Here is a 71,631-nt window from a genome sequence, read left to right as displayed (position 1 = left end):
CATTTAGATAAGGCCCCGTGGCAAAATCTGGTAGTAGTAGGTTTCGTTAGTAGATAATGACATATATGAGCCAATAGTGTAACATTAGTGGCATAATGAATATGTCTAATTTTTAGTGGATGGCATAAATAGGCCATTTATTAATGGTATATTTGAGCTATTTCCATTAAAAATTTCAAATTCAAGTATTAATATTTTAAACGCTAATGTGGTGCGTCCTCCATCAAATTAATTTTTCGATCATTTCTTTTAAATATATTCTTCAATTATCACAGTAAGATCATACAGTATCATAAAATGGAACATAAAAAATAATTGTATCCTTAGATAAATTGTGTTGTTTAATTGCTTAATGGAGGAAATGGACTCTTTACCTCAAAACTTGGCTTATATGATTATTGTAATCCTAATAAAAAGGCTAACAACGAATTTAGGATTGGGATAATAAGTAACAAATGTTCAATTCCCGGAAGTAACAGCACGTTGAATTTTCATATTTGGAAGAAAGCTTAATTATAAAGAAAGTTGGCTTGACTTTTTCACTCTAGGCAACACACTTATTTTTTAACCTTAATTCAACAAAGCACCATTATTTTCTCATTAATCAGCCAACACACTTTAGATGGCGTATGCTTTCAAAAGTGTTAGAATTTTTTTTTGAACAATTTTGTCAACCAAACACAAGTAATATTTTTTTAGTGTATAAACTCTCTTATTACGCATTTGGCTGAAAAACTTTCCATTTTTTTGTGTGTAAAAAGTGAAAAAAGAAAACAAATTTACACCTCCAAAGACCAGCTACTCCCTTCACTTGTAGAAACTTTGGCCTAAGTTGTTGACAAATTGACCATTGTTATTTCAACTCCCCAAGCCGTGGGGCTAGGAATGTTTGTGATTAGATTGAGTCAGTTCTTGTTTATGAGAAAACATTTAATAAAGTTTGTTTTGCCAAACTTACCAAATCAGAAGCAAGTTCAATCAGTTTCAAATTTTAGCATTTTTCCACTTTTTCTTGTTTGGGAGAATAAAAAATGTTGAATGTTGATGTATGTGGAAGAGGGGCTAATTGTAAATGCAAAGAAAGAGGGAGATGAAAATTGACTGATGATTGAAAATTGAATGGAGGACAAATGAAGATGTGATTGTAATGCCGAGCCAAATCAAGTATTCTAAATTTTCTCCACTCCATTTAATTTGGTAACAGACTCATGACAGTCTCTTGAAAAATTATACGACTGCTCTAGTTCTGAGCTAAAAAAAGCAAAAATATATACTATGGTTAATGTTTACTGGTACTTGATATTTATATTAAATCAAATAATTTAATTTAATCTTAATAGAAAGTAAAAATTAAGCGAGAACACATAGCTCAAAAATAAATATTGTAGTCGTTTAATTTATGTGAAAAATATGAAGTTGAAATATTTTTTTAAACTATTTAGATTGTTGCTTTTAGGGTTGGATTTAAGGTGAGGACTAATAATAGCCTGTTTGGCCAAGTTGGAAAAATCAGCTTATTTTGAGAAGTGCTTTTTTTAAAAATGCTTTTCAAAAAAGTATTTTTGGAGAAAAACAGTTTGTGTTTGGCTAATCAATTTGAAAATCACTTTTGAACAATAATTTATGTTTGGCCAAACTTTTCAAAAAGTACTTTTATGTGTCAAATTACAAATAAGGACACGAAGAGATTTGCTTAATAGTTAATATTATACAAGTAGTTAAATAATTATAAATTTTTATTATTAAAGATAATAATTAAGTTTTTTATTTTATTTAATTAAAATATAAAAATAAAATTAAAAAGTACTTTATTCTTTCAAGATAATTTAAATATATCAAAAATCATCCAATAAATATGAAAGTTCATCCCAAAAGTCATTTTATATTACTTAATAGTTTAAACTAAGTAAGGTTATTTTTGGTATATATAATATTTTGCAAAGGGTATTTTTGGTGGGAAGAAAAGTCAAAACTGCTTCTGCTTCTGCTTCTGGAGAGAAGCTATTTTTTTCTGTTTTTTCAAAAATGCTTCTGCTTCTAGTTAAAAGCACTTTTTTTTTTCAAAAAAAAGTTTGGCTAAACACCTCAAATTGAGGAAAAAAATACTTTTTTGAAAAAAAGCACTTTTGGCATGCTGAGAAGCTTGGCCAAACAGGTTATAAAGCTCAAAAACCTCTTTAAAATAGCACTTCAGTACACGAAGCATCTCACATTCAGGCAGGGTTTGGAAAGGATCGCACTCCAAAGACTGATTACATGACTTGAACTTGTGACCTATAGGCCACGCGAAAGTAACTTTACCATTATTCCAAGGCCACTCTTCAAGAACCTCTTTATAATGCTGGAAAATAAACTTTTCAATATTATTACATAATTTTTTATTTTATTTTTAATTTAATCTTAATCTTCTTAAAAACGAAGAACTTTGAAAAAAGTACTTCGATCTTTGATTGTTTATCCCATAATTAACTATTCCAAAATTGTTATCCCAAGTTAAAAATAATATAAAATTATAGTATAACTAAATAAGAATATATTATACTCAAAATAAAAATCTAATTAAGTACTACGCTAAATAATTTTACGTTTTATCGAAAATTTATTATCCCTTTTCTCACATTTTTTTTAATCGTAGATGACTATGGTCAAAATGTGCCTTTCATTTAAGGACTTAACGGGGAAAAAACTATCGTGCATTAAAGATTTGAACAACAACTACTAACAATAATAATACAGCAGACGTCCTTATCCTACTCCAGAGTTCAGACACATTTATTTACTTCACTGTAAACGACAAGTACTTAACTACTCCTACTATGATTTCCAATATTTCCATTCATAATCATTTCCTATTCTTATTATTTTACTCGGGGTATATTTTTCTTCATGTTCTTGAAAAGTAAGAGTGAAAGACCCAAGAACTCAGTAGACTTTTTGCAGTCTCTATTCTCACATTAAATTTCCTCTCTTTCTCTCTCTAGATTTCCGAGCCGCCGACTTGCTCACCGGTCCACTTCTCATTTCCGGTCCGGTACTTATCTCCATCATCTTTCCTTTTAAGCAACCCCATTTGCGTAAAGTTTGCGACTTTCGCCGGTGATTTTGGCATCTGGGTTTTGTTCGTTTACTTTGTTTTGAGCTAATTCTAAATCATGGGTATTTGCTAATTTAGCTTGGTTTGATCAGAACTGGTAGTTGGGTATAAAAAAGAAAGGAAAAAAAGAGAGCAAAGATTGACTGGTAGATACGGCAAAAGGGAAGCAAAATCAAGAACCGTGAAAAGTTTGATATCAAAAAGTTCTATAGATTTCCCTTTTTAGCTACCCCCCAAAAAACCCTAAGAAGTAATTAATCATGCCGGCCGACCCAGATAACTCATCCGCCATGAACGATTCAACAGGCTCAGGTGAAGTAAGTGTTTCTTCTTCAGGTAATCAAGTTCCTCCTCAGAAAGAATCAGCTAAGAAAAAACGAAATCTTCCTGGGATGCCAGGTAAAATTTAGTCTTAACTACAGTTTTTGATGAACCCTAATTACAAAATTCAGTAAAGATTTGATTTTTTGGCCTTCTGTTTTGTTCTTGTTTTGATTAGATCCCGATGCAGAGGTTATTGCTTTGTCACCTAAAACTCTACTGGCGACGAACAGATTTGTTTGTGAAATTTGCAGTAAAGGGTTTCAAAGAGACCAGAATTTGCAGCTGCATAGAAGGGGTCATAATTTGCCATGGAAGTTAAGGCAGAGATCTGGGCAAGAGGTGAAGAAGAGAGTATATGTTTGCCCTGAAACCACTTGTGTTCACCACGATCCTTCACGGGCATTGGGCGATTTGACCGGAATTAAGAAACATTTCTGCCGTAAACATGGTGAGAAGAAGTGGAAATGTGATAAATGTTCCAAGAAATATGCAGTTCAGTCTGATTTAAAGGCTCATTCTAAGATTTGTGGTACTAGAGAGTATAAATGTGATTGTGGCACTTTATTTTCAAGGTGAATTCTTTATGCTCCTTTTAATTGTCCCTGTTATTGCTCTTAAGACTTTTTGTGATGACAATTTAATTTCTTTGGTTTCTAAAGTTGAGAACTTTGTTTGCTAATAATACTATATAGGAGGGATAGCTTTATCACACATAGGGCTTTTTGTGATGTATTAGCTCAAGAGAGTGCAAAAGCAGTACCAGAGAAACCTCCTAATGTTACTAATGAAGAACCTAAGACACAAGTTGCTGCTTCATCATCACCACCACCTACACCGTCGGCGCCTCCACCTGCCGCCGAGTCTCAACCACGACCATCACCACCACCATCTCTTCCTCCGCCGGCAGCTCCAAAGACTTTACCCCCTGCTGCTATTCCTCCGTCAACTACCGTGATATCATTTGTTTCCTCTGTTCAGAATCCAGGTACCTTTTTGAGTTGATGTTTGAAATTTTAAATTTTGTGGATTTTTAGTTTGTCGGTTGTGTGGTTGTTACATACCAAACAAAAGAGCTTTGTTCTTTCTTTATCTTGGAGTCTAGTTAATTTTGTCATTTATTGATCCTTTGTTTTTTCCTTGTATTATTACTCGTTATACAAAGGAAATCTTTCGTATAAATCAATCCAAATCCTATAGATAGAAGTAGGGTCTGAAATAGAAAAACAAAAAGAAATCAAGTAAAATAATTAAAAATGAAGATTCAGTCTGAGATACTATTGGCTAAAGAAAGAAATAAGTGGTATACTTAAATTAGTGCAGATACTGTTGTTGATTCTACTTTTGCTACAGATAACATTCTTTTATATGAAAAGTTTTTAACTTTCTGTGCTTCTTTAAACAAGTATGCTATGACTTCTTGTCTTTCTATAATTGTCTAATTTCTGCAGAGTTAAGGGAGAATTCGAACCCAAATTCTGCAGGAGCTGCTAACAAACAGTTTATGGAGGAAACAGCAGCTTTAGTAAGCTTGACTGGAAGTTGTAGCAGCAGTAGTAGCTCTTGTAGTAATGGAAGTACTAGCAGTAATGTATTTGGAAGCTTGTTTGCTTCATCAACAGCTTCGGGAAGTTTGCCATCTCAAGCTCCTGGATTCACTGACTTGTTTCGAGCCGTGGCTCCTGACCGCGTACCTGAAATGGCGCCACCTTCGTCTACGGAACCAATATCTCTCTGCCTAGCGATGAATCATGGTTCGTCAATATTTAGACCAGCTGGACAAGACCGGAGACAATATGCTCCAGTACCACAACCGGCCATGTCTGCAACAGCATTACTGCAGAAGGCAGCTCAGATGGGTGCAGCAGCAACCAGCTCATCATTGTTGAGGGGCCTTGGGGTTATGTCCTCCTCATTGCCTTCTAATGGACAGCAAGAATGGAGCGGGAGACCAATTGAAACCAATGGTGCGTCATTGGCTGCAGGCCTTGGGCTTGGACTACCCTGTGATGCCGGTTCTGGTTTAAAGGAATTAATGTTGGGAACTCCCTCTGTTTTTGGTCCCAAGCATCCTACTCTTGACCTTCTTGGATTGGGAATGGCTGCTAGTGGCGGTCCATCGCCTGGATTGTCAGCTCTCCTAACATCCATGGGTAGTAATCTAGACATGGCGACTGCAGCAGGATCTTTTGGTAGTGGAGATTTCAGTGGGAAAGATTTAGGAAGAAATTCATGATATTGACTTCATTAATGCTCAATGGAAAAATATAACTATACTTGGTCTAGTTGAGAAGGGTCAGGTTTATACTGTACAGGACCATGGAATTTTAGTTGATGGAGCAAAACAAAATGGCAAGCCCAAGTATAGTGCCCTCAGCCCCAAGAATTGAGCATAGACTGGCAGGAGGAAAGCTCTGAGGCAGTTGACACTTTTTAAGATTGTTCTACTGCCTCCTTTGTGTAGGAAAAGAAAAAGGTCTTTTGTTGTTGTACAGTAGAAGCTGATTGTCTATCATAAACTCCTTTGCTGTTTATTACAAATGTAGCTGTTATGTGATTAAATATAAGTAATACTTTTAAGCAAGGTTACATCAAATCTGGTGGAATTGTTATCAAATGTCTCATTAAGGCATTGAGAAGTTGTTTGGTTTGAGCCTTTGAAGGTTAAGGATGTTTACTTCCGGTATAGAATTCAGTCTCACTGATTCGGTGTACAATTATGCATTGCTAGTATAATTTAACGTTTTAGTAATGCAACGTTTGGAATAAGAATACGAGTAATAGTAATATCTGAATAAGAGTATCTAAAAAGTGCTTTTACGCTAGGTAGGTAATTTGTACATAGTGTTTTTTGCATTATTATTTATAATATAACAATACTCACATTACTATTTATTGCATAAATATATATTTTGATATTAATCATTGCATAAATAATCTTCATATTATAATTCATGCATAACTAAATCATAGACCTGGTAACTTAAAAGTGTTAATGCTTGCTGTTCAACTCCAAGCTAATTAATCCATTTAAAGACAAAATTTAGCCAACAATGAGGCTTGATCCTAGAAGTGACCACCTCTAGGGTGGACCGAATCCAAGTAATTTATAGAATTGAATTTAATATTTCTGAACCATTTCAACTATATACTTTAACACGAAGCCGGCAAGTTGGTTCCTAATTGTCAACTTTATTAAAAAGAAATTGGCTGAATACCACCATATTTCACAAGCTGCCGAAGTCCTAGTAGACATCAAAGTCGGTATATTATACTTTATTAGTATATGTTTAATTGATAAGATTGGAGAAGGGACCATGCCTGAATCATACCACAGGGACAAAAAGTACCAAAGCTTGGATATGGTAGGAGACGTTGAGGTAAATTTGGAGAAAAAGCAGAGATAAATAGTCTTTAGATAAGTTTTAAAAGTGTGGTAATGATTAAAAGTTAGAAGAACTTAAGTCGTAGTTAGAGAAAAGACATAAAATAGAATAGATCAAGTGAATGTGCTGAGGGCTTTTCATAATTGTGCTTTTGACCTCAAACTGAAGGAATCTGATGCAAGGATTTTCTTTATTAACATCAATTTCTCAATCGCGCCTTAACTATTCCAAGAGTATTTGCTATCTTCTATCATCACAAAAATCGTAAGTGATGAATATTTATGCTCACCGAGACTTAATCAGGAAAAAAGAAAATTATTTAGTGATTTTTGTGTCGCGTAGAGTTTAAACATTGAATGTTTATAATTTTTAAATACTTTATTGACGTCTCTGTCACAGCTAAGGGCTGAGAGTTTTCTTACCATTTTCCAACTCCACTTTGACTTGGAACTCCAATTGGGACATCTCATCTTGGAGAACTATCCTCTGGAAACGAAAACGCGTCAGGTTAGCATCAGTTTAAGTTGCAACTCAATTGTCTTCTAATTAATATCATTTCTTTAATAGTACTACTGCTATATACTGATAAAATAATAATGAGCTACTGTTGAAGTTTACGCCTTATTCTTGTCGTTTATTTTTGTCTGGTAGTAGTAACCTGGAATAATGAATTATGTTATGATTTATCTTTGGATGAGGTCATTAACCATGGTCTCTCACCTAATCTTCCTTTTTTTTAATATGCGACATTATATAGGTTTGCTTCCTCTCTGTTCAAGACCTATCACAACTCATGATTTTTACTTATTTTCTTCCTAAATAATATTATATGATGACAACAACAATTACCTACAATAAAGAGAGTAGAAATAAAACTGATTCAAGTTTATGTCTGGACACTTTTGGACCTTTTGGTGCCTGTTGATGAACTGAATGCAATTTTTTTTTAACTAAATGTGGAGATGTTGACTTGACGCATTTGGAGAGTAAAGCCCAGGGCCCCGGTTTGGGGGGGGGGGGGTTATTAAGGAGGGTGGAGGGTGGATGTAACGAGGGCATTCAAGCTATATGCAAGTTTTTCCTCACTGTGAGGCTATAAATGCCATGTTTTTTGTACCAAATAGAATACTGAATTGTAGGAAGATTTGAATTCAAACTTTGTAGAATGGGACCAGTAATTTAATTTATGTGGTCGACCCTTGTAACCAAATAAAAAAAATTCCCAGCATCATTTTCACAAGTGTGGGTTGCTCTTGTGGTGAACACCCTCTACTTCCAACTAAGATGTTGTGAGTTCGAGTCACCCCAAGAGCAAGTGAAGAGAAGGAGCCGAGGGTCTATCGGAAACAGCTTCTCTACTCGAGAGTAGGGGTAAGGTCTGCGTACGCACTATCCTCCCCAAACCTCACTAGTGGAATTATACTGGGTTGTTGTTATTGTCCCAGTATCATTTTCACCTAATTAGGCTTATAGACACTAAACGAGGAACCTCTTAACTTCAGCTTGAACCACATGGGATTAATAATCCAAAGACTTATAGTTTCAAAATGGGAAAATAACTATGCATAATCGCTCTCAAAATAATAACCGAAAAATATATATTTTTTTATATATATATATATATATATATATATATATATATATATATATATTTTGGATATCAAATATAAATAGTTTCTGGTTCGGGCTAAAAGATGGAAACTTTTCTACTCTCTTGTATGAGAAGTTAGTGGAGCAATGGTGCAATAAACGTTTTGAAAAAAGTAATCGGTTGACAGTGGAATCATTTTTGGGCAGCAACGATTTAAATTGAAGGGCCTGTCAATAAAAGATAAGGATAGCCAAAACATTAATCTTGTAGGTCCCATTAATTGGTTCATGATGCCTACATAATATCCAAGGCAATTTCCATATCCCTCTCAACTCCACCTATTGTGTTTTTATAAAAAGTACAAACACTTACTTTTCTACTTTTATATACGAGTATTTCTTTTATTCGTTGGATTTATTAGTAAATGTATCACAAACTTTATACGCTTTTCATTTTCTATCTTTTAATGAAGCTACATATCCTATACCAGAAAGGACATACGTACTACTACTGTTCAATAATGCTCATTGCTATGGTCCTGGAAATTTCTGATTCTTATATGTGCACAGTAACCCTATTTTAAAATACTTTTAAAAAATCTCGGGGTTGGGGAGAGAAATCTATATCTATATCTATATTATTATAAAAACACGAATGTTACACGCTAAATATTGAACGACAAAAATGTCCCTGAAATATTGACCGACTTTTTTACCCTTCATATTTAAATCATGTCTTCAACATTAATATCCAAAAACGTAAAAACAGTTCATTAGTTGTAGAATTCAAGTCATTGAAAACTAAAGGTCCTATTTGTATTAGAACTCCAATGGCAAAGCCACGGCTTAAATGTTCGTTTACATAAAGGTTTTGCCTAAAATTTAAAAGAAATTACCTTTAAGCTTATTTATGTTCTACATTGGTGTTGGCAAAAGGAGTTACTTTAGTTTTTCTTTGTCTGATAACCAGCAGTAATGGATTTTGTTCTAATTTAATTTGTCGAATTAACTGAAAACAAGAAATAAATAGGCATAAGGAAGTTGATGAAAATCAGGAAGATGAAGAGTGGATCTTCGACGCCATCTATTGTTTGTTCGTCCAGAGATAAACGTGTATATGTTAAATAGAGGCTTGGAGAGATTAGTTAATTGGTAACTTATAATTGTGAAGCTCCAAAAGAAAAGTATCCAGCAAGGATTCTTTCTTAAGAGGTATGAGATATTTAGGTGAAAAGTTCTAATGTTTACACACACAAAGCAAATTGTAAACATACATAGGGAGTTGTATGGACATTATAGTTCTTTTGGTTTTATGATCCGATAAGAGACATCGATTTATACTATTAGAAACTAAAGCAAATCCTTCAATATTGCACTTAAAATTCTTCTTGATGAGTTATTCTATAATAGAGTCAATGTTCATAACAAATTTTAATGACTAGCAGTAACTTTTCGTGCTCTTTATTATTTTCTATTTTAAAAATCAAACAAGTTTATTCATAATATGAATGATAGTATAAAATTACATGTATCATTTTTTATTTCACAAAGATAACTATTGACACGGAATATATGTGCAATGCATGTTCCCATTGACGATACTATTGCATTGTTCCCACATTAATGGCTTTATTCGGTCTTTTTGTATATGATTTTCCAGTAAATTTAATGTATTGTTTTTTCATATAAATGATAAACTAAAGATTTACGTGCAACGCACGTACATAGAAACTAGTATTATATTAAAAGCACGAAGGTTCTTAGCGAAATATCGTTCGCTTTTTTTACCCTTAAAAAATAGATTTCGACTAGACAAAATAGTCATTTAATTATTATCATAATATTTAGTACTTTGAAATTAACTAAGATGCTGATTATTAAATATTTACTTATTTGAACTAGGTGAGAAGTCCTAAAATTTAGGAATTTAAAGTCAATTAAAATTCTACCTTACATTAACTTTTTCCTTTATTTAAACTATATATGTAACATAATAATATTTACTACATGTTACTTTTCATGTATGTATATTCTGCAAAAAAAGAGTAAATTAATGAAATTAAAGTAACAAACTCATCCTGCAATTTTTATGCTAATAAAGAACACGTTAAAAAAATGAGCAAAATTCATTTATAGCCCATCGGCCCAAAACATATATCATCCAGTAGTCCAAAATTATAATATACATTTTATAGCCTAAAATAATTCTAGCGGCTAGCTATAAGATCTGTTTCGTCGGCGGCAGAATGTCTTCATGAGCGACGTCGACCTCTCTTCTCAACGACCAAAGAAAAAGTATATGCCATAAAACTCTTCCACACAAATAGTTCAAAACCTTAAAACATATCTTAGTTGTATCACTATTGCTGAAAAGTGGCAGAAAGAATAAGATTGGAAGGATGGGAGGAGGAAGCAGAACGAACTTGGCCGGAAAATTGAATTTTTTGACAAAATCCGGCACAAATAGTTGTAGTAGTTCAATATAGAGTAATTTCACGCGAAAGAGACACGTTTAAGTTTGAACAGTGTTTAAAGTCAATACTTAGCATAGAAGTATGAAAAATAGACTCTCACTATACAAAAAATATACTCCATTTGTTCCAGTTTATGTGAACCTATTTCCTTTTTGGTCTGTTCCAAAAAGAATGACCCTTTTCTAAATTTGATAATAATTTAGCTTAAACTTACAATTGTACCCTTAATGAGAAGCTTTTATAACCCCACAAATACTCTGGACCTCCTTTTGACTTGTTTAGGACCACAAATTCCAAAAGTCTTTATTTTTTCTTAAATTTCATGCCCAGTCAAACATGTTCACATAAATTGGAACGGAGGGAGTAATAAATAGATTGTCACTATACAACATATATACAAAATAGACTGTCAGTATACAAAAAATATATAAAATAGTCTGTCACTGTACAATTTATATACAATAGACTGTCACTATACAAAAAATATACTAAATATACAATTATATACTAAATAGACCGTCACTATACAATACAACAACAACAACAACAACGATCCAGTATAATCCCACTAGTAGGGTATGTGGAGGGTAGTGTGTACGCAGACCTTACCTCTACCCTGGGGTAGAGAGGCCATTTCTGATAGACCCTCGGCTCCCTCCCTCCAAGAACTCCCCACCTTGCTCTTGGGGTGACTCGAACTCACAACCTCTTGGTTGGAAGTGGAGGGTGCTTACCACTAGAGCAACCCACTCCCCACCGTCACTATACAATATATATACAAAATAGACTGTCATTATATAAAAAAATATTCAAAATAGACTGTCACTATACAAAAAATATACAAAATAGACATTTCGGTCTATTATGTTTGGGCCAAAGGGCCATTTCGTGTAAGTGAGAAAAGACATGAGCTATTAAAATTTTGTGGGCTATAGAGTATAGTTTTCTAAAAAAAAAAAAACGAAAAAGACAATTTTGATTTAAAAAAAAAATATGGACGCAGAAATGATAATTCATATTTAAGGTAAGAGATAGGCAATATTTTAGAAGTTGAAGAGCAATTAGGACACTTTTTTTCCTTTGAACAATAGAACGACTTAGAATTGGAAGTATACTCAAATTTTTTGTACAATGAAGCAAGATGAACCAAAAACCACTAGAGTGGATCAAACTCCTAAATATGATTAATTCATTATTTTGAAGCTTGCAAATTTGTATTAATTTTTATATTATAACACAAATATATTTTTTAAAATATTTTTTATGACACGCGCAACGCACGTATATTAAGACTAGTCTTATATAAAGTTGATTATCACTTTTAACTACCACCCCTTTTACCTCCTTTTTTTCTCAGCGAAAATTGGCAATCTAAAAATATCTTTAAAAATCATGATAACTGGTCGCTAAAACTAGATAAATAGCGCCAAAAGAAAGAAGGCGCCAATTTTATATTCTCACACACTTTCTCTTTTTCTCTTTAGTAAGGAAATTGTAGAATACGTATCAAAATTAGACTGGGCAGTTTCCGAATCTACTCGAGACTCTTGTCTCCACAAGTCAGGAAGCGTGTAGATGTTCCACAAGAGCTTCGATCAGGTTCGTGATTGGTTAAATTTCGAACTTTTCTGTGCTCTTCGTTGCTTTGATGACCAATTCACTAGTGTTGTTATGTCTATAATATGGTGCTGTTGATTTGAATCTTTACTGAGTTCAGAATTTAGTATGCTTTTGTTGTAATGTTTAATTTGTGAAGATTAATATGTGTAGCCGTATTAGATTGTTTGAACGGTTGCTGTTATTTCTTTGTACTAAACTTTTGGGAGATTGATTCGTCTCACTTTCATAGAAGTCATCTAGGATTGCACACCGTCCGTTCGACTAATTGGCTATATTAATTTTGAAGCCTTAGAACTGACCATCTTTTTATCCCAACCGCTTGTTATGTGAATGTGATTAACCATGGGATCAATTCTATAGTTATGTTTTACTTTTACGCACACTGGTTTGATGGAAAATCAAGCTAGATGTGGGATAAGTCTAAGTTGAGTCGAGTTCTGTTACTGCATGTTATGTATCTTGAACTTCTTGTATTAATGGATGTCGCATGAAGTACCTTTTTATGAAAGAGTGCTGTTGTTTGGAGAGACAATGAGTAGAGCATCCATGATAGTTTTTAATAAGGGCATTGCTAGTCCACGAGTCTCTGTTTCCACAGTATGAGTTCTAACTGGTATACAACTATGCTAAGTGAAAATAAGGGCTCTGATTGTTAGTACAGTTCCTATTTATTGATTGAAACTATATATGCTAAGTAGTAGTACTGTTTTCTTGTTCAACAAGAAGATAGAGAATCCCCGATCATACCTCCCCCAACTTGAACTTAGAGGAAGTAAGGCAGTGAAGTAGCTTACCCTCCACCCATTTGGAAAGTTGATCAACAACGCCTACTTGATATCATCATTCTTCATCACAGGGAAAGTTACCTTTATGCTTATACCGCTTCCCTTCAATGAAATTATTCTTGGTTACATTATCTGAGGAAGAGTTACCTTTTATTGAAGTATTCACGATTACATGATCAAATATATTACATAAGCCTCAAAATGAACCAAAAAAGGCACGAAATTGCTTATATATTGAAAAAGTATTCACTCAACACCACATCAACGAACTACTGGCGATGTTCTGAAAGACACCACAAAGGAGACAACCGGGTCATGTTCATGCTGTTTTAAGGAATGTTCTTTTCCTCCGTGCGTAAGGACCCTGCTCCTCTTCCTCGGTTTCTTCTTCTTGATGCCTTCTTTCCATTTCTTCTTCCTGTCTCCTAGCTGCTTCTTGTTGTCTCTGGGCTTCTTCTTGCCTTCTTTTCTCGGCCTCTCTTGCCGCCTCCTCTTCTTTTCTTCCTCCTTCCTCCTCCTCCTCTCCCCTCTCTCCTCTCCTTGTTTCCTCCTCCTCCTCTTCTTCTTCTTCTTCTTCTTCATGTCTCCTTGTTTCCTCTCCCTCCCTCCTGGCTTCCTCTGCTTGTCTTTCCCTTTCTGCTTCCTCTCGTTCCTGTCTCCTTCTAGCTGCTGCTTCCTCCTCTCTCCTACTTGCTTCCTCCGCCTCTCTCTGCGCTTGTTCCTCCCTCCTCCTTGCTGCTTCTTCCTCTCTCCTTCTTGCTTCCTCTGCCTCCCTTTGTGCTTCTTCCCCCTGCTGCCTTCTAGCTGCCTCTTCCTCTTCTCTTGTCCTCGCTTCTTCTGCCTCTCTCTCAGCTTCTTCCTCCTGTTGCCTTCTAGCTGCTTCTTCCTCTTCTCTCTTCCTAGCTTCCCCTTCTTCTTGTCTCCTTCTGATTTCTTCTTCTTGCCTTCTGGCTTCCTCCTCTTCCCTTCTCCTGGCTTCTTCTTCTTGTCTCCTCCTTTGTTCCTCTTTCTCCCTTGTTGCCTCCTCTTCTCGTCTTCTTGCTTCTTCTGCCTCTCTCTTTCTTCTTTCTTCTTCAGCCTTCCTTGCTTCTTCCTCTTCCTTCCTTCTAGCTTCCTCTTCTTCCCTCCTCCTTTCTTCCTCCCTCTGCCTTGCCTCCTCTTCTTCCCTTCTCCTTTCTTCCTCCTCTGCCCTCCTCCTTTCTTCCTCCATTAATCTCACTTCTTCTTCAGCACAAGAAGTACACTCCAGTATGACTGACTCACCCTGTGCCTCCAGAATCCGATCGATTGTTGTGTTAGTCACATTAAAGGAAGCTGCCAAGATTTGCCTATCCAGTGTTCGGAGGACTGAAGCCTTCCCTGTTAGGTACTGAGGATGATGTCTCTTTGTAGTTGTACTAAAACCAACAAAGACAAATGAGTTGTTGTTGAAAGCCATTTGAGCCATAGGACGAAACCTTGGCACTGCAAATACATCTCCTTCTTCCACCTTAAACCTCATGTTTTGGCATCCTTGCTTTGTTCCCGTGCTTGAGCAAACTACCCTTACCATTCCTTCTCCTTGCAATGCTATTCCTATTTCAGTTGCCGTTGGATTCCAGTGTGGCGCCATCATTGATCCCTTGGTTAAGTTCACTACATAAATACCAATGTGGGAACCCTTTAATGCGGGTAATTTTTTCCGTGTAATTACAGTGCTCCAGCCATTGCAATTCTCAAAATCTGGTTTCTCTTTGAAAATATTGAACAATTCAGTCTTCTTTTTATTGCTTTGGGAGTCAAAGAAACCGTGACCACCCCTTCCTAGAAGACTTTTCATGAATTGAGCCTCCATTTCCCACAGGGTCTTTTTTGTTGTCTTGGGCACACCATGTATGATGGCTGGTACTTCTGTCCCATTCAACACTTCATCTATCACATCCTCTGGTACCTTCACAAAGAAAGTTTTGCATACATAGTCACAATTTACCCCTTAACATGACTCTTTTTATTAAATTATCCCAAAAAAACAGAAAAAACTCAAAATGAATTTAAGTTATACTCTAACAGTATAACAAATTTATACTAACATTGCAATTTAACCTACTTCCCAAATATATTAGACTTTTTATGAAGAGTTAAATTATATATTAATAGTGCACAAAATTTAATACTATCAATTATATGTTTAAACTAAATAGAGGGGAGTTACATGAAATGCCGCCTGGAGAACTTTCCTATCGAATCCAAGAACCATATCACGGATGCTAGAGTGTGGTCCGGACAACGGCTCCTGCATATATACGAGGAAATTCATTTTTGATCAAGAAAAATGCAAAATTAAGTATTAACATAAAAAATGGACGAGAACAAAGAATATTACTCTCAAATCATCCCCTGAATTGGTAAAGATGGAATAAACTCTAAGTTTCTGTCGCGCAGGCTCTAAGTTGCTCTCTATGAAGAAAATAGTTCCAAAGGGCAACCTGAAAACATCTCCAATTCTTAAATCCACTGACTTTTGTTCAGTTTCATCCATCCAAGTCAGCCTTCCCGACCCTTGAATCATCATTCCACCGAAATATCAAAAAACAAATAGTTGAGATTTTATCAATAAAACAAATAAAATGAGACAGATCAAGTGAAGAAAAGAGGACAGAAATGTAAAATCAATACCAGTGTGGACATAGAAGACCATATCTGCATGTAGAACAACAGGAAGGAAGAGGGAATTGGGCTCCAATGTGATGAACTGAAGATGATAGGAACCGGTGATTCCATCAGCTACTCTGACTGAAGAGACCTCCCCATTTTCAGTTGAAACTACTAGTTTTCTTTCTCCTCTCTTCACCAGAGGCCCCAAACCCCATTCCGTACTTGGGGTTATTCCTTCTCGCCCACTCAAAGCTGTTACATGGATCGCCACATTACTGATAATAACCATAAACAGCAGAAACTTAAACAAGATTCTGCAACATTCAAATGGCGTCGAGACAGATTTTTTATCCGACATTGCCTTTAGTTTTTAAACAAACATGCACAGTCCTGACGATCACTGGCAGTGAGAAAAGAGAGAGTAAAACACGAGGTTTTGAAGAAGGAAGATGTGATGGAAGGGAGTTACGTGGCTTTTGCATGGACACGTGCTTGTTTCTACTTGACACGTGGCTTCCTTTTCTGACTGATGATTCCTCCCATGCACTGCTCTTTGACTTTTTCCGTACTGTTTCCATTTAGGAGCTTATCTTCTTGTTCATTTCCATCAGCCTTTCGGCCTAGTAATCCTTATTATCTTCTAGCTCATGTATTAGAGACGACATCTATTATCTTGAATAACGAAGAATTAATCCAAATAGTCGTCCAATCTATCACTTAAATTAAAAATAATTAATGGGTATATAATATATGTATAATTTATATATATGACTAAAAAAAATAAATAATTAATATTGGCTTGCTATTTGTGTAAAGATCCTTGAATAATTGCATAGCGAAAAGTGGGTAAAATGAGGATACAGACGCAACTTACTTACTCGATGTAGGGAAGTCATAATTTAGATGGAATGGATTTTACTTCAAAAGAGTCAATGCTAAAATATATAAGTTAAGTCTACTTTTATTAAATTTCTGCATAATATATAAAATTTCTATCAGAAAATTAGATTTTATCGAACTCACAAACTCATTATTAACCGGTGATTTTGTCGAGCTAACAAATTCATAGTTAACCAGTCGCTTGTTAATCGGTACATTGGATACTACAGTTTGTTTCGCGTAGCTGAGTCAATAATCTTCAACAAAGGTTTTCGAATCTATACTGCCTCACATTTTATTATGAGGAAATTGCAAATTCTAACGATTCTGAGTCAGCTATATAGTAGAGAATAAAGAAAGACATATTTCGTTCTGGACCATCGTTTGATAGGCTTAATCTCCTTAGAAACTGGAAGTGGGCCTCGAATTTCTCTGTCTTTCCACAAGGTCCGGCTCTAATCTGGAGAAGCCCAATTTTCGTACGTTTACCCACATAGATAGTCTTGAATTTTTGTCCTTGTTTTGGTCTATGAGTAGAATTTCAAGTTTAATAAGTGTTATCCCTCGCTTGCTTCATGGAAACACTTTTAACTTTTGCCCTTAAAGTGCAAGTGAAGTTAAACGATAAAGACCACTCCAAAAAGTGTCATATTTCTGCAATTTTAACTTGCAATCATAGATGTAGGGTGTTGGAAAGTTTTAAGTTCTTCGTAAACAAAATTGAAAACCATTTGGTTACCGAAAAGCATATTTTGATTTCTGAAAATCAAACGAAACTTTTTTGAAGTAAATTTTATGAGGAAATGAATTTGCTATAAAATGAGACAAAGCATAACATGAAACTTTGCTTATTCACCACATTACATAAAATCATGAAGATATGGTCAGGATTGGACTCCAGGAAGGACTGTACAGTGGAGATAAATGGACTTATGTTTCAAATTCAGCAACATTGTCCTCTAATGAAGTGCAAATCTGTGTGGGTGAAACTAGTAATAACCATACACTGGGTGGCAGAAAATGGGCCAATTTTTAGCCCATTGCTTTGGATCGTCTTTTCCAATGAGGCCCTTATAAATTCATCAATAAGCCTACCTCGTATCAGCATATGTTTCAACGCTTGGTTTAAACAATGTAATTTATGAAACATTTTAATATATTGCTAAGTATTTGATATTTTCTATTAAAAAAAAATAAGTTTCAATATACCTCAGTAGACAGCTCTCTGACTATTTCGAATTTTATTAAATTTGATGTTATTCCAATTGGATCTCCCATACTTCATTGTTTGGCATGTAAAAAAATAAAATCTTAGGATAAATCAAGGTGTGACTCTTGTAAATCTATAAAGTGCTTTTATATTTTCACCCCTTGTAAGCATCACGAGGTAAAGTTTATAACACATTCTATTTTATACGATGAAGATGTAAAATAGAATTCATAGGTATATGCCTCACTGTTGAATTCTATTTCTATAAACTTTTGGGACCACTGTGTCAAATTTTTTTAGCCATTTGGAAGGAAGACCATGGAAAATATAAACAATGACACATGCGAAACGTGGAAGGACTCCTATATATATATGATAGTAAAAGCAGAGTGATCAAAAAGATAACTAAATGAATCTAATTGGTATTTTGCAAAGTGAAATCGACGTATCGTAACAATCCATATAAATATAGAAAAGGACCACCATTCATCCATGTTTTTGCCTCGCCCTTTTTGTTTTGTTATATTAATCACATAGACTAGATAGAAGATGCCCCGCCCTATCTCCACCACCACCCCTTCCCCTTCCAAGTTCCAAGCAAGAAAAAGTAGAATTTTTTTTTGAAAATTTTGATAAATTGTGTGAAATATCCAATCTAAAATTTTAAACTATCGGAGATATGATGATATTTGTTTATTTGTTTATATATTTCCGTCTTCAACAAACCCTTATATTTGGGTATGGTTATTTTTCTTGGACTAAACATAAGGAATATTTTTGTTGACGAGTGACCATAAGATATGAATTTTGGATACATCTGCCTATTGTTTTTTTTGTTAAAGTAGAGTCAAAACTTATTTGCGTGCATCTCGACTATTCTATTAGATACCGATTATTTCTCAGCAACACTTGTATTGGATAACTTTGCTCATCCAAATTTAAGCAGATTATTTCTAAGCAGATGTGAAGAAATTACCAAGCATCTTTTATCTTAGTTGGATTTTGAACCCTAATTTCTCCTAATTTTCACTACAAAGTGCACCTATGAGTGTCTACGACTTCTATCAATTCTACACCATGTTAAATTGTACGACTTACTAATTTCACCTAAAAGCTTAATAGGTTGAAGAGAGTAAATTTATTTCTTTATATCAGTTTACAACAAAATTTATATCCTGAAAATAAAAAGGAAAAAGAAAAACATAAAAAGTAGGTATTGATGAGTCATGAAAGCATGGCTGAATCACCTCCACAACTACTGTTTCAAATCCTTTTGTTTTGCGCCTTTTCTTTTGGGGGAGAGTTGGCTCTGAATGCAGTGGCGGGGCCACATGCACCCAAGGGGTGTCATTGAACCCTAAAAATTATACTGTGTAATTAGATAATTTAATATAAATATATATATATATATATATATATATATATATATATTGATATATATTGCACTTTTGCAACTTTTTGATGAATTTATTTTTTTAAAATTTGACTCCCTTTAATAAAATTCTTAATTCCACCGTTGTCTTAATCTCATGAATGGTGCCATGACATAACTTTTTGTTCATGAGTGGTATTAATCACAACTCAGAATCTCAACCCAACCCCCCTTTGCTTTTGTATCTTTGAAGCTTATCTTCCTTTTCCACCGCGATCTGTCCCATCAACTTACGAACCTTAACTCCTAAGTACTTGACTTTTTTTCACTATTCATTTTTCCATACTTTATTTCCTAAATCACGTTTATGAATGTTGTTATACTATTGTTAATATCTTCCTTTTGCTTCTTCTTTTTTTCCTTCTTAATAATAGTAACATTGACTAAAAGCTCTGTAGGATGTGACCTACCAGTTAATAAAATTTCATAAAAGTAGAGTTTACATTCCAACAAAGACAAAAATATTATGTGATCTCTTATCTGTCGATATAAATTCTTGAGGGCAAAGTTATCTTATATATATATTGTCGGGGATAACATGTACTCATTACAAAAATTGAGATGTGTACGAGCTGATTCGAATATTAAAGGACCATTATAAAAAAAATTTATATTGATCATTATTAAAGGGTCCTTTTCGACCTTGAGTGAGAATATTTCTCAGGAGTCCCCCTGATGTCATTAGAAACTTATACGTAAAAAGGTTGGTTTGATTTTCGTAATATTCCAAAAGATAGAAAAATTAACGGGAGATGCTTTGCATGATTGAATGAAATGTTACAGTGCTTTCACTTTCATAACTTTGTCAATCTGGATTGTCATCCTTTTATTAACATGTCCTGTTGAAAATTAGAGAGAATAAGGTGATGCTAAATGCAAAGTCGAACCCTCATCCACTTGTAAGAAACATGAGGTTGGCTAATTTCTAAGTGTTATCCCCTTTGCCTTAGAACATTATATTTCTTTTCAGCACTATATCAATATATGGAGACTTGTGTAAATTGTACTCAAATTGATTTTGTGTTTTGTCCCCTTATTTTCCCCTCCCCCACTACCTACCAAGAAAAAGAAAAAAACACTTCAACTTTAAAGACCCTTTCCCTACCAATTCATGAGGCATATTATTTGCTGTAAAATGGTGACACGCACTATCCATGGTGCTAGCTAGTACATACCCTAACATATTAAAAAGAGTTTTACAAAGTTCTTATATATATCAATGGTATGGGTTTGATATGTCTCCCAACAATTGTAGGGTGATCTAAAGTTTAAACTTAATTAGTTAACATCAAAGTTATGAGTTCTTTGAGAATGTAAATTCGAAATTCGGTAAATGACGAAATGTATCGTTGTACTATGAGTAAATATCTTTCGTTATACTTTGGGTCAAAATATATCATTGCCGTAATACTATTGGTTTAAATATACCCATCTTCTGTTAAGTTTGTCCAAGGTGGACATCCAATCCTACGAAAAACTGACGTTTGATGAGGTGACATGCCACCTCAGCGCTCATAACCTATTTTACCCCTTCCTTCTATTTTTTTTTTCCACCACTAAAATTTTCTTCCCTTCCATCACTATTGCCACCATTACGAAAAATTATTGTATTTCAAATTTTAGTCTCTAATATATGGATTTGGGGCGCTGAGGTGGCAAGCCATGTGACACCCACATCATCAAATGTCAGTGCAACGTAGGATTGGATGTCCACTTTGGACAAACTTAATGGAAAAGAATATATTTGAACCAATAGTATAGCATCAGGGGTATATTTGGACTCAAATTATAACGAAGGTTAGATTTAAATCTTTTCTGATAGTACAGGGGTATATTTAGTCCTTCTATATTCGATATATATATATATATATATATATATATATATATATATATATATATATATATAAATTATGATCTATACTGAAAGTGGTATCTCCCCAACATTCTAGCTCCCCACCTTGCTCTTGGGGTGACTCGAACTCACAACCTCTTGGTTGAAAGTGGAGGTTGCTTACCATCAGTACTTAATATATGAATCAATAATATATGTAATGTGTAATTTAGTACATATTTCAGTACGATATATATATATATATATATATATATATATATATATATATATATATATATATATATATATATATATATATATGCTTGTCCAATGTTTGGTGTTGTGAGAACTCATTTGAAACTTTTTACCCCCTTGACCTTTAAAAATCACAAAGTAAAAAAATCGAAATGCAGCTTTGCTATAAAATGAACTTTACTATGTTATCATTGTTGTAAAGCGATACTGATTTGTACCAAAAGCTTAAGCATAAAAATCCTTGAATGATTACACCACTTTTGTTTGGATCCTTTTAAAATAACCGTTCAGACTATGTCATCGTTAAAAATTAATAAAACCCATGACCACAGAGCAAAACAAATTTATTAGTGACTAAAATAAAGCATGATTAAGACATGACAACTTTCTATAGTATTATTAAAATGCAAGACTATTAGCTTGACGAAGACATGAGTGCTTTGTAATCCTTAATTTAATATCATGTCAAGTTTTTAATTATAGGAAACAGTAGAAAAGTCATGGCAAAAGTTAAAAAAGAAGCTTTTCCATATTTAGTTTTTTTCTACTTTTTAATTTTTTTTTAAAAGAAGGAAAGGGAAGAACATTTGATGAGATTAGAATTGTTGCATTTAAATAGTACTGCAGGGTGTAATTACTTCTTTCTTCCTTTTTTAAAAAAAAAAAAAAATTGTGTGCATAGTAAACAACATATAATGGAAACTTAACTTAGTAACAGTGGTTCAAGAGCAACTAACTTGTAACTAAAAACATAAAGTGTTACTCATGTGATCTTTTGATCATGGTCTGAGTCTATTTTTCCTTTTTACTATTCAATAAAAAAATGTCCTTTTTCTTTGTTCATTACTTTAATAGTCTAATACGCAATGAAAGGATGGGATTGATTGGTCAATTATGAGTGCACTATCACCCATTAACCAACAGAAGAACATATTCTCCTCTTCTTTCTATCCAACGCGTCTTCTAGGCAAGAGATACGATTTTGAGTTTATAAGTTGAAGATTCTAAAAGAATAGCTTACTGTGTTTTGACATTACTAATACATATTAAGTAAATTTTTAAATATAAATACAAAATTTAGACCAAAATTATTAAAATCTGTCAAGAAGTATTGTAGCTCCACCTCTGCCTACGTTGCATCCTTTATTCATCATGCTATGGCACATGCAAATGCATTGCAGACAAAAGGTGTTTAGTGGGCCCAATGATGGGCTTCTCCATGTCCAATAGGGTCACTTGTAGGGCCCATATATGTGGGCCAGTGGTGAGTCCATAAGCTTTTATAAAGCTTTTTTTAACTTTATAAGGGGGGTCTCCTTTTCTTTAGTTAGGCCCGATTTGAGGCTGATCTGATCCGATCAGATCCAACGGTGACTTTTAGATGGAAATTCCAAGATGCTTACTGTCCAGAAGGATCATCGGACGATCCACATGCGATCTCCAGAATCCTTGTAGAGTCTCCTGGATTCGAATAAATTTTTGACTAATTATTTGGGTTAATTGTTAGTGGGCAGGGTTAATTAATATGCCAATACACTTTGCTTCATTGCTCAGTTTCTATTGTCTTTTGCTTCCTTTAGTGGACTTTCTTTGAGTGGGCCCTCTTCTTTTGGTCTTCATCACTCTTGTGGAACTTTAACAGCCCAAAAGTTGACCCCTTTTTGTCATTTTTATGCACTATGGGTAATATACGTGTGTTTTGCGTTTATTATTTAAAAGTCATATATAATATAGAATAAGAATGAATTATGTGAAATAATAGTGAGATATATGCAATAACTTTTTGAATAAAAAATCAATACTTTACGTTAAGACAAGATGAATTCAAAGTAATTGAATATTTTCTAAATCTTCACGTACTAAATGAGTTAGTTATTTAGTAGTAATTATAATTATACATATTTTATTGTATAAAATAATGATATGTTATGTTATTGCTTCTGACCTAATTTATTATATTTAAGTTTTAATTTTCCTTTGAAGCATGGGCAAATATTTGCCACAATTATCTTGTTACTTTCTAAAAAGAAAAATATAAATCTATTCTTTATTTGGCTATTCCTTTTTTGGAGGAAAATATTTGTGTACTATTTTTTTAGTGAATTGCTCGTATATAGGTAGGTGACAAAATTATAATATTGTATCTCTTTTTATATATTTCTCTTTTCTCGTATGATTTATTGTTATTTAAAGTTTGCTCCGTGAGCTTCTATATAATACATTGTTATTTCAATTTTAACAAATTAAAGTTAATGAATTTCTTATAACCACAAGGTTTGGACTCCTCAATGACTTTGGTAATTCATTCTAAACTAAACCTAGACAAATTATAAAATAAATTATAAATTAAATAAGAAAAACCTAAACAAATTACTGTAAAACAAATCAAAAATAAACATACACGTATAAACAAATCAAAAATACTAAGAAAATTAATTGTAATGACAATTTAATCTTATTTGCCCACTGACTTTAGATTTGGTCTACGCCAAATATAAATAAATTATTTAAAAAATCAATATAGAAACACATTAACTGAACAATCCTCACCTAGACTTTTACAAAGAAACATGCAAGTGACAAGTTTTTAATTTTTTTTCTTCTAATTTTTTATCAATTCTATCTGCCATCCCCAAAAGAGAGTAAACTTATGGCATTGAGATTCTAATTTCACCTTTCCAAATGAGAAGAAAATTACTCTAGAAACTAATATCAAGTTAAAATCAGAACATAAGTAGAACAAGCCCACTCCTTTTAGGAATACAAAAGACAAATAAAAATTTAAAAAATCACCCGTGACAAACTGATTTTGATGGTCATATCTTTTGCTACCAAAATCAAATTTTTATGGCACTTGATTGGGCATCCTTTCCTAGCAAGAACCATCTTTTTGTGACCGTGAATAAATATGTACAAAATAACGGACAGATACTGACAGTAATCTATAGAATAACATATACTTTTCAATTTTCATGAATTAAGAAATATGATAAAACTAAAGAAGAACAACAGTAATTTAATCAAAACAATGGATGCTCAAAATCATATTTAAAGTGAGTGGTATATAATTTTAAAAACCTATATATATTATTTTAGCCTAAACTTGTACATGTTTTACAATTGCTATTTGTTATTTGCAATGGGAAGATATTGGTTTACTGATATTAGAGAACCAATTTGACCTTATTTAAATTAAATAAGAGATCGGCCACTTTAATCTTCATAAATTGTTAGAATTTTATAGTTAATTAAAGAAACTCTATTCACTTTTATCGTTATTTATGTTGCAGTAAATTAGAATTGTTCAAATTTCCATGTTTACCTAATTAACGTTAGGTAAGTTTTTTAAGTTTTCTATTTCTCTTTTTGTTAGAATAAGAAAATCTTTTAATTGATTTAAAGGCCTAATTTAAATAAGGAAAAATTTAATAAACTAAATTTCATTTGATTTTAGTGTCCTAAATATTTGGAAAGGCGCTAAATGACAAGATTATTCTATGTAAAATCATGTTTTAAAGGGTAAAAAAGGCGAACGACATTTCGCTAAGGGCCTTCGTGCTTTTAATATAGTATATATAGAAAATCATTTAGGATTTAAGTTATACAACCAAAGCAATTCACAATTTCTTAAATTATTTATTAGCTTAGTTTAATTTGTAATAATAACTTAGTTATTATTTTTGTCGTGTTACCAAGATATTTATCATATGATTTACCTGTTATTACTTTATAATTTACCTGATTATACGCAGATTATTTTTTACAACATCAATACATATAACATGGAGTATATGTTAATGCTTCATTGATAGTGTGGCTCAATTTTTGTACATCAGTGCAATTTTGGTATAATAAATGTAATTTAACATGTTGCAGAGGCTATTCAACTAATTACCTTATTTTTCATATTACTAGTTTTACTTATTAAGGTTATGTAGTTACTTTTAAGATGACTTTTTGTTTTTTCTTTCCTGCACTTTTAAGACAACTTGATAGCAAAAAAAAAAATGTACAAGCCAGTGCAGGGGAAAATGCATATGGGAGGGGTGGGTTTACGTGAATCATCCTCCTCTTCCTAAATTATACCCATAAGTGAATTTCAGCCGGAGTACTTAAATTAACATGAGTGAACCTAAACTCAAGTGAGTACTTTAGTGAACTAGTAGGGAGGTGCACTTTCTACCTTTTCGTAAGGGGTTCAATCCTCGTATTCTTTCTCCTTTTAAATCAAATTTTAACTAATTACTTATTCTAATTAAACACATTTTTCCCTTTTTTTTATTGCTTACCCTTTTTTTCCTTTTTTTATTGGCTATATGGTTTTTTTTCCAACTCTTTCTTTAGTCATTGTTTTGACTTTTAAAATTCCTAAACAAAATGTACATCTTCTCATACATCCTCTCGAAAATTTGGATTTATGGCACTTATGGTACACCCATGTACTTGAAATTCTGGATACACTTCTGAGCCCGTGAATATACATATTTACATTTATTACGAGTTTTACCGGCTTGAACTGATCAAACTACAATGTCTTTTAAAACTATTTCAAAAAGTAAGTCGATATGATGTCTTTTCTCGAATTTGCTCTTCTTATATTCATTTTCACTAGGAATATGGTGATGTGATAATTGACCTGTTGCAATGTTTGATCTTCTCGTTCACGTCCGATTAGATGCACTTCAACCCAATTCAGTTTTTCTTACAAACAAGAGTATTCATCAAAAAGAATGACAGCATGTACACGAAGTATCCCGCATTCACGTAGGGTGGGGGCAACGGCCGCACCCAAAAAGGTGAGATATGTAGGCAACGGCTAATTTCACGGTTCGAACACGTGACTTATAGATCACACAAAGATAACTTTACTGTTGCTCCAAGTCTTCCTTTCAAAACAAGAGTATTCATCCTTTTTAGACGAGGTCGAAAATTTTAATAATAGCACTTCTGTTATGAAATAAATCAATTTAACAAAATAAAATAACAATAAGAGAAGTAAAATTAAGAACAGATGTAGTAGAACTCTTTCTTTTCTCTTTCTTGGGATGGTCTCCACCAATGTAAATTGACATGCTTTTATAGGCAAGAAAAGGTAACTTAAAATCTATCTTGAATAGTGCAAAGATAGATATGTTGTAGAAAAATCCATCCTCACACTATTTACATCATGAAAATTCATCCATACACTATTTACAACACCTCCCCTTGGATTTTCATGTAAAACGAAAAAATGACTCATAGACCCCCACTAAGAAAAAATCCATTGAGAAAAAATTCTAGTAAAAAAAAAGAGTATATAGTTATTTTCAATATGCATTACTTGCTGCCTCATTAAAAATCTTATCAGGAAAACTTAGTGGGATAAAACCTTGGTTAAGGAAAAAAGAGTGCAGCGCATATTTTACTTCCCCTAATGAAAATATCACCTAATGTCACGGAGATGACACATTCCAATCTTGTATATCAACTTCTCAAATATTGAAGTTGACAATGCCTTAGTGAACAGATCTGCCAAATTATCACTTGAACGAACTTGTTGAACATCTATTTCACCGTTTTTTTGAAGATCGTGAGTGAATTTATTTTTTTTTTGGTGAAATATATTTTGTTATGTCTCTTTTAATATATCCTTCTTTCAGTTGAGCTATGCACGCAACATTGTCTTCATACAATATTATTGACATATTTCTTGTCAAACAAATACCACATGTTTCCTGAATGTGTTAAGTTATTGACCTTAACCAAACGCATTCTCGACTTGTTTCATGAATAGCTATTATCTCTGCATGATTTGAAGAAGTAGCAACCATAATTTTTTTCGTTGAACGCCATGATATGGTTGTACCTCCACATATAAATAAATAGCCTGTCTAAGATCGAACTTTATGTGGATCGCATAAATATCCTACATCTGCATAACCAGTTAATGTTAACTTGGATTCATTTGAATAAAACACACACATATCAATGGTTTCTCGGAGGTATCTGAATATATGCTTAATGTCATTTCAGTGTCTTTGTGTTGGGGAAGAACTAAATCTTGCTAATAAGCTTACAGAGAAAGCTATATTTGGTCGAAAATTATTGGCAAGATACATTAATGCCTCAATTGCACTAAGATGTTACAGAAGTTCTTCATCATTTTATGCGGTCGAAATGGATCTTTATTTATATCAAGTGATCTCACAACCACTGAGGTATTCAATGGATGTGCTTTATCTATATAGAATCGCTTTAAAATCTTTTCGGTCTATGCTGATTGATGGACAAGAATTTCATCTTTCATATACTCAATTTGTAGACCAAGACAAAATTTTGTCTTTCCAAGATCTTTCATTTCAAACTTTTTCTTTAAATAGTCTACTGCTTTAGGAAGCTCCCCAGGAGTTCCAATGATATTTAAATCATCAACATACATGGCGATTATAACAAATTCAGATCCAGACCTTTTTATAAAGACACAGGGACAAATTGAATCATTCTTATATCCTTATTTCAACAGGTACTCACTTAGGCGATTATACCACATGCGCCCTAATTATTTCAATCCGTATAAGAATTTCTGAAGTTTTATTAAACAAGTTTCTCGAAAACTTTTATATGCTTCAGGCACTTTAAATCCTTCTGGAATTTTCAAAAAAAAAATTGTTGTCTAATAAGCCTTACAAATAGGTTGTGACAACATCCATTAGACGCATATCAAGTTTTTCATGCACTGCCAGATTTATAAGATACATGAACGTGATAGTATCCATCACAGGAGAATATGTCTCCATATAATCAATGCCAGGTCTTTGTGAAAATTCTTGTGCCACAAGTCGCGCTTTATATCTAACGACTTTATTTTTATCATTTCGTTTTCGCACAAAAATCCATTTGTACCCTACTGCCTTCATTCCTTCAGGTGCTTGAACTATATGTCCGAAGACATCACGATTTTCAAGTGAATTTAATTATGCCTAGATATCATCTTTTTATTTTGACCAATCATTTCTCTGTCTACCTTTATCGACAGATTTTGGTTCAAGATCCTCATCTTATTGCATTATTTCAACATCAACATTATAAGCAAAAACGTTATCGATAACAATATTATTTCGGTTCCATCTTTTTTCCTGTTGAGACATAACTTATTGAGATCTCTTCATTCTCATTATTTTCAGGTATATAAACCTCCCTTGAGGTCTTATCATTTGTTATGTGATAGGTTATATGTACCTTGTAATGTTTTGATGATCTAACAAACTTAATGACAAGAACCGTATAAGGAACCTGATACACACCTTCAAGTACGTGGGAATAACAAGTCTCAAGCTGGAGATGTAAATCAACTCTTCAGACGACAAAGAAACAACAAGGGGAACAGATGAACATCAGTTTCCATGGTGACCGTACCCAGTCAACTCCCCACAGCTGTAAAGTTGTTGCCTGCACACGCAACAGTAAAAAAATAGTGCAGCAGTTAACTTTATGGGGAATGCCCTTTACCTAACTTGCTCACATCATTCAAGTGATATCACAAATGAGTTATTAACATCAAGCAAAGGTAAAATAAAATGCTTGCACATGCAAGAATCGATCAGGCATTTCCTCTCAAGTCTGTGCCAATCTTGCAAGTGATTCTCAAGGGCATCAAGAATAAAGAACAACATAACGAAGGACCAGTTTCATGTATTGAGTCATTGCATGTCCCTAGTTGTGTTGCACCTTTGTTAAAGTTCTTTACTTGTAATTCCTACTTACCTTAGTTAGAAACATTGTGTAGGAAACCTTTGTAAATCATAAACCTTTGTGTTAAAGTCTTGGCTAGAGTTAGTCGAGTTGTAAGTCTTTGTAATAGAGTTATTACAAAGTGGCTTGTAATAGAGTTATTATAAGTTAGTGATGGATTAAGAGGTTAATTTGTGACAAGGGAAACAAGCTAGAATTTGTGTCAAAAATATGCACGGTCACAAACCTTGTGACTGAAGAGGTGGTTTTGGTGGCCAAAAGATACAAAAACATCTATGTTGTTGACTTTGAATCTCTGCAAATGGAGATCTCAGTTGTCTCAGTGTTGTAGATGATGATCCTGAACTATGGCACTGAAGATTGGGTCATGCAAGCTTTATGGTGCTAAACAAGTTGGTCAAGAAGGACCTGGTTCGCGGCCTGCCCAACTCAAGCTTCAAGGATCACAAGGTGTGCGATGCATGTGTAAAAGGAAAGCAAGTCAGATCTTCTTTCAAGCCCCAAAAGGAAGTCAGTACCTCAAGGCCACTTGATCTCCTTCATATGGATCTAGGTGAACCTATGAGAGTGCCAAGTAGAGGAGGAAAGAAGTACATCTTTGTTAATGTGGATGACTATTCCAGATTCACCTGGACTCTGTTTCTCAGGTCCAAGGATGAAACATTTGCTCCGGTTTCTCGAATTGAGGCAATCAGAATCCTCATTGCCTTTGCGTCTCATATGGAACTCAAATTGTTCCAAATGGATGTCAAAAGTGCATTTCTGAATAGCTTTCTAAGAGAAGAAGTCTTTATCAAGCAACCTCCTGGATTTGAGAATCTTGAACATCCTGAGCATGTTTTCAAACTTGACAAGGCACTATATGGGCTAAAGCAGGCTCCTCGTGCTTGGTATGAAAGGTTGTCCAAAATTCTTCTAGAAAATGACTTTACAAGAGGAAAAATTGACAACACCTTATTTCTTAAGAAACAAGGGAGCAACCTGCTCATTGTGCAAGTCTATGTTGATGACATCATCTTCGGAGCAACAAACGATTCATTATGTGAGGAATTTGCAAAACTTATGGGAAGTGAGTTCGAGATGAGCATGATGGGGGAATTGAATTTCTTCTTGGGTCTATAAGTCAGGCAAACTCCTCGGGGCACAATGATAAGTCAGCAAAAGTACATCATTGATACACCTATTTCTACTGCCACTGCCACTCGCCTGGATATGGATGAACCTGGTTCTCCTATAAACGAGACTATGTATAGAGGCATTATTGGGTCACTTATGTATCTCACAGCAAGTAGACCAGACATTATTTTCAGTGTGGGACTCTGTGCCAAGTTTCAATCCAATCCAAAGGAGTCTCATCTGAAGGCTGCAAAGAGAATTCTGAGGTATCTCAAAGGAACGCAGGACCTGGTTCTCTACTATTCCTCAGGAGATAACTTTGACTTGATAGTGTATGCTGATGCTGACTATGCTGGTTATCTGGTGGATAGGAAAAGCACTTCTAGTATGACACATTTTTTGGGTTCGTGCCTAATCTCATGGGGGACAAGAAAACAAAACTCAGTGGCCCTTTCAACTGCTGAAGCTAAGTATGTGGCAGTTGTCTCATGCTGTGCACAACTCCTGTAGATCAAGCAGCAGCTAAAAGATTTCGGTGTATTTTCTGATTGTGTGCCCTTACTGTGTGACAATACAAGTGCACTCAACATGGCCAAGAATCCAGTTCAATATAAAAGAACAAAGCACATCGATGTGCGACACCATTTTCTCAGAGACAATGTTAAAAAAGGGCTCATCTGTATGAAATTTTGCAGCACAGAGGATCAGATTGCAAACATATTCACCAAAGCACTAAGCGGAGAACACTTTGAGAGGAATCGCTTAGCGCTAGGGTTGATAAAACCAAGCTGAGGACCTTGTCCATCGATGATTGGCTATGAAAGAAATTTACAGGTAAATTAGCTAAAAAAGTATTTTCTAGCAAAGTCTAACTCATCTCTATACCATTGCAGGTAGACACGCATGACGATTATAGAGCAAACAAGTAGCCGGTGATATCGCATTTCAGTCAAAAGGATGAAGTCCATATTTACAAAATCTGTCAGGGAACCTGGTTCCTTTGACACATGTTAGTAGTTTCTATGTACTCTCATCCACATCTTTTTAACGGCTGAAATGGTGCCACGTCATTAAAATGTCAATCTTTCCTTTCTTTTTTTTGGGAACTCAAGCGTCCCACTCGTTATGAAATGACCCGTCTACCCGACTTGATACCATGTTCCTGACCAGTCCCTCACCCCTCTTAAATAACCTCTCTCACGGTCACTATCATAATTGTTCACATCAAAGCCAAAAATTCCCCTTTCCTTCAAACCAAATACTCTCTTCCTCCATCAAACACTCACTATCCTCCACCATGTCAGAAAATCTAGAAACTCAAATTGTTCCAAGCATTGTCCCCATTGTGTCATCACCCATTGAAACCCCAGTGCTAGAACCTACAATCCCTACACCATCTAGTCCAAACTCTAAGCTAGAGTCACAACTACCTACTGGTTCCTCTCCAACTCAGTTAAGCACTGGCTCTCATAGGAGTCGCAAAACCTCGACTCCCAAAAAATTTGTGACAGCAACCTCTCCTTGTCTCGTCGGAAAAAATGGTAGAAACAGATACAGTGGCGGAAAAAGACAATCAGGAAATTTTTAGTCGACTAGTGGAAGAATCTTCTGAGATGCAAGGAGTGGGTTGTAACAATGATGAATCGTCAAAGACTAACCCAAGTTTTGATTTGAATGTCGCCGAGTCTACAGGTAATGCTCTTCTTATGTCTTCTGAATTTACTTTGGGTTTGCAAGAACAAGAGGCCATAGAGAATATGTTGTCAATCGCTGTTTAAGGCTGTGTAGTTGGTGAGTATGAAGGCGTGTCTGAAATAAATGGGTCTAAGGGGGAAGGTGATAGTGTACTGGTAGAGGAAAGGGAACTGGTGCCTATGAAAAATTTGGCACCCGACAGTACTACTGGGGAACTTCCTGAGGGACCTGATCCCTCCACACAAGAGGAGCACTATGATCCTACTTGGGATGAAACTCCCTGTTCTTCTAAAGAACTAGGTCAGTACTGATCTCGCTCCCTCTTCTCATTTCTATGCTGAGCCATGGGCCATTGTTCCTCCCAAGATGAGATCTTTGTCTGAGGAGGAAAACAAAAGGAGTGAAGATGACTATGACAATGTGGCTCTTGCGAGCTTCATCAGGGAAAGGAGTAGTCAAGAAACTCCCCAAGAATCAACTTCCAAGAGACCTATTACTAGGTTACAGAAGAAGGAAGAACTTGAGTCAGTTTTAAGGAAAAGCAAAAAGAAAAAGAAGAAGAGGAGATTGGTGAAAGATGAAAAGGTTGAAAATGAGAAGGTAGTGCCTCCTGCACTAGTCGTTGATGTTGATGATGAGGTAGAAAAGGAACCTGGTTCCTTGGTTCGTAAGACCTCAAAGAAACTTACTGTTCCAAAGTCCAAAAGTGAGTCATATGTGAGTGAAATGGACTTGAGCAAGGTTGAGGGTGAAACATCTTGTGAGAAATTAGTTGAGAAATCTAGTGTAGAGTTGGTTGAACAGGTGTCTGAGAAAAAAGTGTTTGAAAAATCTGGTGAGAAAAGAAAAAGTGCAAGACAATCATTGAAAAGGAAAGCCAGTGCTAGTGAAGAACCCGGTTCCTCCAAGAGGGCCAAGGTTGGTGCAACCCAGGATACTGGAAGGGAAAAACTAAGAATCCAAAAAGCACTATAGGTCCGTACATTTGCCCTCGATATTCTGGATATGTCAGGAATGCGCCAATTGGTGGAGATATATGAATTCCAATAGTGGACACATCTGTTCACAACTGACAATCCCAAGGTATATGAGGAAGAAGTGCGTAGCTTCTATGCTGACTTCTTCATAGTTGAGGATGATAACATTTGTCTGAAAGTGAACGGTGTTGATTTTGTGATGGACACTAGTGTACTGGGAGCCATTTTGGGCGTGCCCACTGATGGGATGTCATCCATTGAGGAGGTCTGCTCTACAAATTTCAGAAACGCTATTGTGAAGGATAAGGCAGTATATCAAGGGGAACGAGTACACAAGAAGGCCCTCCTTCCAGCCACAACCTCCATATTATGATCACTTTGATCATTTGCTCATTTTCTTCCTCGAGGATTTTTATCTTTAGAATTGATTGGTCTAACACGTTGCAAGCGTGTCTTAGACTCATCTGTTTTAATTGATTGTCATGTCGGGGTTTCAACTCGAATTGAAGCACTAGCAGCTGAAATATGTGACTTAGTCACCCTTGGTAGGTCAGTGAATGCATCGTGCAGTTGATTTGTAATATTTTGTAAATAAATTATCTTTTGAACCTCTTTATCCTATTGATTTGTTCGAGGATCTAAATGAGATAATAATAATGCATTCCAATCTATCTCCTATCAGCTGCTTATTTTCTCCCTCTAATGTTGGGTATATTGAATCATCAAAATGGCAATCAGAAAATCTTGCCATAAATAAATCTCCAATCATATATTCCAAATATTTTGTAATAGAAGGAGATTCACACCCAATATATATCCCCAACCTTCTTTGGAGACTCATCTTTGTGCATTATGGTGGAGCAATTGGAACATATATCGCACAACCAAAGATTCTAAGATGGGAAATATTTGGCTCCTGACCAAAAGACAATTGTAATTAGGAGAGTTTATGATAACGTGTGGGCCTTATCTGCACAAGTGTTGCTGCATGCAAAATAGTATGACCCTATACTGAAATGGAAAGTTTTGTTCTCATAGCAATTAATTGGAGGCGTTTGATCAATGATTCCGCTAGAACATTTTGAGTATGAACATGAGCAATCAGATGCTCAAATTTTATCTCAGTTGATATACAATAATCATTAAAGGCCTAAGATGTAAACTCACCAGCATTATGAAGACAAGTTGTCTTAATTGCATAATCTGAAATTTGTGCTCTTAACTTTATTATTTGAGCCAACAATCTCGCAAATGCCATATTGTGAGTTGATAATAAGCACACATGTGCCCATCTTATAGATACATCTACCAAAAATATATAATATCTGAATGGTCCACATGAAGGGTGAATGAGCCCACATATATCACCCTGTATACGTTCCAGAAATGCAGAGGATTCCATCATAACTTTAATCGATGGTCTAATAATTAATCTGCCTTGAGAATATGCAGCACAAGAGAATTCCTTATTTTGAAGAATCTTCTGGTTCTTTATTGAATGTCCATGCGAATTTTCAACTATTTTACGCATCGTAGTAGAACCAGGATGGCCCAACCGGCCATGCCAAATATTAAAATTATCTTGATCAGTAAACTTCTCCTTTACTATGAAATATGTTTCGGTCCTGCTAATACTTGTGTAGTATAAGCCGGAGGAAAGAGCAGATAACATTTCAGGCACATATTTCTTACCAGACATTAATGTGGTGATATAAAGATATTCAGTCTTTTCACAATTTATAATCTCAATATGGTAGCCATTTTTGTGAAAATCTTTGAAACTTAATACTCCCTCCGTCTCAATTTATGTGAACCCATTTGATTGGGTACGGAGTTTAAGAAAAGAGAGAAGACTTTTGAACTTGTGGTGTAAAATGAGGCACATATATTTTGTGTGGCTATAAATCATTGCATAAAGGTAAATTATTTCTAAATAAGGAAAGAGGTCATTCTTTTTTGTACGGACTAAAAAGAAAATAGGTTCACATAAATTAAAACAGAGGGAGTAAGTTTCTTTGAGATTTACAACAACATAGTGCTTCATCAATAACCAAATTTGTACCTCTTGGTAGTAATAAACTGGCTCTTCCAGAACCTTCAATTAATCTTGTGCTATCAGATATTGTATTAACACTGACTTCTTTCATTACCAAATAAGAGAAATATCTCTTATCTCTTAAAATAGTGTGTTATAGCACTATCCAAAGGGCATATATCATCTTTATTAATCTTGAAGACTTGAAAATTTTATATTCTTCATAAAAATACAAAAAGTACATCATAAGAAATATGAAAGACTAACAGAAAAGAAACATTAAGAACTACATTAGGAATGTAGAAACTAGCAACACATGATGCATTAGAAAAATACACATAAACTAGTTGCAAATATAAAATAAAAAATAACAACTTTTATTATAGCTTCATTTCTCAGTATGATTATTAGTTCTTCAGTCAATATCCTCAAAGAAGTCTCCAACTTCTAAATGAGTAATGTTTGCAAGGCCTCCAAAATCATCATCTTTATATGCAATATGTGCCTCATAATCATATTTGTTTGAGGGTAAATGAGTAATGTTTGCAAGGCCTCCAAAATCATCATCTTTATATGCTATATGTGCCTTAGAATCATATTTGTTTAAGGGACCTGCTTCATCATTATTTTGAAAGGTTAAGTGTGCCTCCATATTGTTTTCTTTCTTTCTGAGGGAGGCTTGATAAAGTTTGACAAAATGATCTGGCGTACGACAAATACGTGCCCAGTGACCTTTCATACCATATCGGTGGCACATATTAATTTTACCTTTTGAAGGATTAGTTTGAGAAGCCTTATTATTCTCCTGTTTATTTCTACCATAATAACGATAATTGTCTCGCTCCCTGCCACGTCCACGTCTACGACCATGATAAATATTTTATTTTCTTTGAGACTTATCATATGCTGCTACAACATTCACTTCCGGGAATAGAGCTGACCCAGTGGAACGGGTTTCATGATTTTTCATTAATAGAGTATTATTCTGCTCTGCAACAAGTAGGCATGTGATTAACTCAGAATATTTCTTAAAACTTTTTTCACGGTATTGTTGTTGTAGCACCACATTTAAGCGTGAAAAGTGGAAAATATTTTTTTCAATAAGTCATCATCTGTGACAGTGTCTCCACATAATTTTAATAGAGAACTTACTTTAAAAATAGCAGAATTATACTCACTTACGATTTTAAAGTCTTGCAACCTTAAATGTATCCACTCATACCGAGCTTTCAGTAATACCGTAAGTTTTAGGTGGTCATATCGATCCTTCAAATTAATCCATAATTCAAGTGGATCTTTTACAGTTAGATATTCAGTTTTTAATCCTTCATGTAGATGATGACGAAGGAAAATCATGGCCTTTCCTTTATCTTGATTTGATGTTTCATTTCCTTCTATAATAGTATTCCTAAGACCTTTAGCATCAAGGTGAATTTCAGCATCAAAGACTCATAATAAAGTAATGCCTAGTGCCAAGAATTCAAGCTTTGATAGGTTTGACATATTGAAACTAATCATAAAAGTAAATGGGTTAGAAATATAAAAAAAAAATTCAATGAAAATTAACTTGTAAAAACAAATCCAGACTGCTAATTAAGAAATTGATCATTTTAAACATGTACCATTAAAACAAAAAAGGAGAGGTGTAAGTAACATATAATGTATATGTCAAATAAGCATGAATTATTATGGAGCATATGAATAAACACAAAGAGATATATTCAGTATGGTAAAAGAAAAGCTTTTTATTATAAGCGAGGATTTGAGGAATAACTATATATGTTAATAAGAGTGAATACATTCAAATATTACTTTCCACCAATTGTAAAGTAATTTAAACTAGCTAGTACGTACAATTATCACTTTGTCACCTTGGTTATCACTATTTTTTTGTAAAATGACTTGAAGATAAATTTTGCTCTACACAAGTTCACACATATTTATTAAATTATTTTTGTTAGTTTAACACACTTAAATTCTATATATTATATTTTCTTTAACAATAAGCAAGGCAAGAGAACTTCAGTAACATGGCCAACTATAATAAATGCTTAACAATATATGAATTTATTAATAACAAGTATACTGGTGCATATATATTACCATAAACCAAAATGAATATATAGTGATATACCTGAAGGAGAATCGAATACAACTAGGATGTGATTGTGAAATTGAATGTGGCGAATCGTGTTGATAACGTGTTATGAGATAAAATAATTTAACAAAATAAAAAAACAATAAGAGAAGTAAAATTAAGAAGAGATGTAGTAGAACTCTTTTTTTTCTCTTTCTTGGGTGGTCTCTACCGATGTAAATTGTCATGCTTTAATTTTATAGGCAAGAAAGGGTAACTTAAAATCTATCTTGAATAGTGCAAAGATAGATATGTCGTAGGAAAATCCATCCTCACACTATTTACATCATGAAAATCCATCCATACACTATTTACAACTACTGCCTTTTTTTTTAGTTTCTAGGTTCATTTATAAACATGATCAGAGCGTCAAGAAAAATACGACTGAACTTTGAAAAATACTACCACAAGATACAAAAGTGTAACGAAGCATCATGTTAATTTGTCAATATGCACTACACATATACTGCCTTCGTTCCTTGAATATTCGATTTTCCAGTATCGTAGGAGCTCTTATCAAAGCTTAATATATATGTTCTCGAAACCCTACCTCTAAACTATATTCGATTTTCATTTTTTGTTTATAAATGTTTTTTTGTTTAAAGTATATATGGTAGACAACCTTTTATTTTTTATTATTTTAGGTGGAATTTTAGAGTAACAAAGGTTAGCGTGGCGTTTATTCGTGTCATAACCTAGTGCGAAAAATAGGACCTTCTGATTATTGTATATCTTGAACAATTCACATATAATTTAATTACTTTAATGTGACAATAATTTTGTAGCTTTAAGTTCCGTGGTAATAACTGAATTGATTTAACCTACCGCTAGATAAAAAATGCAGCTCAAATAAAAACCGGAAGTTAATTAATCATCACTTAATGCTACCTTAGCTTAATTACTCAACTATTTTCTTCTGAGAAGGTCTGTATATTAACTATTTCGCATCAATCGAATTTCCGTGCTATTGGCTTTAAGAAAGGAAGAGCAGAAAGCAGCGCAATACTTTTGAACAGATTGTTGTAATATAATACTTTGAATATATAGTCGAGTAATAACTTTAGGAAGACTTGTAATAACTTTGAAATGGATTAGTTAACTAAGAAGTGAAAAATAATACTATAACTTTACTGAGAAAGAGCTGCTATCTTGTTTCAACAACTATGCATTGTATTCGTTTTTCTTGTTTGACCTCTTTACTTAATTAACTTGCACACTTACACATATATAAATAAATAAATAAAAAAGAATAACTACGTACTTTGAATTAGTTAAAGGAAGGACAACACATTAAATCTGAAGACATGCTAACCAGTAATTAGATTGGTATGGGAAAATTGAACGTAAGAAATACTAATAAAGTGTTTGGAAAAGAATAGAAAAGCCTTCTTTTTCCCTTTCTTTCTTTCAAGTACAAAAATAAAGACTTCACATACACACCTCTAATCTTACAAAAAGATAAATCAATCACTTGAGACTCGTGTCCTGCATGTTCCTATCCCTACAACACATACATGCATGCTATGCATTAAATCATACCCATCCCTTGATTACTGGCGGAGCCACCTTATCAAAAGATGTGTCAAATGACATCCTTTCGTTCAGAAAATTACACTATATAATTAAATAAAAAATATTAAAATTATATATTAGTACTATATTTTGTCTCGGCCCTTTTTACCTGTTTATATTTTAATACCTCTTGGTAAAAAATTTTGATCGGCCACTATTAAAGGCAACTTGAATCCCATGCATGCAATTAGGCCCGCACGCACGCAAAGATAAAAAGGCAGCAATCATCATCCTCCCAAAAAGCCTCCATTTTCTCTCAAAGTTTTCAGAGCCATTGAAGAAAGTAGAAGGGAAAGCTAAAAAGAACACACCCCACACAAAGTCTTCTTCTATTAAAGCAACTACAAACCATACGCACTACAAACACTCGCGCAAAAAATAATTCACTCACCTGTTAGTTACATAGTCTTTAGAGACTTTGGCTACGGTTACCAATAATCTTCTCTCTTTTTTCAGAGAAATGAAAGTGCCCTTTTCCTCTAATGACAACGTGAGTTCAAAACCATTGATTAGCAATAACAACAACAACAATCTCCAGAACGCTACTTTTCCGGCCGCCACCAACGGCCCTAACTTGTGCTACGAGCCCAAATCAGTCCTCGAACTCCGCCGCAGCCCCAGCCCTATCGTCGAGAAGCAGGTGATAACAAATCCCGATTTCTCCGCCCTTTGCGGCGGCGACGATCCTCTCCAGCTAGGAGATCATGTTCTGAGCAACTTCGAAGATTGGGATTCTTTGATGAGAGAACTTGGGTTACAAGACGATTCTGCTTCACTTTCAAAATCTAACCCTCAACTCAGCCTTACACAAAGCGAGTCGCTGACTCAGTTCCATAACCTCTCCGAATTCTCAGCTGACTCGACTCAGTTCCCTACATCTGATTTTTCTTTCTCCGAGAATTTCCCTCAGCAATTTCAATCGGTGAATCAGGGAAATTACATTAACGCCCTTGATCTCTCCGGTGATATCCACCAGAATAATTGGAACGTAGGATTTGATTACGTGGATGAGCTCATTCGTTTCACTGAATGTTTCGAAACCAACGCTTTCCAGCTCGCACATGTGATACTGGCACGGCTCAATCAACGGCTCAGATCCGCCGCCGGAAAACCTCTTCAACGAGCTGCCTTTTACTTCAAGGAAGCACTTCAAGCCCAACTCGCCGGGTCAACTCGACAGACTCGCCCTGCCAGCTCATCCGACGTGATTCAGACCATCAAATCCTACAAAATTTTCTCAAACATATCTCCAATCCCTATGTTCTCCAGCTTCACGGCGAACCAAGCCGTACTCGAGGCAGTCGACGGCTCGATGCTAGTCCACGTCATCGACTTCGACATCGGACTCGGAGGCCACTGGGCTTCCTTCATGAAAGAGTTAGCCGATAAAGCCGAGTGTCGTAAAGCCAACGCGCCGGTTCTTCGAATTACGGCTCTAGTCCCTGAAGAGTACGCTGTGGAATCGAGGTTAATCAGAGAAAATTTAACACAATTTGCTCGTGAACTCAATATCGGTTTCGAAATAGATTTTGTTCTAATTCGAACTTTCGAGTTGTTATCCTTCAAAGCAATAAAGTTCATGGACGGGGAGAAGACAGCGGTGCTTTTATCCCCCGCTATCTTCCGGCGGATCGGGTCAGGGTTTGTTAACGACCTCCGTCGTATTTCCCCTAACATGGTGGTACACGTGGACAGCGAAGGGCTGATGGGTTACGGAACCGCGTCGTTTCGTCAGACGGTGATTGATGGGTTGGAATTTTACTCTACGTTGCTGGAATCACTAGAAGCAGCAAATATCGGTGGCGGGAATTGTGGGGATTGGATGAGGAAAATTGAGAATTTCGTGCTGTTTCCGAAGATAGTGGAGATGGTGGCGGCAGTAGGGCGGCGAGGAGGTGGCTCGTGGAAGGATGCGATGGTGGCTGCCGGATTCCGGCCGGTGGGATTAAGCCAGTTTGCGGATTTTCAAGCGGATTGTTTGTTGGGGAGAGTACAGGTTAGGGGATTCCACGTGGCGAAGAGACAAGCGGAGATGTTGCTGTGCTGGCATGATAGGGCCCTAGTAGCCACGTCAGCTTGGAGGTGTTAATAATAAAAACTACTAACCCTAAACTAGTTGTAATAATAGCAGTGATTTCAATCTTTAGCTATATGGTTTTAGTTTTAGGGGTGGGGGTAGCATAACAACAGATAAAACTCAAAAGAAACTTTAAGAAGCATGTTTTTTTTTTTTTGCTTTTTTGTTTTTTTCAATTGTGTTGGTACTATCTTTTTTTGTAATTTTGTAGCTTAATTTCGAGTGTCAGGTTGGTCTCTCTAATTAGTGGATAAATGCAATGTGTAACTTTTTCGCTGTTAATTTCAAAGAAATTTCCCTGCGCATCACCATGTTTGTTCTTTTCCATGAAAAAAACATCGTCATGTTCAATTAGGAGTAATAGGATTGTGACTTGTGAATTATTCCGAGAAATTTCATTAAAAGATAAAGTTAAACCTATGTATAGTCAAATCGGGTAGATTCGATAAACTAGCTGCCGACTAGTAATAATTCAATCAACAAACAATTCAAACCAAAAAATGAAAAAATGAAAGTCGTATGAGTTCACAAATACTCTCTGGCTAAAAAATAAAAATAAAAATATCAAAATAGTTTTAATAATTCAATAATTTTATTACTTCAATCCGAAATTTTTAGTTACTTTGACTGGATGAGTTCTAGCGAAGGAATAATTAAGTCTAGGAGAAGCACTGAAGCAGTATGGTATTACAACATAATAAGTTAGCGTTTGGACATAGATTTGATTGTAACTTGAAAAAAGAGTTTTTGAAGTTGTGTTGAAAAATAATTTTTGAAAGTTGAAGTTGTTTGGACATACATTTTATTTGAAGAAAAGTTAAGTTTTATGAGTGGAAGAAAAAATTTCACCCAAAAACTGACAGTTTTTGGGAACTTGGGAATTTTTGAAATTTCTTGTCTCAAAACATGATCATATTTCATAAACAAACAATATTTTCAATTTTTAAAAAAAAATAAAGACAAAATATATGGCTAAACGGGAGCTTAGTCATCTAAAAAATATTGCAGACAATTACATAAAGTCGTAAACAGTATTTTAAAGTATTACCAGAAGGTTTAAGTTAAATATGTACCGATATGAAAATAATTTACACTATTAATTTAACCATTATAACAAGTAATGACCAATTACTCCCTCTGCCTCAGATTATTGTCGTGTTTCTCTTTTACACGCTCCTTAAGAAAAAATTAATTAGAACGAGCTTGGACTATTTTACCCTTATTTATATTTTAAAATATAATCTCTCTTCATTGAATATTTACTCTATTTAAGTACTATCTACATCTTCAATAACAATTAATGTTAAGGGTAAAATGGAAAAAATATAATTTATTTTATCTTAAACTTTAAAAATGACAAATAATAATTTTAGACAATTATTTTTAGAAATCATGACAGATAATTTAAGACGGAGGGAGTACTGCTTGCCGTAGACATTCCCCCCTCCCAAAAAAAAAAAACATATACCAAAAGTATTCTTATCTCATGTAAATAGACTCCGAGTTGAAGAAAATGACAATATAAAATTTATATAACCAACTCTAGTTAGTTTAGAATTAAAAAATAATTTGCTATTTTTCTCATATTTCAAAGATATTCCCTGCCAAAATCTCATCCACATTCAATGCAAGAAACTTTAAAAATATCCAATGAAAATGAAACAGTACTCAATGGTGCACTGACTTCTTCCAGGTAATTTAACAAGAGCACAGAACACTGGGGTTACAATTAGAAAATAAATGTTTTAGTCACACTCAAAAAGGGTTAAAGGTATAGGTTAGTAGGACAACAAACATTTCTGCACCTAGAAGCAATGAATTCTTTTGGCTCCTGAAATATTTGTGAGCACTTAAATCACCTACTACTCAGTGTCTGGCTTTTCCTTAACTAGCTTCCTCATGAGTGGCATTGCCGTTGCTCTCTAGCTTAGACACAGCATCTGGCCCACATAAACGCGTTAACTCTTCCTGTTTTACCACCATATTCCAGCAAATATCAGTACTTTAATTTCATCTTTCTCCTTCACAACTGCTTCGTCAGGTTAAAAAGAAATCCTTTGCAAGGGAAAAAAAGTAGCACTACAAAACAAGATTCTACGATACTAATTGCCTCACATTAGTTATAACAAAATGCTATTCGTGAAGCAGCATCACACTATCCCTATAAAGTGCAAAGGTAAATGAGGGAAAGGAAAAAGGGGATGACATGAAGAGGGTACTTGAGAATATTACCAAATATCAAGGAGGATAAGCAATTAGAGGAACACTTAACAAGGTATTAAGTACCTTTATCAAACTATTCTCTGAGGTAAGCTTCTCACATTCCTCAGAGAGCCGTTGGAGCTCATCTTTGAGTGAATGATTCTCGCTGCTCAAAGCTTCTACCCTACGCTGCAGCTCTTCACACTCAGCCTGCAAAAATAAGAAACAGAAAACAACATGACTGCCAGAAAATCTAAAGGAAATTTTGAGTACATTTTGGATTCCAGAAATTGGAGCAAGCAAACAATCAAACCGCCCATGAACATTATTAAGAACTAAAATCAGCTTGTTTGCTATCCTGCTGGAATTCTGGTTGCTGTTGTGACATGAATGGAAAAGAGTATCATGTTTTTGTGTCGGCTGAGGTACAAGCTTGATGTGCACGGGAAGAATTTTTACACTTAGTCACCAGTTGTAACTCCTTTCTAAACTGACGTCATATACAAGGACAGGAAAAGTCCACATACAGTAAGATGAACTCCTAAAATGGAAAGCAGCCAATTCCTTTGTTTCTTGGCATTAATTTAATGACGCTTCCCATCACTTCATGTAACCATTTAATTTAACTAACAACTATCATTAGGAGAAAACAGTAGCTGACTACTGCATCTGGGTGAATTTTTTCTTCTTTATCTTTCTCCTTTTGAGTGGATACACTTAGGTTATGCATCGATCCCCAATGACATGAGAAATAATAATGGGTATTTACACTTCTATCCAGTTATCCACTTCCTATTCAATTAAGCCCATCAAGATTCATGGTCATATATGTTTTTATTTGTCACTAAATAGTTTTCTGGTTCGAGCTGTTTTGCCTAGAACAATTGCCTTTCCAGGAGCTCAAGGGCTAAAAGGTATTTTCAAGAGCGTAACTGATAGGTAAAGGAGAGTATATTTTACATTAGTGGCTACATTTACCCAACCATGTCTCTCAAATATACGAGTATTTATTACTCCCTACGTTGACATAATATGTCTTAGCTAGGAAGATTACGGAACAGTTTCACAAAAGGGTCAGTAGTTATAATTAACAATTAAGTCTATAAGGTGAGAGGACAAGAATATTAAGAGATCGTTTGGTACGCGGACTAACTTATTCCGGGATTATAATCCTGGGACTATAATCCCTAGACTAATTTATCCTACCTGGGAGGTGGGATAAAATAATACCAAATTTGATGGGATAAGGTGGGATAAGATGGGATATCCAGGATTAAGTCTGGGACTAAGTTTATACCATGTTTCGTTTACGGTATAATTTTATCCCGGAATAAATTTATACCATCAACCAAATATGGTATAAATTTAGTACAATACTTTATTCCACCTTATCCCGCGTACCAAACGACCCCCAAGTATTGACTAAGGGTCCATAAAAGAGATTGAACTAGGATTTGATATAAGATTCTCTTTGGAAAGGGTTAGACATAGTTGGGACAGACTTACTTTTGAGAACAGGTAATCAGCCTTCAAGAGGATGGTGATTTAAGGGAGACCGTCTATAAGTGGTTTGTATTACGTGACATTTGATATGAATGCATCTCCTGTTGCTTTTTCACATTATATTCCATTTTTGGTACATACCATCCGTTAATTTGTCTTCTACAACTCGAAGAAATTTTCTCACATGTGCTTTACATTGTCTTCGACAAGAGTGGGTCGCTCTAGTGGTGAGCACCTTCCACTTCCAATCAAGAGGTTGTGAGTTCGAGTCACCCCAAGAGCAAGGTGGGGAGTTCTTGGAGGGAGGGAGCCGAGGGTCTATCGGAAACAGCCTCCCTACCTCAGGGTAGGGGTAAGGTCTGCGTTCACACTACCCTCCCCAAACCAAGGTCTGCGTACACACTACCCTCCCCAAACCCCACTAATGGGATTATACTGGGTTGTTGTTGTTGTTGTTGTTGCTGTGCTTTACATTGTCTTCACGAATTGAAATAATAGAGACACCAGATTTTGTTCTTTCAGAGGAAAAGAGAAAACACTAAAGAACGTTACAGTTACTAGGGCCTTAAAACACTATCTGCAGATTAGAGCATGATATGCCGATATCACATCGAATTGCATTCCCGATTCTTATTTATACCGGAGACCATTTCATAAAGGTGACACAATGTGTTTCAATCAACTAGAAAAATTCATCATCATAAGATATTAATGATTTGGTTGAAACAAGGAACTTGAAGCATCAGTCTAAGTTAATGTGGCTAGACGAAAATGCAAAAAGATCAGTGTGCCATATGATGGCGTAAAACAGAATGATCTTTTTTTTTAAATAACCGTGATGTCAGGGCCAACTTGTACGAACCTCGACTAATTCCACGGGATACCTGTCACCTCCCACCAGCAACAGGTACCAGGTAACTCCATCCACCAAGGTTTGGATAGATGGGATGAAATTACCTTGTATTTGTGCATCCGCTAGGTTTTGAACCTGAGACCTCATGTTCTCACCCCACTTTATTGACCACTAGGTCACTCTTGGATGCGTAAAACAGAATAATCTTAAGGCTTTATATTGGTGTAGAGACTATAGACCCCATCATTGTCTTTAAGAGCTGCTTTTATTTATTATTAGAAATAAATTTGGGGACCTCTGCTTGAAACCAGATGTCTGAGTCTAAAGCCATGTGGAGAAGAATCTATATGGCTCATATAATAGAAGACATATACTCAATTCTGACTGGTAAAAGACGGAAAGAGTAACATTATCTACAAAGAGTAACTCATACCTGCTTGCGTAGCCTTGACCTCCTAGCTGACTCCCTATTAGATTGCTTTCTCTTTTGTCTTTTAAGTTCACGTTCGTCCTGTCAAAGCGAGGGTTACAACGAAATCTATCAACAAAAAGAAACAGAAAAACGATGATAACAGGGCTATAACCCCATCATTGATTGTGTACTTGCTCTGGCACATAAAAAACGAACGGGAACTATCGACCTATGGAATATGGAAAAGTGCCTTTTGTGTCTTACATAATTTACTGCTCTACCTGAAAGATCCATGAAAGTTTTTTGGGGGGTGGCAGCGGCGGTGTTATAAAGTAGAACCATGAACTTCAAACAAGCACAAGATGCTGCTATATCCAGAGATACAGAAAAAATGAGATGGAACCATGTTCAAGAACTAATGATACAAGGAAGTTCAGTTTTATAATCCCTTTCAAACTATATGAAGGTTTAAATAATTTTAATGCAAAAAACTTGATAAGAAAATCGAATCCTACAAACAGGTAATTTTAACCCATAAAGAATGAAACCAGCATAGCTTCAGGAGTTTTCTGGCTTATTTTAAGTTGGAGCTGTTTCTGGACCCACCAAATTAAAACACCTGAAGCCTTGTAAAATCAGAGTGTTGAGTGCTTTTAAGAGTTCTCCAGGTTGTGATCTTTCTTCGCTCACAATTGTGAAACTAAAAAATTCACAAATTAGTCTTTTTAGCCACTTATTTTACATCTATTCATGGAACTCTCTATGTTAAGACTCAAGATACACCGACAATTAGGGTTATGAGAGAAAATATTCCACCTTAAGTGATACCATCTGCTACCAGATGGGTGGAATATATGCAGCTTTTTACAGACAAGCAGTTAGACTGGAGAATTTGAAGTACAGAGTACACAAACTAATCTGGTCAAAAATGACAGTACTGATTTCAGTGAGTGAAAAAAGCTAAAGAAAAGAAAATGTACCTGAACCCATTGATCATTCATCCTTCCTTCATGTCCTATAACTGGACCATTCACATTTGGCTGTATTATGATCGCTCCAGGACCGGCAGATGATGCATTCCACACATCCATTCCAATATTTAGGTTAGTTGCATGCACAGTGACAGGATTTGCATGCATAGAGGTCTGGTAATTCGCTGTTGTGGGATTATTCTGCGCACTGGCTCCTGATAATCGCCAGATTTAGAAACTCGGTTATTGAAAGTAAGAATGTCAGAACCGAGAAGAAAGGTCACAGAAGTTACCATCGGCAAGCATTTGATCAAAGCTTCCCTTCTTGCTTGCAGCAAATTCCTGAGATTACATATTATCAAAAAAAAAAATCAACTAGCAATCATAGGACTCGCGATCTCCATAGTATGTAAATAAAGAAAAAAGGTGGTTAGATTGATCTGAATACTCACGTGGTTATCATTTTCATCATTTGTATCTGATGTACCTTCACTTCTGCTGTCATCACTGTTCAAGAAAATATATTCCACTTAGATGCATGACTGATCAAAAAAGAAGAATTTATGGAAAATGTGATACAAAATCAGACCTTTGTGTGGCACCATCATTTCCAGAACCTGAAGCAACTTTCCCGCCGTCGCCCGCCTTGCCACCAGAACTGGCCTTTAACTTTTTGTTTGTACTCCGATCCTTTCCTTCAGGATCCTTCCCGTTTGATTCAAGGTTTGCCTGCACTGTGTTTGGAGTCTGCTGAAAAAACATGAACAAAGGTATTAACAAAAACTTCTTTTTTGTATTTTTTATTTTTTGAAGAAGAGGTAACTTCCTTTCACAGCTTTCAAATTCATAAGAACAAAGTACCGACAAGCTTGATTACCGCGGCCATGTTAGGATGAGCATAAACTCCGGCAGGAGGATATAAAGCTGGATATGGGACTGGAGTCCCATAAGGAGGCATAAGAGGATGCTGAAATATCACAAGGTGATCAGAGAAAGTACTATAGATAGGTTCTGAGATCATGTGATAGAAAAATCGTAAAGCAGGAAACTAAATAAATTAAGAATGGAAAATCAATTACCTGGCCTCCCCATAAGTATGGGTGGGGAGCAGGAGAAGCAACAGGTGAGGCAAAGAAGGGAGGAGTAGCTCCAGCGCTATAATAAGCCTAACCAGGAAAAGAGAATTAGTACTTGATAGACTAGAAAACTAGAACAATTATTCATCAGCATTCATGTTATTGGCTTAATCATTATGGAACTTAATATCAACCTGCATAGAGCTTGACCAATCAGGATATGAGGGTGTAGTTTGTGTCTCCTGATCAAACATTAGAAAACTTGTTAGCAGTGAGCCAATACATACATTAACACATCTGTGCACACACACATACACATACAGAGAGAGAGAGAGAGGAAGAGAGAGAACAGCACATGTTTAATGACTTATTAGCCGTAAATGTACAAAAGAAAAGAAAGAGAAGGAAAGGGACCTGAGTTGAAGCCGGTTTTGAAGGCTTTGTAGGGGTGCTCTCTTCCCCAGCTCCCATTGGGTCAATTGATTGTATACTCGGGTATCCACGTGAATAGTTCAGAAATGGTGTACTCGAATAAACGCTAGATAGATCATAAATAGGGAAAAGAAATTAGAACTCTTCCACTTTCTTTTTTTTGGATAAGTAGAAGTTAGAACTCCTACCATTTTCCACCTATAGAGATTATGCGGTCACTGTCATAGGAACAAGTATACAATTTGTTGCTTTTCTGATAAGCATAGAGATCACTGTGCCTCAAATCCACATTAGTTACGGTTGAGTTGATGTAAATAGAGGGCTTAAAAAATTATACTTGTAAATATATCGGTGTAAACTAGGTCATAAAACCTCCTGCCTAAGAACAAATCATCTTACCATGCATAATATAACAATGAGAAACAAATGTCATATTTCCTCTTTTTTGGTTTACACAAAAACCATTGAACTGTATCATCAAAAGGATGAAAGAAGCTGTAAAGCCATCAAAGATTAAATAATTTACAAATTCATGCAAAGCAATCTTTTAAATTTACGGTGCAATCTGTGTTACGCTGAATATAGAGAAATTGAAGCACAATTCTAGAGGGATGTACATAAGGCAAGTACTCATTTCAAACAAATAAATCTTACCAAAAAATATTAATGTATTTTCTTAAAGAAATTGCTATCTGGTACGTTTCCAAAGAAAACATTGTAGACTAATAGATTATCAAGAAAAGGAAAATCCTTTCCATGACTATATACAAGGGCGGAGCTATAATATTAGCTACAGGTTCTGAAAACCCAGTAGCTTTTGCTTCGACCACATACTTGTATTAGGAAAATCATTATATGTGTATAAATATTTAATTGCGAACACCATAGCTAAAAGGTGCTATGAGTTCAGAGGTATGTTCAGAAACCATGAACTTCAAATTCTAGTTCCTATATAATTAAATTTCAAAATATAAATAATGTCATCCATTAATCCAAAAGGTCAAGTCTTTCTTAATGGTCTCTAGTCCATACTTTTCTTGGGTTCAACATCACTTCCATGAAGACCAATTGCACCAAATACAATGGTTTACCATGAAGACCAAATTGCACCATAAATATTTGTTAATGTTAAATCTTACAATAAAATATATAGTTGGTGTTTTTACTTAAAGAATATTGCCAACATCTATGTACACCATCTTTAGGCACAATATTTCAGGTTGAAGTGTCCTCTCTATAGGACTATAGAGCTCTAGGGTTAATAGAACAAAGAAGTCGGAGACCGCCCACCCCTAATTAGAAATAATTCTCATCTGTAACATACTAACATGTACCAAAGAAAATAAGGGAGAAAGAGAGAAATTTGGAAAGTTCACTTAAAACCAGATAGAATAATTCCACTACCAGAAAGCAAGAAAAGATTTAAATCAAAGGCAATTAATTCATACTAATACAAAACTGGGCAAAGAATTGGGTTTTTCTTTTGTCAATTGAACAACTTAGTTGCAAGAATTTGTCTTCCAAGAAACCTTTTGGGACTTGCTAGATTGATTATTAAGCTCAAAAGACAGAAGTAAAGCTCAATTTCAAACATGACAGAGACCGAGTACACAAACCAAAAGGAAACCGCTAAAGACTAAAAGAGAGATCCCAAAGTTCAAAATTTTAAAACAGGATTAAAAAAATAACAACAAACAAATCATGTCTTAGTTAATTCTCTTGTAGTTGTCTGTCTCTGTGTGTGTGTGTGTGGAGTATTAGCATGTTAAGGCGCGTGCAAACACAAAGGCAAATAATCCATACCAAATTAGGAAGTAAGAAACAAAACAAAGAAAGAAGAGGTGGTGGGGGGAGCTGACCTGGGCCGTATTGGAAGAGGGGGATGTGAGGTGGAACAAGGAGGTTCCAAGTCGGCTAAAGTTTTGATTTTTTAACTTTACTTTTTTGGTTTCACGTTTTCTTCTTCTGCTTGTTGGTAAACAAGTGCTCCCTCAGGAGATTAAAGAAACTTTAGTAGGGTTAAGGTTGTCCTAATAATCTTGGTTCTTGGGTCTGAACAGAACACTGTGACAAAAAGAAGAAGAAGAAGAAGAAGAAAGTAGTTGCAGTTTCATACAGGGGGGAAACAGGAACAAGGAAGTCAGTTTTTGTCTTAACTATTTTCCTTTTTAAACAAAGACTTGCTAGTGTGTTACTCCTGTATATTTTACTTAAATTTTTGAATTTGTGTCCTAAAATAAGGTATATATATTTTATGTGGTTATAAATTATTATATAATAGTAAATTATTTTCAAATAAGGAAAGAAGTTATTTTTTTTGTACGAATTAAAAAAAAATAGGTTCAGATAAATTGAAACGAAGAAGTATATGTAAAATGGGATATAAGAAGTCTTGGGTTTAATTACCGGGGGCTGGACCAATGTGATAAAAGGAGGGAAGTAGTAGGGTTTGGGGAGAAAGGTGACACGTGAGGGGAAAAGAGAGTGTACAGTTGGCAATAGAAGAGTGGATAGGAATGACAGGGCAACAAAATTTTTGGATAACTTAACTTATTAATTTTCCCAACTGTAAGTCAGCTAAGCTAGCGTTTGGTCATAGATTCACAAATTTATTTTGAAAAATCTGTTTTAGGTGAAGTTTGGCTTGGAGATGAAAATGTGTTTGGACATACGTTTTCAAAATATATTTTCTAAATTTATTTTGGAAAAACATGTGTATTATTAGGGGTTTGGCCCAAAACCAGCTATTGAGCTGGTTTTGGGATTTGAAATTTGGCCAAAATATAAATAAAATCTATGCCCAAATCTGTATTTGTCAAATAAAACTCAAGTTTATTTTGGCAAAACCTATGGCCAAACGGTCCTTTTAAGTTTGTGTCCCCCTTTTTCCTTTTGCTTTCCCCTTCAAGTCTTTGGGTCATGTAGAGGCGGCGCCGTTTGGGTGTCTTAACATGTGAATTGTACCAATAGGCATTCATGTTTCAACTTAATTAAAAGTTTGATTAGGTTTTATTTCTAAAGAATTTACTTTGTCTCACTTCCTCAATTAATCTTCATATTAGCCTTGTTAAAAGAGAACTAATTTGTGTTTGAGCAATTTTTTTCACAGTCTTATGCATTCAGTTGAACCAATTTTATCTAAAAAGTTATTAATACTAGTTATATATTTCAATTACCGTAGGAAAGTTAAATATGTGTATATTAATTATGAAGATTCAGCAATAGAACATTGTTGTATAGGGGTCAAGGGAGTTTTTATGAACAAATTTATTATCACAATATTTCCACTCTAACTTTTTTTAACGATATGAAAGGCCTTGGTGTTCAAGCTTTCATGTCTATTACTTTGCCTTTGCATGTCACGTGATTTGACATATTATTTGTTGTTCAAGCCTTAATCACAATATTTCCACGCTCTTTACCTTTTCTTTTAAAAAGAGTTTGCTTTTATTTTGATTTGGCACACCAGCTCACTTGGCATATAGTTTAACTCTATTGAGCTTAAATTTGACTCATTTTGCAAAGTTCAACTAATCTAATCCCGATGATGTGCTTGGACTTATGTAATTTGGGAGCAATTGTTTTTAATAAAAAACTTAAATCCAAATTAGGTACGGTCTTTGTCCAAAAGGAGGCGGCAAACTGTGCTCAGTGCTCTATTGAACGTGACTTTGCAGCCACGGTTGTGCCGCAATTTAGTTGAATCAGCTCACACGAAATTATGGGTTTGTGTTCACAAACGTGATTAAGAAAATGAGGGCAATATGTGAGGAGAGACTAATGTGGTGAAAGCAAAAGTAGTACTTAATAAATTAAATTTTTATATACTGATAGTATATAATTTTTGCACGCTGTCATGTATAATTAAAGATAACTATCCATATTCAGTGAGTTATAACCCGAGGCAGTACCATTTTACAACAAATTAAATTATACTAATTTGTAAAAATGCTAATTTATACTATTAAGTATGATATAAGACAAATCCTAAAAGAATACCCCATTTGGTGGAAATAGGAGACAACCGAGAGAACTACAAGATTAGAGGACAGAGTAATGATCGCCAGAATATTGGGAAATTGTTGCGTACTGGAGTAGGGGAGGGAATGGTTGTTATTTTATTTTCATATATATAACGTACTACATTTGCCAATGTTTCTGAGACAAAATTTGCTTCGGCAATTAGTAATTTCATCAGGCAAAAGTCAGTTATATTTGGTCTGAAACTTAACAGTTTGAAGAGTTTCGTGCAAAAATATTAAATTGACTTGCGTGTCACGTCACCTTAACATAGAATTCAAACTTGAAGCTGATTTGGCACACCCAGTCACTTGACATCATTTGTCGACCTTAAATTTGACTTGGCACAACACATTACACATTACTTGTCACCGTGATAAAGCCAGAAATTTTTCCAAAGGTGTTTCAATACTTGTTATATACCTTTAAACTTAATTTTGTACCTATATATGCAATATAATTTTCTGATGAAGGCTGGTCAATTGACCACCCTTACTAGAGTATAGCTTCGCCCCTGCTTGGCACATGTCTATATCTGGTTTATAGAATTGCAGAAATGCAAAGGAAATCTGTACCAAAAGATGGTGGATTGATGAACTTTGACCTGAGTCATGCTCCTTTCATATTTCTGTTCTATTCTAAACATTCTATTTGCTTTCTGTACAATGTCTACAATGATGGTGTATTTGGAGAACAATGAAGTCTGTTCTATATATCATAAAACTGGCGAAAAAAGACGGGAAGTCAATCAATTATTTACACCTAACCATATCCTAAGAAAAAGTCTCTCCACCTATCAGAGAGAATCATCATAGGCAGTCATGAAGCAACAACATGAACTCCTTGTTTTTTTCTTGCTAGTTTCTGCATCCCTGTCCATCAAATAATTTGTGCCAGGAGAATTGACCAACTCTTTGCTTGTGGGATTCTCCATCTCAAACAGATTTGGAGAAGTCGTCTCCGAGGTGCACACATTGCGAAGAATATTCGCGATGAAATCTGATATTTGCTCAAATTCTGGTCGGTCTGCTGGATCCTCTGCCCAGCAAGAGCTAAGAAGGGGTTCTATCTCCCTCGGAATGTTATCCATGCTAGGACGCAATTTCTGGAATTTATTAAAGAAATGAAAATATCATATTTACCGGTCACTGGAAACTTGTTAGACGAGTAAACTATTATCAATAGAAAACACATACCGTAGCTGTAGCATATGCCACCATAATGTTGCTTCGTCCCTTAAACGGAGTGCTGTTGGTGAGAAGCTCCCACAGAACCATTGAGAAACTGTAGACATCCACTTTATGATTGTAGTATTTCTTCACTCCAATTTTAATTGGGTCAATGCTGAACATCTGGCATTTGTAAAGGGTAAGGCATACACGCTATTATTAAGCAGGGTGTAAACATTTTCGTCCAATGTTATACCTCCGGAGCCATCCAGCGGTATGCACCAGCTTCTGTTGTCATTTCAGAGTCTGCCTCCTCCCTAGCTAACCCAAAGTCAGCTAGTTTAACTTTTGTCTTGTCTTCTGTGAGGAGTAAGTTACCTGCAAATATGGCAAAATGGCAATGAATAACAGAATCAAACAATGAAATTCCAGTTTCAACCATCTTAATGGTCTGATAATCCTTTTCAGAAATTAGGCTTTCTTCACTCCTATCCACTCTTTCTTACGGCTGCCACAAAAGCACTTCTCTTTTATTTCTCAGCACTTTGCCTAGTTTTACTAAATCAGAATCAAGTTGAAGAATTTGATTAAAAGATTTTTTATGGAGAAGGAGCCAAACAGATACATACAGGGACTTTTACTGTAAGTAAGACATTAGCCAACTACTGGGAGCTCTAGTATTTTCATAATGCATGTGCATTAGATTTTTCTTTGTTTCATGATTAGATAATGAGACTTTTTAGATTCATTGAGATGAGTGTGCTTAACTGCTATATGGCGATCTCTGTACTGTTGTAATTTGTATTTTGCAGTACCATCTTGGTACTTGTCTTAATAATATTTATTTATCTTAAAAAAAAAAATTAGATAATGAGTATGTTTAATCATTAATCTACCTTCACAGTAAAGGCTGTCAAACTATCACGGTATTTAAACTTACGGTACACAGAATGAAATTGGTGCATCAATTTAGGTCCACTACAAAGTGACTGGAAACCAAATTTGTGCCAGATAGATCTACAATAAAGGCTATATTTTCACTAAAAGGCTTATGGAGATTTATTGGAGTGGAAGGAAGATCGCCACATGAAATTAGTTGACCTAGAGAAACGTATGATAGAGTGCCAAGAGAAGTTCTTTGGTGTATACTGGAGAAAAAAGGAGCTCCTATAACATATATAAATACCATACAGGATATGTATGAAAAAAGGCCATTCACAAGTGTGAGAATAGTGAGAAGAGATACTAAGAAGTTTCCCGTAATAGTAGGTTTACACCGGGGATCTACCTTTAGGCCATATTTATTTACCATAATTATGAGTCAACTAAAAATATACAAGATAGGGTGTGGCTTGGTGCATGTTATTTGTAGTCAATACTGAGTTAACTGACGAAACTAGTAATGGTGTCAACCAAAAGTTTGAACTATGGAGAAGCAATCAAGGGCGTAAAGATTTAAAGATAAGTAGAAATAAAACAGAATATATCAACCATATGTTTAGCTAGCATATAAAGAATAAATTTGAGATGAGATGAGATAAGACTGTGATGTCTCATGCAGGCAATCTATATTTTTAGGCTTAGTATTTCAATACAACGGTATAACAGATGAAAACATTACATAGAATCAAAATAGCACGGCGAGAAGCGCTACAAGAGTGTCAGATGATATGACCTACCAAATACAAAGCAAGCCCATTGAACAGTTATAAAACCAATAATGCTGCATAGGAGTGAATATTAGGCCATTCCACAAAAAATGAGTGTCATAGAAATGCAGATGTTAGGAAGGATGCACAGTCATACAAGATTAAATATATCACATTCACCAGAAGGTGCAAGTAGCATGTATAGATAAAAAAAGAGAAGGCCACGCGAGACGTTTGGTCATGTCCTATGTAGACCTCCAAATTTACCAACCCGTAATGTGAAAACCATGATCGAGATAGACCAAATATCAACAAAGAAAGTTGTCTGAAAACACCCAGAATTTCTTGGAACCCATTCGGACTTAGCAAAGGATAGAGATATAAGTAAAATATCTGTATAGGTGATACCAACTAGTCGGAATTAAGGTTAATCGTTATAGGAGCACTTGCTATAAGTCCGTATTTGACATGAAGTTGAGATGGGTGTGAGATTTGGAGAATTCCTAGTTTTTTAGAATCCCTAATTTGTCCTGGAAAACAAATTATCAAGTAGTTGAATGAAAACCTCCCAAATGGAGCAAAATGGATACAAGGACTCATATAGACTATTCCAGCAAGTCTGGCTTTGAAGTGGAGTTGTTTTCTTATGTTCATACAAAATCATAAAAAAAAATTAAAAAAAAGTCATGCAACTCAAGCAAGTAGTAATCCTGATCAGTGTGTGATAACACTACCTACTCTGTAGCCACCTAAACCTAAAACTTGAAAGTGCAATAGCGAACTACAAGATAGGCAGAGAATTACTTGGCTTCAAATCGCGGTGAATAATTCCAATTGCATGCAAATACTCCATTGCTCGAGAGATTCCCAACGCAAAACTTAGAGAAAGTTTCAGATCCGGACAATGTGGTCTGATGCTCCACAAGTACTTCTGAAGCGTGCCGCCTCTCATTAGCTCTGTAACTAACATCATTGCCGGTTCCATGGAGGCACCAATAAACTGTTTCAACAATTTACAGCATATTAGCAACCAATGAAAAGAGAATCAATCACCATACAGAAGGATGCGTTTAAGGCAGTCTCTGAACAATAATGTGAAATGAGATAAACAGGACAAGATATTGAGGAAATGTACGAAGACTAATGTCTGATGCTTGAATCCTTTTACAGACATTTTACAATATAATTAACTGTCTTGATCTGTTGGAAGACACTTACACTATTGGATTAAGTATAGCTACATACAGTTAGCTATTTAAACTCAACTATCAAACAGCTAAGAAGCTTGAAAGTTGGATCAGGCATAATTCTGCATTTATTCAACCTATGAAATAACATTCGAAAGAGTAAATCAAAAGTTGGTAAAATACTACATAGGACAGAGGGCCATGAAAGGCAAACTCTTAAACTCTTTTTCTGTTACCCTGCTAGTCCATTAGCCGTCTGTTTGAGGCCAACAACACTTATGCCCCAATCTCAAACTAGTTGAGGTCAGCTTGGTTTATCAGATACTGAATCCAATTAGGATTAAGCATGCAATACATATTAAGGCAACATGCAATTATCCAGTTTAGCTAACTCTTTCATGATTAAAACAACATGGTCAAGTTACAGATGAAGCAACTTTTTAGCAAGAATCGATAAAATAGTTCAAAAGCATCCAGTATATAATTGCGGATATTATACACCATATAATCTGTACTACACGCTAACCGACCAGGAGCTTATTAAGATCTTTCCTTGAACATCACAGCAAAGCACACCATATATGCTTAATAGAAAACAGTTTTGAGTTCCAAGCTGTCCTTGTACTTGGCAAAAATAGAAGTAAATCCGAATAACAAATAGATTTTATAGGAAATTTAACCTTGGATATTTATACAAGAACGCTTAACAAAATACCAAGACGAGACAGGAGCATATTAGATTTATAAATAAATCATTTCCACAAGGAAATGTTATGAAATAGAGAGGAATTCTTTTCCCTTAATGTCTAAATATAGTAAATACAACAGGACCTCTTATATAATTTTTAAAGAGTAGCACCAAATATCCAATGTTATTACTGTAAACGGTTACATAGTCCACAAGCTATAGGTTTTATTCTCTTTCTATATTGGACTTCAAAGCCAGTAACCAATCATTGTTTCCTGATTTTGACTCTATTAGCAAGGTGGACAAAGCGAATGAAATTTAACCAGTAGCACTATTTCTTATTGAACACCACATACCTTCACAATATTGTCATGCTTCACTTTAGATAGCAAAAGGACCTCCCTCTGAAATTTTTCTTTCCGCTCGGGACTCACATTTGCCGATCTGTCTGGCTGTATTATTTTTATTGCAACAGGCATGGATTTATATCTGGAACAAGTATTACAAAAGGTGCTTCAGAAACGCAGGACCCTTAATAAAAAGAACTGAAATGCAGGATCACATTTTGGGAGTGCAAATGATAGTAACCAGAAAGTTTGTGTTAACTAACGTGAATGAGAGGTAACAGTAAATTTAAAGATCTTAGGTAGATGTTTTGGGTGTACACCATATAGAACTAAAGTAGATTCTCTAAGAATCAAATTCTTCTGAGATGGGACTAAGCAGTTATTATCAATAATTGTTTGACCCACAATGAGATATTATTCTAAAAACATCTAGTACAACATAAATCTGGTTATCTTCACGTTCGTAACAGTGAACCAATGAAGGGAGCAGGAAACTAAGTTTTCAATGGTTAGGCAAGGTGAAACTACAGATAATGGTTGAAATACGCTTAGGGACACTTCAATGAAGACATTTAGAATTGAAGTGGAACTCAAATTTATATACTCCAGAACTACACATTCTCGAGTTTCATTTGAAATGAAGTCACAACAACTCATGTAAACCATAATGGGGTTTGTATTTAAAATGGATGCAAAAGATTTGGGATAATAGATGTGAAATATATTGGGCCAAATCTCTCTGTCCAAATGGGCCCTGATATCACTTCATCATAACTGACAATGTTATAAGTAGGATATTGAACCATTTGCTATTCTAAAAGATATATTTAAGAAAATCTGAACGCAATTATCTTACTAATTATTTAACCATTGGTATTAAAACTTACTAGATTTGAATGAGGAACAAAGTTGATATTAAGAAATCTTACTACCAGTGAGATATCCACACTATGGACAGCTTTCTCGAATGCATTTAATTTCTTTACATTTATAATCTTCCTCTTAACTATAGTTGTTCGTATGTCTACCTTTCAAGAGGATAGAAAGATGAGTTAAGAAAAGGATCAAAGTTCCAGGAAAAAAAATTCCCTACCTTGCTCCTGAATAGATGTAAGATTGAGAAAGAGACCTACTTCCGCTAGCAAGGGAAGCAGGAAATGTATTTTAACTTACAACTTCTACTTTATTATGTAAACTAAATATGTTCATTACTTCATTGCGAAGAGAATGCATTTTGTTGTTTTAGTTTTCTAATTTTTCAACCCTCTCCAAAATTGATAAGATTGCGATACGAAGCAACTAGCATTGCTTCACCAATTTATTGCTTACCTTCCTACTTCTAATACCTCAAAACCCTTGGTCTTTCTCCCTACAATGTCCTTAAATGGATTATGTTAGATTTAGGTTGAAAATTCATTTAATGTCTAAGCTCAATAAGAGCGTTGGAACTTATTTCCTTAATCCTCACTTATATAAAAGTAAGTCCTTTTAGTCAATAAGGTAACACAGAAACTATATCTCAACAAAGTTCACTCCCAATGACAGACTAGGACAAATAAGAAAAAAGATAAGATTTAGGACTGAACTCAATGCCAAATGAATTGGTCAGACCATCTTCGGTAGTCAGCAAATCGTAAGCATATGCTGAACACAGATTTATACATTAATGAAGTAGACTTTTTGCTCCTTCCTAGTCTTCAATTGAGTCACATTGAATGTTTTAGCGGAGCCTCGAGAACCATAAGCTCATTATAACTTTTCTAACTGAAAAATACTAAAACACGGGACTACAGAAATATCCAAGAAATGTGAGCTTATCTAAAAAAAACTTTTCTGCTTTTGACCACCGACAACCTAATCGATGCACAATTGGAACTTTGGGAGTGAGTAAGCTTAATCTAGATAAAGTGCTTTCCCTTTTTCTTTCTTTAGAATTCCAGCTTCTTAGCTTTGAATTCACCTTCGCCTATCAAAAGAAATGTGATTGACAGATGTTCCTCTCTTTGAAAGAAGGGCTGCTTCTGCTTCTGTTGGCATTTGAAACAATTTTATCTTCTACATATTACATCCTTAGAGTCAATAATATATACGAGGAACTACTGAACTCAATCACTCCCACAAGTACTAGGCAATTCTTTCTGATTGCATATATTCCAATTTTGATGTAAAAGTAAAATGCTGGTAATTTGAACACCGTAAAAAAAAAAAAAACAGCCCAGTGCACTAATGCGCGGGGTACGGGAAGGGCCGGACCACGAGGGTCATGTTCCTCTCTTTGAAAGAAGGGCTGCTTCTGCTTCTGTTGGCATTTGAAACAATTTTATCTTCTACATATTACATCCTTAGAGACAATAATATATACGAGGAACTACTGAACTCAATCACTCCCACAAGTACTAGGCAATTCTTTCTGATTGCATATATTCCAATTTTGATGTAAAAGTAAAATGCTGGTAATTTGAACACCGTAAAAAAAAAAAAAAACAGCCCAGTGCACTAATGCGCGGGGTACGGGAAGGGCCGGACCACGAGGGTCTATTGTACACAGCTTTACACCCATGACCTCCCATCACATGGGAGCAACTTTACCGGTCCCCTTCAATTTGAACACCGTAAAGTAAAAGTAAAATTCTCTTATCGCAAAGACAGAAATATCTCTCCTTATTGTGATAGTAAGTGAATTCTTAGATAAATTGCACCAAAGCCACGCCCAGTGCCACGCAATGACCCAGAACAACACGGGTCGATATGAATTTTTGTTCTTTGTAAGAACAAATAACAAACAATGACGCAATTCTTAGTCTCTAAAACGGAAGAAGGGGTTTCCACTCCACCGAACAAAATGACAGACCGACACCCCAGAAATCAAGAAAACTCCAAAATGCAATATTTAAGAGAAATGCAATTAATTCAAGAAACGTAAACCAAGGAAAAGGAAAATGGGGCTACGAAGAAATGGAAAACAATTCAAAGGGGACTCACAATCCTTCATAAACGAGTGAATAGGGACCTTCACTGAGCAAAGGACCAATAGAAAGCTGGTGTAGATCGATGAATAGCTTCTTGTCAATGTGGACAACATTTTGAGCACAAAAATCATCAATGTCAGAAAATTTCCCAAATGGGTTAGAGAGAGAAGGTTCAAGATTGAGAAAATCTTTTGTATCCACCATAGCTGTTAAGCAGCAGCTGTTGCATTACAGCACAGATAAAGAGAAAAAAAGAAGTGTGTGTGTATGTGTACGTATGAGAACCCTGTGTATGTGGAGTGTAGGACTAGGACTACTAGGAGTGCGGAGTATAAGGGGAGGGGTGGCATTTGAAAAGAGTTACAGCGATGGAAATAAGAGGGAAAAATCTCTTATATTTAGCAATTTATTTATTTTGGGTAATCCTTGTGTATATATTCTGTTGTACTAACTACTACTAACGTTGGACATAAAAGGTAATAATAAAACAGCAAAACAAGTGGTTGTAATCCGCTGCGTTACGTCTTAGGGTAGAAACGGTGCTCGCGACCTGCATGGACGCCACATGCATAGATAAAGAGTTCCTTTTCATCCGAATTTTAGTTTAAGATTAGATTGGACGACCTGATGCACAGTATCCCGCATTCACGCAGGTCCATTGAAAGGCTGCATTCGAAAGATTGTGATGTAATATTCTATCCTAGTATAAGCGATAATGATTGCTTATGCCGAACTCGTAACCTATAAATTACTAGAAATTGAAAGTGTAAAGTTATTTGCACTATAAAATGAAGAGTTTGTTGAGTCCCACTTCAGTGAGATATACTTGGTTTCTTTGTATGATCTTGGTTAATTCTCATTTCATGAGCTAACTTTTAAGGTTGAGTTAGACTCAACATTTTTGGGCTTGAATTAGGCCAAATTTATTGTTTTCTATCAGAGTTTAATTTGAATGTCATTTTTAAGTTACTTTTGAAAGAGAAAATTTCAACTAAATAATCAAGATAAAGAAATTGCGAATTCAAATTCGTAACACTTATGATTGAAGTTGTAGCTCGGTGCATAAAAAATTTTGTATTCATATAAAATTTAGGGAAAGATTGCATCCTAAGGGGTCTGACGTAGACAACTTACTTTAACGTAAGTGTTAGTGGCTGCTCACGACTCAAACCGATAACCTACAAATCACTAGAACTTGGAAGTGTAAAAATTATTTGCACTATAAGATAAAAGGCTTTGTTGATTGTCTCTTTATATGGTCTTAGTTAAAATCTCCATCTCATGAGCCAGCTTTCGTAGTTGAGTTAAACCTAATATCATTTGGGTTGAATTAGACTCCATTCATTTTTTTCTATCAAAATTTAGTGGGGGTCTGGACATAAGAATTGTAAAATTTTTAAAAAAAACTGAATTTTTTTTTTCAAGTGAAAGTGGTATTTGAAAATTAGAGTTGTTTTGGACATGAATATAATTTTGGGTTGTTTTTGAATTTTTGTGAGTGATCTGAGTGAAAATTTTGAAAATTAGCTTTTTGGAGTTTTTCAAATTTTCGAAAAATTCCAAAATTCATCTTCAAGTGAAAATTAAAAATTTTATGGCAAAACACTAATTTCGAAAAAAGTAAAATTTTTTCGAAAAAAATAATAAAATTCTTATGTCCAAATGGACTCTTAATTTGAATGTGGATACATTATTTATCTTTATTTTTTCAGTTAATTTTGAAAGTGAATTTCGACTAAATAATCACGATAAAGCAATTGTGGATTCAAATTTGTAATACTTATGATTAGAGGTGGCAAAATGGTTAAAAGAAAATAATTATCCACTCATATTATCCATTAAAAATGGGTTGGATAATGAACTTTTTAAAAACGGGTCAGAATATGGATAAGAACCATATTATCCATTTAAAAAATGGTTAACCAAATGGATAGTCAATGGATAACTAATGTATTTAACTTTTACATTTGTAAAGCCTCAAATTAGGGGTTCCTTAAGTTTGGGAGACTAGGAATTCTCTCAAAAGTTATCATATTCAAGAAGCCATGGATAATATGAATATCTATATTATCCGCCGAATAACCCATTTTTTATCCGTTTCAAATACGGATTGGGTCAAAAAAAATTATTCGTTTTAAAATTACTCATTTTAACCCGCCCGTTTGCCACCCGTACTTATAATTGAAGTTGTAGCGCGCAAGTATGCATCCAAAATACATGCGTTAGTTAAGAAAAAAGGAGAAGTCATGTTTTGGGATTTAATCCCAATGTATATCTCCCTTTCTCTTCTAGCACAAGGCATTATTCCTTTCCTAAAAATGGACAAAGGAAGATGAGAAAATAGGAAGAATTTATTTAGAGGTAAAGGGAAGAAGCTCTAACAAGTCATAACAATTATGATTTTCAAAGATGATAAGATCTTGACGTGTAAAAACCATCGTGGATTCATTTATTGATCATTGTGAATTCACATTACAACTCCTTTTTTGAGTTTTCTCTCTATCCGTTTTGCTGTGAGTGCTTCATAAACTTGTGACGTGGTAATGAGTGTTTTTATCTAATTTCAATGTGAAGATCACTCATTTCAAGTAGTTTTAATTAAGAATATTGTCGTCTCAAATTTCAGTTGTAGACTTCCTTTCCTTTTCTTTGACTTTTTACTCAGTTAACTAGGATGTATAAACCGAATCGAAAAATCGTACCAAATCAAAAAGTCAAATCAAATCGATTAAAAAATCCATGAGGTTTGATTTGGTATTGAGTAAAAAAATTCGAACCATATAAATATATAATTTCTATATATATTTTTAAGACTTTATATAAAATTTTCTTTAATAAATATCCAGAAATATTTGAGATTCTATTATGGGATGTAATATTTGATGGAATATAAAGTGCTCCATTTTTATTAACTTTAAATAATGTGTTGTATGATCACTTTATTATCAAATGCTATTGAAATGCGTCAATCTCTTTGTTCTTCCATATTCATATGTCACGATATATTAAATTCTTATATCTTTTTCGAATTTGAAGTGTTATTTCGATAAATAAAAATTAAATAGAACATATCATTATTTAGGTATCATATTGATTTTTATATTTAATTATTAAATTCGGTTAACCTTGAAAGTGTACATCAACGAAAAGTTATTGTCAGACAACTAAAAAAATAACCATCATGTGCTACTAAGAAAATTCTCCAATAAGAATATTTTAATAGATCATATGTTTGTCATTTTTTTTATTTATTAAACATATATTTACTTATCAAAAATTTAACAAAGATTGACATATTATTCATGTAACAAAATAAACCCGAAAAATCTGACAAAACCGAACCAATCCAAACCGATATAGTTGGTTTGGTTTAGTTTTAATAAAAATCGAACCAACCCGGTTCATATACACCCATTTACCTAAATAAAAGTTCACTCATTTTGGACAAAAAATGACCGACGCTCAAGCGCATTTTCATTTGAAACAAAGAACGAAAATATGTGGGAAGAGAATTGCAAAGAACACGGGATCAATGCCCTTCGATCAAGTTAATGACCTTAAAAATTATATACGGTCAAAATAGATTTGGGCCTTCGTACATTTGATCGAGTTCGAATGGTAAGCGACCGAAGTGAGACTTCGAGGCGAGTTCCGAAAATAGTACAAACAAGCTTCGAGCTCCAGGACCGATCGAGGAATCGGCTCGGTATCATTATCGAGCCCATGACCAATCGAACCGCAAAGCAACATGAAGGTTGTCGGAGACGCACAGACCGATTGACACTCACCCCAAATGTCGAACTCGAACCAAGGCCGAGGGCTCGACCCAATACCGAGCTCGAGCCAGTATCGAGCTCGGAAGACAAGAACCGTTGTAACCGCACTAGGGGAGAGAATCTTGGCGGGAATCGAGGAAGAGACAATTCATCATGAGTTCTCCACTATATATTTTTTATTATTATAAATAAAGTAAGATCCCTCTACTATAAACGGGGGAATCCTTGTAAGCACAAAAAATGTTCACACATTGTAAGAAAATACTACTTCTATTTATTGAAGAATAAATCTCTTGAGCTTGTTTTACTCGGCATACTCACTCTTCTTGTTCAATAATTTATATCCCGTTTTTATAGCCGAGAATCTAAACATTTTCACTTTTACGTATGATTTATGTCAAGCTATATCACATATCCTTAGAACTACTTATAAATTTAACTATATTCGACTTTTCGGGTAAACAGTTTGGCGCCTACAGTGGGGCTAAGGGTAATAGTGGTTGTTTGATACAAATCCGCAATACACACCAGTTTACAACTCCGAATCAGCAATGGCAAACCCTCGATTCTTGGCTTTACCTATCGACCATGAAGCCGACCTTCAAGATGAAACCAACAATTTGATACCCAGGGCCGGAAGACCACTTAACGATGTCACTGAAGCTCGAGTCGAAGTACCTGAAATCCGAGTCGAAGTACCACTAGATGTCAATTCCCAAGTGGCTCTTGAGGCGAACCAATGTTCTGAACCGGAAAAAAGCATTCAGGGTGGTACTCGATCCGTAGCTCGAGACGCCCATAATGTGGAGGAGATCAGAGTCAGCTTACGGATGATCTTCGAGATGTTATAAGTCCAGAAAATAGCAATAGCTCAGTTGCAGAGCCAAACTCAGGTACAAAGCAGGTCGGAGCCCGATCCACTTCGAGAAATCACTCACAGAACGGAGCCAGCCATAGTGAAGTCAAACGAGCAAGAATCGGGGACTACTCCCGAAATTACTAAATTGCTCGAGGAACTCACAAAACGAGTCGAAGCCAACGATAAAAAAGTAGAAACATATAATTCCAGGATCGATCAGATCCCGGGAGCTCTACTAATGATAAAAGGGTTGGATTCAAAGAAATTCATTCAAAAGCCTTTTCCCTCGAGTGCATCCCCAAAACCAATCCCCAAACAATTTCGTATGCCCGAAATTCTCAAATATAATAGTACGACTAATCCCAATGAACACGTCACCTCTTACACGTGTGCCATCAAGGGTAACGATTTGGAAGACGATGAGATCGAATATGTGTTATTGAAAATATTCGGAGAGACCCTCTCGAAGGGAGCAATGATTTGGTATCATAAGTTGCCACCAAATTCCATCGATTCTTTTGCCATGTTAGCAGATTCGTTTGTAAGGGCACATATTGGTGCCATAAAGGTTGCAACAAGTAAATCGGACCTCTTCAAAGTAAAGGAAAGGGGTAATGAAATGCTAAGGGAGTTTGTGTCCCTATTTCGAATGGAACGCGTGGAATTGCCACCGGTCACAGACGACTGGGCCGTCCAAGCTTTCACCCAAGGGTTGAACGAGCAAAGTTCAATAGCATCACGTCGGCTGAAGCAAAATTTGATCGAGTATCCAGCAATAACTTGGGCAGATGTACACAACCGATATCAGTCAAAAATTAGGGTCGATGATGACCAGTTGGGAGCTCCTTCCGGATCCATGCATCAGAATAGTACAACTATTAAAAACCAGAGGGACATCGACAGAGAGCAAATGCCGAACAGAGACCGATATCAACTGTATGTCGCAGATCGAATGAATAACGGTTCAACGCGCAATGTCGTTCGGAACAATCGAATGAGTAATCGAGGACAAAATTCTCGGGGGCTTATGAGAAAGAGTGGCTTTGATAAATATGTCGATCCTATATAGGCACCTCGGCTATCGGAGTACAATTTTAGCGTTGACGCATCGAGCATTGTATCGGCAATCAAAAGAATCAAAGATACTAGGTGGCCCAGACCCATGCAAACCGACCCTTCCCAAAGGAACCCGAATTCGATGTACAAGTATCATGGTACGCATGGACACAAGACCGAGGATTGCAGACAATTAATAGAAGAGGTAGCCCGTCTATTCAATGAGGGCCACCTTCAAGAGTTCCTCAGTGACCGAGCCAAGAATCACTTCAGAGGAAGGGACACCGGCAAAAAAGATAAACAAGAGGAACCTCTGCATATCATTCATATGATCATCAGTGGGGTCGATACTCCACAGGGACCCGTTCTCAAATATGGCAAGAGACCGGCCACAGGGGAAAAAAGAACCCGAGGCTATGTACCCGAGGGCACTTTATCATTCAGAATTGAATAAGTCGAGGCATCTCTCAAACTCACAATGATACTTTAATAATTTCTATCCTATTAAATAAAGTTCAAGTTAAGCGTGTCTTGGTGGATCCAGGTAGCTCTGTGAATATCATCCGATCTTGGGTAGTAGAGTAGCTCGGTTTGCAGAATCAAGTCGTGCCCTCTCGGGTCTTGAACGACTTCAATATGGAAAGTGAAACGACTAAAGGGGAGATTACTCTACCAGTGAATGTAGTTGGAACCATCCAAAATACCAAATTCCACGTAATCGAAGGAGATATGAGGTACAATGCCCTACTCGGAAGGCCTTGGATCCAATATGAAGGCAGTGCCTTCGACCCTCACCAAGTAATAAAATCCCCTACGTCGGACGGCGTGAAAATAGTATACGGGGAGCAACATGCTGTAAAGAAAATGTTTGCGGTCGATGAGGTAACACTGATACTAACGCTATCGGCCTCGAAAAGATCGAGCACTAAAGATAGACGAGAAACGAAATAGCAATCACAACCACAGTCTCGACCGAATCGGTGGAACAGGAAATATAGGATGACGAGGAAGAGTTTCTGACACCTCGAGCTTTCATCGTCCCCGACGACTCCGACGCCACCAAATCTATGATTGAAGAACCGGAGCAGGTTATATTAATCGAATATCTGCCCGAGAGAAAGGTATACCTGGGAACGGGATTGACCCCCGAACTCAGGAAAAAACTTATTCAATTTCTTATCGATAACATAGATTGTTTTGCTTGGTCCCATTTAGACATAGCAGGGATCCCACCGTCGATAACAACACACCAGCTGAGCTTGGACCATAGGTTCAAACCGGTGAAGCAAAAAAAAAAGACCTCAGTCCGAGGTAAAACACACATTTGTAAAGGATGAGGTAACTAAACTTCTCAAAATATGGTCAATTCGGGAAGTAAAAAATCTCGAGTGGTTAGCCAACGTAGTTGTAGTCCCTAAAAAGGGGAACAAACTTAGAATGTGCATAGATTATAAGGATCTAAACAAAGCATGCCCCAAAGATTCTTTTCCACTGCCTAGCATCGATCGCATGATCGATGCCACAATCGGCCACGAGTTCCTTACTTTTCTCGACGCCTACTCTGGGTACAATCAAATTCGAATGAACCCGGAGGACCAGGAAAAGACTTCATTTATTACCAATTACGGAACCTATTGCTATAATGTAATGACATTCGGGCTAAAAAATGCAGGAGCTACTTACCAACGCCTAGTGAATAAAATGTTCGAAGAAAAAATAGGTAACTCGATGGAAGTTTACATTGATGACATGCTAGTTAAGTCCCTGCGCGCAAAGGACTATTTGACTCATTTGCAGAAAACATTCAAGATCTTAAGGAAATACAACATGAAGCTCAACCCCGAGAAATGTGCTTTTGGGGTTGGATCGGGCAAGTTCCTTGGTTTTATGGTATCGAATCGGGGAATCGAGATCAACCGTGACAAAATTAAGGCCATCGAAGACATTACCGTCGTGGATAGTGTGAAAGCAGTGCAAAGGCTAACCGGATGTATAGTTGCCTTAGGCCGATTCATTTTGAGGTCATCATATCGAAGCCACAAATTCTTCTCTCTACTCAAAAGGAAGAACGATTTCGCTTGGACCCCGGAATGCCAACAAGAACTAGAACAATTGAAGCAGTATCTATCGAGCCCACCACTACTTCACACTCTGAGGGCAGATGAGAATCTTTACTTATACTTGGCGGTATCGAAAATCGCGCTAAGTGGTGTCCTAATTTGAGAAGAGCAAGGTACACAGTTTCATGTTTATTATGTAAGTCAGACCTTAGGAGAAGCAGGGACTAGATACCCTCACTTAGAGAAATTAGCACTTGCACTAATAAGCGCCTCTAGAAAGTTAAGACCATACTTTCAATGTCACCCCATATGCGTTTTAACCACTTACCTACTTCGTAATATTTTGCACAAGCCCGAATTATTGAGTCGATTGGCTAAATGGGACATAGAACTCAGTGGGTATGATATCGAATATCAACCCCGCACGACCATCAAGTCCCAAAATTTAGCGGACTTCGTGGCCGATTTCACGCCAACCCTCGTACCCAAAATTGAAAAGGAAGTCTTGTTAAAATCGGGTACGTCGTCGGGGGTTTGGACCCTCAACACAGATGGTGCTTCAAATGTGAAGGGGTCCAGGCTTGGCATCGTACTGAAACCTCCCACAGGTAGCATTATTAGGCAACCAGTCAAAACCACTAGATTAACTAACAATGAGGCCGAGTACGAGGCTATGATTGCAGGTCTCGAGCTAGCTAAAAGCCTGGGAGCAGAAGTCATTGAAGCCAAATGTGACTCTTTACTAGTGGTGAACCAAGTAAACAAAACTTTCGAGGTTCGAGAAGATAGGATGCAAAGGTATTTAGACAAATTACAGGTAACTCTACACCGTTTCAAAGAATGGACCCTACAACATGTTTCTCGAGAACAAAACTGTGAGGTCGACGCACTCGCAAATTTGGGGTCATCGATTGAGGAAGATAAGATCAACTCGGGGACTGTCGTTCAACTCTCGAGATCTGTAATCGAGGAGGGACATGCCGAAATAAATTTCACGAGCTTAACCCGAGATTGGAGGAATAAGTATATTGAATACTTAAAGAACAGAAAACTCCCATCGAACCCTAAAGAATCGAGGGTAATACAAACCAAGGCTGCTCGATTCACGCTGGTTGAAGATGGAACATTATACAGAAGGACGTTCGACGGACTACTGGCGGTATGTTTGGGACCAGGAGACACCGATTATGTTTTACGAGAGGTCCATGAAGGCACTTATGGAAACCACTCCGGCACCGAACCATTAATTAGCAAAATCATCAGAGCAGGGTACTACTGGGATAGCATGGAGAAGGACACTAAGGAGTTCGTTCGGAAATGTGGTAAATGTCAAAGGTTTGCACCGATGATCCATCAACCCGGAGAGCAGCTTCATTCGGTCATTTCTACATAGCCATTCATCAAATGGGGAATGGATATCGTCGGACCTCTACTATTGGCCCCAGGTAAAGCTAAATTCATTTTGTTAATGACTGACTATTTCTCTAAATGGGTTGAAGCACAGGCGTTCGAAAAAGTGAGAGAAAAAGAGGTTATAGATTTCATCCGGGACCACATCGTGTGTCGATTTGGGATACCAGCAGAAATAACATGCGACAATGGTAGACATTTTATCGACGGTAAAGTGACAAAATTCCTCGAAGACCATAAAATAAAAAGAATACTATCTACACCATATCATCCTAGCGGGAACGGACATGCCGAATCAACGAACAAGATTATCATCCAAAACATAAAGAAAATATTGAACGAAGCTAAAGGAAAGTGGAGAGAAATTTTGCATGAAGTCCTTTGGGCATATCGGACAACATCTAAATCCAGTACATGAGCGACCCCATATTTCTTAGTGTATGGCTCTGAAGCTTTAATTCAGGTTGAAGTCGGGGAACCGAGCGCAAGGTTCCTACATATATAAGAAGAATCGAACTACGAGGCAATGAATACTAGCCTCTAATTATTAGATGAAAAACGAAAAGCGACACTGGTTCGAATGGCTGCACAAAAACAACGAATCGAAAGGTACTACAACAGAAGAACCAACCTCAGCCATTTCAAGACCGGGGACTTGGTCCTAAGGAAGGTCACCCTCAACACTCGATATCCTAATGAAGGGAAGCTCGGCCTAAATTGGGAAGGACCCTATCAAGTCCTCGATATAGTCGGAAAATGGTCTTATAAACTTGGAGCAATGGATGGAAAACCATTACCAAACAATTAGAACATATCGCTTCTCAAACGATATTACTGTTAAGGTATGATTTTCTATTATCTATCGTCTATATACGTATATTCGACACTAACTCATTGCAGGAATTCGACGAAAAACATCAAGACCTCTGGTTTCAAAGCACGCGTTTTACTCTTTTTCCCTTAAGTTCGGCTTTTATCCCAAATAGGTTTTTCCGGCAAGGTTTTTAACGAGACAACAACTATGTGCTACACGGGAACAAATCAATAGTATCCGAGGCTCATTCGTAATCAACCTCGAATACTGGGGGGCTACCAATCGAATAAATCAAGTTCGGCACAAGAAAGTTGCTCCATATCAAATTCATGTCGAACATGGTCTCGATAGAGAAAAGTGTAAGGGCCAAATGGTCAAAACGAACCATGCCCACGTAGTTTTGCTCGAACTCTGGCACAAGATACAAACACATATGTAATGACTTATAAAGGAGAACTTCTTTTTCAGATATCTCACACTTTGAAAAGATTTTCGTGCTTCATGATTCAAACAGGCTTAAAGGCCAACCACCATCAAAGGGATATTTGATACAAACGATCATAAAAAGCCTACGGGCTAAGATATTTTGAGTTCGAGTTCGAAACAATCACTCACTCAATTATTAAAGCCTAAGGGATATCTTACTTCGAGTTCGAGAAATCACTCACTCGATCATAAAGGCCTACGGGCTAAGATATTTTGAGTTCGTGTTCGAAACAATCACTCACTCAATTATTAAAGCCTAAGGGCTATCTTACTTCGAGTTCGAGCAATCACTCACTCGATCATAAAAGGCCTACGAGCTACGATACTCTGAGTTCGAGTTCGAAACAATCACTCACTCAATTATTAAAGCCTAAGGGCTATCTTACTTCGAGTTCGAGCGATCACTCACTCGATCATAAAGGCCTACGGGCTAAGATATTTCGAGTTTGAGTTCGAAACAATCACTCACTCAACTATTAAAGCCTAAGGGCTATCTTATTTCGAGTTCGAACAATCACTCACTCGATCATAAAAGGCCTACGGGCTACGATACTCTGAGTTCGAGTTCGAAGCAATCACTCACTCAATTATTAAAGCCTAAGGGCTATCTTACTTCGAGTTCGAGCGATCACTCACTCGATCATAAAGGCCTACGGGCTAAGATATTTCGAGTTCGAGTTCGAAACAATCACTCACTCAACTATTAAATCCTAAGGGCTATCTTACTTCGAGTTCGAGCAATCACTCACTCAATCATAAAAAGCCTACGGGTTATGATACTTTAAGTTCGAGTTCGAATCATTCACTAGACTACTAAGCCTGTGGGCTACTTTTGTTTCGA

The 71,631-nt window shown here is 35.6% G+C and overlaps 6 protein-coding genes and 1 long non-coding RNA gene across 13 annotated transcripts; 4 read left to right on the top strand and 3 right to left on the bottom strand.

Annotated features, from left to right (window-relative positions):
* Positions 1–2,804: 2,804 nt before the first annotated feature.
* On the top strand, positions 2,805–6,011 carry LOC107793226 (zinc finger protein GAI-ASSOCIATED FACTOR 1). The gene is made up of 4 exons (XM_016615531.2): positions 2,805–3,493; positions 3,594–3,990; positions 4,111–4,403; positions 4,867–6,011. Exons 1-4 carry the CDS (start codon positions 3,355–3,357, stop codon positions 5,649–5,651), a joined length of 1,614 nt encoding a protein of 537 aa, XP_016471017.1. The 5' UTR covers positions 2,805–3,354; the 3' UTR covers positions 5,652–6,011.
* Positions 6,012–11,836: 5,825 nt separating this feature from the next.
* LOC107793228 (uncharacterized) lies at positions 11,837–17,999 on the top strand. The gene is made up of 2 exons (XR_001649666.2): positions 11,837–12,464; positions 17,662–17,999. It is a non-coding gene; the product is annotated as an uncharacterized LOC107793228 (long non-coding RNA).
* LOC107793227 (vicilin-like seed storage protein At4g36700) lies at positions 13,399–16,334 on the bottom strand. The gene is made up of 4 exons (XM_016615532.2): positions 15,926–16,334; positions 15,633–15,808; positions 15,462–15,542; positions 13,399–15,200 (listed from the first exon to the last, which is right to left on the bottom strand). The coding sequence occupies exons 1-4, from the start codon at positions 16,260–16,262 to the stop codon at positions 13,590–13,592; spliced, it is 2,205 nt and encodes a 734-aa protein (XP_016471018.2). The 5' UTR covers positions 16,263–16,334; the 3' UTR covers positions 13,399–13,589.
* Positions 18,000–30,388: 12,389 nt separating the features above from the next.
* Positions 30,389–31,150, top strand: LOC142172158 (secreted RxLR effector protein 161-like). Its single transcript, XM_075235941.1, has 3 exons — positions 30,389–30,624; positions 30,730–30,864; positions 31,054–31,150. The coding sequence occupies exons 1-3, from the start codon at positions 30,389–30,391 to the stop codon at positions 31,148–31,150; spliced, it is 468 nt and encodes a 155-aa protein (XP_075092042.1).
* Positions 31,151–38,942: 7,792 nt separating this feature from the next.
* LOC107759671 (scarecrow-like protein 15) lies at positions 38,943–41,094 on the top strand. The gene has a single exon (XM_016577663.2). The coding sequence runs from the start codon at positions 39,235–39,237 to the stop codon at positions 40,861–40,863; it is 1,629 nt and encodes a 542-aa protein (XP_016433149.1). The 5' UTR covers positions 38,943–39,234; the 3' UTR covers positions 40,864–41,094.
* Positions 41,095–42,448: 1,354 nt separating this feature from the next.
* On the bottom strand, positions 42,449–50,443 carry LOC107759670 (G-box-binding factor 1). Of its 7 annotated transcripts, none has more exons than XM_016577658.2 (13): positions 50,160–50,298; positions 48,489–48,572; positions 48,283–48,406; positions 48,063–48,110; positions 47,872–47,958; positions 47,658–47,759; positions 47,382–47,542; positions 47,245–47,299; positions 47,086–47,134; positions 46,802–47,007; positions 45,843–45,920; positions 43,138–43,263; positions 42,449–42,819 (listed from the first exon to the last, which is right to left on the bottom strand). In XM_016577658.2, the coding sequence occupies exons 3-13, from the start codon at positions 48,337–48,339 to the stop codon at positions 42,736–42,738; spliced, it is 1,053 nt and encodes a 350-aa protein (XP_016433144.1). In that variant the 5' UTR covers positions 48,340–48,406; positions 48,489–48,572; positions 50,160–50,298; the 3' UTR covers positions 42,449–42,735. The 7 variants fall into 7 exon arrangements, with proteins under 7 accessions (XP_016433144.1, XP_075091343.1, XP_075091344.1 ...); XM_075235242.1 differs by having other exon boundaries at positions 47,670–47,759; XM_075235243.1 differs by having other exon boundaries at positions 47,382–47,539; positions 47,670–47,759.
* A 2,470-nt stretch (positions 50,444–52,913) lies between these two features.
* Positions 52,914–60,683, bottom strand: LOC107759674 (serine/threonine-protein kinase STY13-like). Its single transcript, XM_016577666.2, has 6 exons — positions 60,343–60,683; positions 57,370–57,502; positions 55,943–56,138; positions 53,746–53,867; positions 53,517–53,672; positions 52,914–53,425 (listed from the first exon to the last, which is right to left on the bottom strand). Exons 1-6 carry the CDS (start codon positions 60,531–60,533, stop codon positions 53,117–53,119), a joined length of 1,107 nt encoding a protein of 368 aa, XP_016433152.1. The 5' UTR covers positions 60,534–60,683; the 3' UTR covers positions 52,914–53,116.
* Between the last annotated feature and the right edge of the window lie 10,948 nt (positions 60,684–71,631).

This window comes from Nicotiana tabacum, chromosome 17, assembly GCF_000715075.1.
Source record: "Nicotiana tabacum cultivar K326 chromosome 17, ASM71507v2, whole genome shotgun sequence".
NCBI lineage: Eukaryota > Viridiplantae > Streptophyta > Magnoliopsida > Solanales > Solanaceae > Nicotiana > Nicotiana tabacum.
Note: the sequence above shows the minus strand (reverse complement) of the source record. Positions and strands in the feature narration are given on the sequence as shown.

Bases quoted from the DNA above. Each gene is read 5' to 3' on its own strand.
- LOC142172158 (XM_075235941.1), top strand. From the start codon at position 30,389: ATGATAAGTCAGCAAAAGTACATCATTGATACACCTATTTCTACTGCC. The intron at 30,625-30,729 runs GTATCTCAAAGG...TCTGGTGGATAG, and splicing joins GCTGCAAAGAGAATTCTGAG to GAAAAGCACTTCTAGTATGA. The intron at 30,865-31,053 runs GTAGATCAAGCA...GAAATTTTGCAG, and splicing joins TCATGCTGTGCACAACTCCT to CACAGAGGATCAGATTGCAA.
- LOC107793226 (XM_016615531.2), top strand. From the start codon at position 3,355: ATGCCGGCCGACCCAGATAACTCATCCGCCATGAACGATTCAACAGGC. The intron at 3,494-3,593 runs GTAAAATTTAGT...TGTTTTGATTAG, and splicing joins AAATCTTCCTGGGATGCCAG to ATCCCGATGCAGAGGTTATT. The intron at 4,404-4,866 runs GTACCTTTTTGA...TAATTTCTGCAG, and splicing joins TTCCTCTGTTCAGAATCCAG to AGTTAAGGGAGAATTCGAAC.
- LOC107759674 (XM_016577666.2), bottom strand. From the start codon at position 60,533: ATGGTGGATACAAAAGATTTTCTCAATCTTGAACCTTCTCTCTCTAAC. The intron at 56,139-57,369 runs GTATGTGGTGTT...TTGTTGAAACAG, and splicing joins AGCATGACAATATTGTGAAG to TTTATTGGTGCCTCCATGGA. The intron at 53,868-55,942 runs GTAATTCTCTGC...CCATATTTGCAG, and splicing joins TCACCGCGATTTGAAGCCAA to GTAACTTACTCCTCACAGAA.
- LOC107759671 (XM_016577663.2), top strand. From the start codon at position 39,235: ATGAAAGTGCCCTTTTCCTCTAATGACAACGTGAGTTCAAAACCATTG.
- LOC107793227 (XM_016615532.2), bottom strand. From the start codon at position 16,262: ATGTCGGATAAAAAATCTGTCTCGACGCCATTTGAATGTTGCAGAATC. The intron at 15,809-15,925 runs GTATTGATTTTA...TGATGATTCAAG, and splicing joins GGTCTTCTATGTCCACACTG to GGTCGGGAAGGCTGACTTGG. The intron at 15,201-15,461 runs GTAACTCCCCTC...TTCTTTGTGAAG, and splicing joins TTCTCCAGGCGGCATTTCAT to GTACCAGAGGATGTGATAGA.
- LOC107759670 (XM_016577657.2), bottom strand. From the start codon at position 48,339: ATGGGAGCTGGGGAAGAGAGCACCCCTACAAAGCCTTCAAAACCGGCT. The intron at 47,543-47,657 runs GTCGGTACTTTG...ATGTTTTTTCAG, and splicing joins TGGCCGCGGTAATCAAGCTT to CAGACTCCAAACACAGTGCA. The intron at 47,008-47,085 runs GTAACTTCTGTG...GGCGATTATCAG, and splicing joins TGATCAAATGCTTGCCGATG to GAGCCAGTGCGCAGAATAAT.